Genomic DNA, 60,955 nt, shown 5'->3' on the forward strand with positions numbered 1-60,955 from the left:
TGGTTTTAGTTACACATATATTTACTCACCAGGTGGTGACAAAGGGTAAATAACAGCCTTTTCATCTGTCAATAAAGACACTTTCACAATTATGCACAGTGATTTGATTTCAGCCTATATAATTTCTAAAAGTAGATATTAATGAATGATCAAACATTTCCATTCATGTAGCCTACAGTATTTATGTTTTTGTTTCAACTACAAACATAAATAAACGTCAACTTGAAACTATGTTTCAACTACCACACACAGCATAATATTTTAGCCTGTTTATTAAAAAAAAAAAAAAAAAACGATCTCTGGACATATGAATCGATAATCGAGGATTAAAATAAAAATCGATTAAAAATCTGAGAATCGATTTCTTGAACCCAGCCCTACTCACGACAACGCATAAAGTGTTCTCCATAAGGCAGCATGGTAACACAAGGCTTTCAATATTCATCTGATCGACTTTATGGATCACAGAGGCACCATCATGTATTCTTACCTTTTAGTTCCAGTTTTTTGTAAAGCAAATTATTTCTATGAAGTAGCCTAATTATAGCCTAAGTCCGTTCTGAAAGCGTACGCCCGCATGTCAAACAGCTGCATAGTAGGCTATAAATGCACATGAATACTATAATGTTCATTGTTTTTCATAAGGGAACCCACAACAGGCTCGACAGATTGCAGTTCTGGAGCTGGTTTCCCCAAACATTGGGATTGTTTTGAGGAGAGACTGAAGAACAGAGGGAATATCCTCAGACCGACTCGCCACAGACAGATGCACGCTAAGAGACGTCCTCTGAAGCATATTATTATATCCGTTAATATTATATCCGTTAATTTTGCCTACTAACGTCAACATCGTTTGAGCATAAATAGCCTAACCTACTTACTCATAAACTGTAGGCACGGAGCATTCCTCCTGGCGCCCCTGTTGCAGTCATGATTGTATAGGCAACTTTTTTATGTTCACTTGTGCCTTTCTTGCTGTGTGAGGTGGTTTCCCCTGTCATTTTTTTAATGAATGAGCTGAGCTTCGATCCATCTTCCTGCGGGTACCCTTTCAGACAGACGTCGATTCGGGGCTATTACTACCTCCATTGGCGGAACGAAAGGCGTAACACAATTATCCACCACTCCGCTTTCACCACTTTCACACTGGAGGCGAGGCTTAGTTTACTATTCTAGTTTACTATTCCCCAACATTTATCACTTTCACAGCCTGTGTGAATGAGGCTTCTGAGAGAGAAGAGAGAGAGAGAGAGAGAGAGAGAGAGAGAGAGAGAGAGAGAGAGAGAGAGAGGGGTGCATTTACGCATGCGCAAAAGTGCTTGCTGCTTCATCATTAATCCAGGAATGTTTTCAAGGTGATGGCATTTGATTGTCTGCTCCATTCGGTGTCTATATTTCAGTTCTTTGATTCCTTCTGGGAATCTTTTGCCTTGGATAAGGGTTTCTCTGCTGACTGCATGGATTTCTTCTGTGCACAATCTACTGTGCGTTTTTCCTCTGTCTCCTGCATTATGTACAAAAGGCTTTATCAAAGCAGTAATTCTCAGTCATTTACTTAAGTTATTGTACATATTCACCTTCCAGATGGGTTCCAGAAGAAAAAAATGCTTTTAAATGAGCCGCTTGATAAAAACGATTTATAAACCTACTATTTATAAATTAGCCATTTAATAATACAACTGTTAATTCAATTGACAAATGAAAGACTGATGAATTAATGCTGATGATTTGCAAAATGCAAGTTACAATGTGTCTTTTTTAAATCCATTTTCATATTCTTGCTTATAATAATAATAATCATTTGTCCTTTGCACAATTAATTTTCGGCCTTACTTTACTATTGGACAACTGTTTTACTTAAAGCACAAGCACAAGTGTGCCACACTATACATAACTATTTTAATATAACTGGTTAATTAAGTAGTAACTTGCACCATGTAAATAAATCCTTTGCTATAGACTACATGATGTCACGTGTTTCTAATTTCTACACCATACAGGTGTTCAAAAATGATGCGTGTGTTCAGGGAGTCAGGGACACATGAAGCTGGGGCGGGACGAGAACAATGACGTGATGAAGGTTGGGCTAGTAGATGAAGGTTGGGCTAGTACTGTAGTACCCAATTTCAATCCACTTTCACCCCTGGCTGTCAGTCATACCGGCAGAGCAGCTGTCACTTTTTTTTTTGCCAGCAATGCGTGAAACTCATCAGATTGTTTTTGGCAGAAGATCGATCATTTGATGGCATGCTGGAATATATTCCGACAAACAAACTGTTCACCCGACCGAGCTCTGCTCCCCTCTAGACTGGACTTCTCTGATCCAATCTGTCTCCATCTGAAATATACATCTCTGTCTCTGCCACGGGCTGTTGGCACGGGAGACTGGCCAAGGGACACAGAGAGAGAGAAAAGAGAGAGAGAGAGAGAGAGAGAGAGAGAGAGAGGAGGGGAGATTTCATGACATTTCATCATGTAGACTGGAAGGCTTTGATACAGGGTGTGGGGGAGGGGCCAGGAGTGGGAGTGACTGGGGTCGGGGTGTAGGGGGGATCAGGGTCACAGGGTCCACACGGTGCTAATAGTCCCCAGCTTCATTTTGACCTTGTCTCACAGGTGACATTTCCTCCTAATTAAAACAGCATTAAGGGGAAACAACCAAAAGGGGCACACCCAGGTCTGACACCCCCACCCCATCCCAAACACACACGTACACGTACACACGCACACGCGTACATGCGCGTGCACACGCGCGCGCGCGCACACACACACACACACAGCACCGCTGGTATAATTCAATTAAAGCTTTGACACAGAGGTGAGGACAATCGATGCCTCGTGTGGGGGAAACACCCCGTCAGATTAATTACCCCCTTGTCGGCTGGTTAAATGGCTTCTAAGCTGTAATCTGCCTGAATCATAATAATAATAATACCACATAATCCAACACAAAAGGAGCTGTGCGGGATCGCTCCCTGTCTGCATGAAATTAATGATGGTTCATTAGTAGGCTAATATGAATTTGTTAATTAGAACATGCAGGACATGTAGGACAGTAAGTTAAGGTGAGAAGGGAGCTCTGCAAAAAACTATATAGCCTATCTTTTTGTATCTAGAATTTATTTTACTTCTATTCACTGTTTTAATTCCTGTGCAATGCAACTTTAATCACAAAAGTGGGTAAATATTTGCATGATCACTACATTTTTTATGTGGACATGTGAGCTCATCAGTTTAGTTAGTAGCTTACTTCGGCTGTATTTGAACATTATATAGACACTTATTGAAACATAAATTTGTTAATCGGCGTTATTGTTGCATGCTTTTCCACCAATGGTAAAGCAGCGCTATCAGAGTAATTCATTGGTGTTATAGATAGGTGCATTCCGACAGGTGAAGCAGACCTATAACAGTTGTAAGTGTACATACAGTATATAACCTTAACAGACCCAAGAAGACTAATCAACCAACCCTCTTTAAAGATGCCAAAGCTCACATACGCCACAGTCACTTCCCCACAGCTGAGGCATGTCCATCTCCTGGCTGCATAGCCTTGATGTGAGAAGAAGCCTGCTCCTCACAAGTCCCAGGCTTCAGATCAAAACAGCCCGTTATCTCTGTGATTGGCTCGCAACACTGCATAGACCAAAGAGAGCGAACTGACACATGCCGCGGCCACCACATACAGACGAGCACATACCCACACATTCAAACATTCACACACACACACACACACACACACACACACACACAAACACACACACACACACACACACACACACACGCACGCACGCACACACACACACACACACACACACACACACACACACACGCACGCATGCATATAGGCAGACACAAGCGCTGTCATCTACAGTAAATCAAAGATGTCACGGCGAAGGGAGCTGTACCTTCCGCTCAGGCAGAGCTTCATCCTGGAGATGGGGAGATCAAATCGGGGCTGCCGGAGAGCCTTGATGGGGATGGAGAAACCCCCTCCGCTCCTATGCAATCTGGATCGGCTTACCCAGGAACCCCCACCCCATCCCACCCCCCAACACAACACATGCCGCCGCCACCACTCCAACAGCAGCAGCCCAGGCAGGAGAGAGTGCAGAGGAGATAGAGGGAGAGAGAGAGAGAAAGAAAGTGAGAGGGACTGAGCAAGAGGACAGAGAGAGAGAGAGAGAGAGAGAGAGAGAGAGAGAGAGAGTGGGAGGGAGTGAGCTTAAAGGAAGAAGACAGGGAGAGAGCGCGGGGGCGTGATGGTGGAGCGCTGGAAGATATGTGCAGAGAGAGAGAGAGAGAGAGAGAGAGAGCTTACCTGATAGTGTCTATGTTGTCCATGGCCTCGTCAGGCACCTAAAGGGAATTACAGCATGTTTTAGTGGAAGAGGAGACCCATCAACTGACCCATAGGAGCTGCCTGAGGAGAGCATCGCTGCAGCAGCCGCATAATTCAGAAACACCCCACATACATATTCACCACTCCTTCCTCTCTCCATTCCCCCCATCTGTTTTTGTTTGTTTCCCCTCTCCTCTCCTCTCCTCTCCTCTCCTCCTCTCCTCCTCTCATCCACCTGCTCCCTGCTTTCCTCGCGCTCTCTCTCTCTCTCTGCTCGTGAGCAATCGCGCCCGACGCTCCTCAGACTGCAAGCGGCTGTCTACATCTGTGCTTACTTGAGGTGCTGGGGAAGAGAACAATCATATCATACCAAAGAGTGCGAGGAGAGAGAGAGATAGGCAGAGAGGAGAGAGAGAGAGAGAGCGAGAGGAAAGCGAACAGGAGGGAGGGAGGGAGGGAAGAGAGAGAGAGAGTGCAGCCAGACTGCGGATACATTGGCAAGCACCCCCCTCCCCATGGGGGATATTGGCAGCAACTCAATCTCTGTGCCGACTGCCGAGGTGCTGAATTGGAGAGAGGAGAGATAGGGTGAGAGAGAGAGAGAGAGAGAGGGAGCAGAGGCAGAGAGAGAGATAGAGAGAGAGTGAGAGAGGAGAGAGAGAGGTGTGAGGGAACAGGTGGTTCAATCTGTTGAATCTTACATGTGTCCCAGGCTGTTAATATGAAGGAAGATTCACCCCTGCCCACTGCAACACTGGACCTTTTCGCACCCCCCCCCCCCCCCCCCCCCTCTCTCTCTCTCTCTCTCTCTCTCTGGGCATGCATTATGCATCAAGCTTGAGATTATGCCCTATAGGAATTTGTCATCTCCATTCAGATTTAGGGCGGAGGCCTGATGAAGTATTCAGATTTAGGGCACAGGCCTGATCAAGTAATATGGCATCCCAGCTGCTATGGTATTGTGTGTTGTGATTTGGTGAATGCGTAATTAATGAGGGAAGCAATGATGATAGCGACTCTTCCAGGGTCACTCAGAAATATACCCTACTGTAGTCAGAATATAACTACTGTAGTCAGAATATAACTACTGTAGTCAGAATATAACCTACTAGTCAGTCAGAATATAACTACTGTAGTCAGAATATAACCTACTGTAGTCAGTCAGAATATAACTACTGTAGTCAGAATATAACTACTGTAGTCAGAATATAACCTACTGTAGTCAGAATATAACTACTGTAGTCAGAATATAAGTAAGAATATAACTACTGTAGTCAGAATATAACTACTGTAGTCAGAATATAAGTAAGAATATAACTACTGTAGTCAGAATATAACTACTGTAGTCAGAATATAACTACTGTAGTCAGAATATAACCTACTGTAGTCAGAATATAACTACTGTAGTCAGAATATAACCTACTGTAGTCAGAATATAACTACTGTAGTCAGAATATAACTACTGTAATCAGAATATAACTACTGTAGTCAGAATATAACTACTGTAGTCAGAATATCTACGGAAAAAACGCTTTTAATGGGACACTGAGATCAATCAAGTTGCTTCTTTAGCGAGTACACAGCAGAATCTGGTGTGCCTGTGAAGAATGCTATGTCGCCACACTCACCATGTAGCCTACCCGTGTGAGATGAAACTTTACAGCTACACACACACACACACAAACACACACACACACACACACACACACACACACACACAACACGCTCACATGCTTCTCTCTCAGCCCCCACACACCACCCACCTATTTTCAAGCAGTTGCTAAGGTGACGGCAAAGTCTGAATTTTAATCAGACAATAAATTAAGGCAATGTGATTTTCTCTTTTATTATTGAATGGCAGCGATGCCGAGATGGTTTTTCTGGCAGACTGCACATCATTGTGAGGAGTTGCAGCTGCAGTCCTGCTGCATAGTTGTGCTACAGTAGAGTTGGCTACAACTGAAGCTATTTGAGCTGAGAATTCAAAAGAAACTCTTTTTACAAACTGAAATACTTTTGAGTTATGGAAACCTTTAAGTGTACGTCTCCAAAGCCAGGTACATAAACGCAAAGGATTATCATTCATTTTTGAAAAATGCACCATTGAGGGGCATGTCATGCGTAACAATTCGTTTTTGCTTTAGTAGCCTAATTGGTAATTGAGCCTTTGGGGCTACCGTCCTGTGATGTGCTGCTTCAGTGCTATGCTTCAGTGTAACACTACTGCTAGTGATTGTTATTGCTGGAGAAAACATCTTCTCTGTTGAAATGGGTTAACCCTTAACCCTAACCCTAACCCTAACCCTTAACCCTAACCCATCCAAACCTTAACCCTAACCCTAACCCTAACCCTTAACCCTAACCCATCCAAAGGCATTTCAGCGCGGTTAACTCTGAAGCTTAGTAAATGATTGATGTCACGCAATCAATGCTGTCGAGCAGATGAGTCAGTAAAGCGCTGCATTGTTCAGTTCAGATTGTTTGTGTGGAGGAGGCGGAGCTGGCCACGGCTAGAATACTAATGAGAGCACACACCTAAAAGCCTGTTCACTGGTCAGCATGAGTCAAGGCTTATGAGAGCACACACCTAAAAGCCTGTTCACTGGTCAGCACGGCCAAATCATTTAACTTGTGGATCAGTCCAGTCGTAGGGTGGCCTTGCAGATCAGCAGATAAGCCACATACCAAGTACTTGCAAGTTTCCAACATTCAAATGTTCTTTCCTGTCTCCCTTCATTGTTTAATAAAGCAGAAAAGCCATAGAAATAATCGTAATAATCTCAAATGTATTCTGACTGAAAATCATCCACAAACCTGATTTACTCAAACTATGAGATAAACACGTTTCAACCCAGTAGCTTTTCCCCTCTAAATATGTTCAGAAGACTAGCTTTGATTTAAGGTTTGGTTGGTTTATCACTCACCATGTCGATACCCCTGGGCAGAGACACAGATCTGTAAGGGGATCTGGAGAAGCCCGAGTCATAGCGAAACCTGGGAAAGGGACTCTTCATCTTGAATTGAGCGCCTTCACAGAACTCTGGAGGAGGCGGTATCACGTTTTTCTTGCTTATCTCCGGCAGTGGCGGCATCTCATCTATCTGGAGATTCTTCAGCCCCTCCTCCCTCCTCACGCTGTCGATGTCAGTTTCCAGATAAGGTTTCCACTCACAGGGAATCTGCTCTTCCTGCATCTTCTCCACGGGTAGACTGTTCTGCTGCTGGCCTGTGGAGCCGGGCAGACTGGGGCTCCACTGGCAAACCACTTGGATCTGGTCTTCAAGCTGGGCTGGAGCGGTGCTGGTGGCGATTGTGTTGGGGATGGGGACAGTACCGGTGCTGTAGCATTGACGGCAGGCCCTCTGGGGCACGGGGGAGACCGGTATCCCAAATGCCTGCAGGCTGTTTGGGGCGAGCACTTTGCACGTCACCTCGTCCAGGAACTGCGAGAACCTCAGCTTGGCTTGGATCTTCTCCTCCAGCAGCGACTGCAGCTTTGTACCTTTAGCTTTGGCGTCATTCTGTGCGGAGCCCCTCCCTTGGCCTTGACACACTCCACCCCTCTCAAGCCACTCGTGGCCACCGCCTCCTCCTCCTTGCTGCCCCTGTGGATGAGCTCTGCCATGAGGCCCTCTAGCCGGGCACCACCTGCTGCCCTTCCTCAGTCGCGTGTGGAAGGCTTCCTGGCTTTGCCTCTTGACGGAGCTGTGCAGGAGGCAGGTAGTCCCGGAGCTCCAGCTGTGCAGGCTGTCTGCACACTCACTGCTGCTCCCGCTGCCTCCCGGGCTGCTCCTGGGGCCGCTGGGGGAGGACGGCAGGCTGGGGGAGGACCTGTTGGACGAGGGGCCTGTCAGCTCCTCCAGCCACAACTGGTCACAGCCGAGCAGTGGGCTGAAGGCGGCAGAGGAGGCCAAGGAGTCTGGGGAGATCGGGCCTTTACTGGGGCTGACACGGGGGGTTCTGCTTGTCCCGTCCATCAGTACATACAGATCCTGTCTTTGTGGCTGCAGTGCCTCTCTAATTGCTCCCACTGACAGATGATCCACGGTTCACTGGACAGCTCCGATTTTAAAAAGTTCTACCCCAATCCTGTGTCATGGTGTCAGCCTGACCTAGAACTTATCCAATACATTTCACTCTAGGCTGAACAGATTGCGTCCTTCCATGCCACAGACGCCCTGCGATGTTAGGCAAAGGGCATCCGTCACTTCAGATTTAATTGAGGGAACCTCTTTGAGGTGACTTATTAGGTCAGGTTAACAGAACTGTCACTGCTTGTTGAATGCGTGGCTCCAAAGTGCACATCATCTCCCTGTTGGCTCTGTGCTGACACATGCTGAGGCAAAGCCAAAGACAGCGAGAAGCTCATTTCCTCTTGCTGTTTCATCGGGCTTCAAGTTTGGGCCTAATGAGAGAGAAAGTGAATATATTCTGAGGAAGTATCTTTGAACAGGGATTACTCTGAGGGTGCTGTTCTTAATTATGCCATCTATTGATAGTGGAGCAGGCAAAGCGTTTTCTGCTTTTTCCAGGTCAGTGGCTCTGGCACAGCATTGATCCCATGCAGCTGACAGGAAGCCAAATAATGGGGTGTAGTGCAAAACAGAGACACACAGACTAATGGACAGGGCTGGTGTAATGGATTAGAGTAATCTCATTGCAGAACATTGCAGAACACATCCATAGCTAATCAGCTATGGCAAAGAAGTTATATTGCAGATAATTTTAGGGGGGGATGACATGAATTTTGGAGGCATAGAAATCCAAAAGTAACTGCAAGTAGATTAGGCTTCATGAATGATCTGGATTGGAGTGGGTCAGTGGTTACAATTTGAGGCAGGTTATCACTCGTCTGAGTTTGGAGGTAACATCTCAACATTGAGGCAGGTTATCACTCGTCTGAGTTTGGAGGTAACATCTCAACATTGAGGCAGGTTATCACTCGTCTGAGTTTGGAGGTAACATCTCAACATTGAGGCAGGTTATCACTCGTCTGAGTTTGGAGGTAACATCTCAACATTGAGGCAGGTTATCACTCGTCTGAGTTTGGAGGTAACATCTCAACATTGAGGCAGGTTATCACTCGTCTGAGTTTGGAGGTAATATCTCAACATTGAGGCAGGTTATCACTCGTCTGAGTTTGGAGGTAACATCTCAACATTGAGGCAGGTTATCACTCGTCTGAGTTTGGAGGTAACATCTCAACATTGAGGCAGGTTATCACTCGTCTGAGTTTGGAGGTAACATCTCAACATTGAGGCAGGTTATCACTCGCCTGAGTTTGGAGGTAACATCTCAACATTGAGGCAGGTTATCACTCGTCTGAGTTTGGAGGTAACATCTCAACATTGAGTCAGGTTATCACTCGTCTGAGTTTGGAGGTAACATCTCAACATTGAGGCAGGTTATCACTCATCTGAGTTTGGAGGTAACATCTCAACATTGAGGCAGGTTATCACTCATCTGAGTTTGGAGGTAACATCTCAACATTGAGTCAGGTTATCACTCGTCTGAGTTTGGAGGTACAGTAACATCTCAACATTGCCACTAGTGGATATGAGAAAAGCCTATCAGCAGCAATAAGATGCACAACGATGAGGCACTGGCTGCTCAACTTTCTCTATAAAGGCTGTTAATCCCGGGCAACATTAGACAATGGCCCAGTTTTGCTTGATTGAAATTAAAGCCGGGCAGAAATGAAACTAATTGTGATATAACAATATACAGTATACTGTGTAAGCTTCTTTCTAGTCCCTATGCAATTGTATTATTCCCATATGCACATGCACACACACAGTCAGCGTCTACTTCTTCTGCACTAATTCAAAGCGCCCACAGGGCTATGCATGCATTCCACATCACGAAGAGAGCTGTCACATACTAACAGAATAGAGTACTCATATGGGCATAGGCGTAATGTTCATCAATATTCAGGCGGTTATATAATGGCATCGATAACACCTCTGTTGGCCTGTGCACAGGAGAGGTGTGAGAGATCAGGATTAGCTACTGAGTGGCAGCAGTTTCACAGAAGGACTGTTCGTGCTATGATAGACCAATTCTGTTGGATTCTTCAGTTCTTAAAGTGTGTCGAGACCCCAATTCAAAGACTATAGGTTGCAACTAAATGATTGAAATTAAAAATACGGCTGGCCGATATGGAGCAAAAATTATATCTTTGTATTTATAGGATGAATGGTGATACACAATATATATATCTGTATTTTCTACTAACTGGACTAAATGTTCAGTTGTAAAACCACATGTAGGGCTGGGCGATATGGACCAAAAGAAATATCACAATATTTTTACCTCAATGTAGATATTGCGTATTGGTGATTTCTCAAAAATATTGATACAATGGGATTTTTGATAAATGATCATCAGTAATGTGGATATAATGACTGTGGCTAAAGGCAAATAATAGAACAGCTAGAATAGTCTGGTAAGTTCAGAAAAGTACATGACTTTACTAACAATAATGTGGCCTTTAAAGCCAGGAAAAGACAACACTTATGCAATATCACGATATCCAAAATCTAAGATGATATCTTGTCTCATTTCACGATATCGATATAATATCGATATATTGCTCAGCCCTAATTGAAAACATAGCCTCATCTGCAAGTCTTCCCTATCCTAAGCCAACATGATCATAATTTGAGGTGTGAATGAAAGCCTATAGCGTTTCCCTAAGAGCTCCACTTGGATCAGACAGGGATAATATATATGGAGCATCTGGTCAATGCAGGAGCCAGACTGCTCCAGTCTCCAGGGGCGTCATTAGTGGTGCATCTGTTATGTAGGGTTTTAGCGGTGACTGGGTGACCCGCTGTGTGCATGCCTTCCTCCAGACTTGGGCCCCATGCCCTGCCCCAGCCTGCTCGCAGGACACCCGATTGACCGCCCTGTCTGTCTGGTGACCCGAGGGACCGCTCTGTCTGTCTGGTGACCCGAGGGACCGCCCTGTCTGTCTGGTGGCCCGAGGGACCGGCCTGTCTGTCTGGTGACCCGAGGGACCGGCCTGTCTGTCTGGTAACCCGAGGGACCGCTCTGTCTGTCTGGTGACCCGAGGGACCGCTCTGTCTGTCTGGTGACCCAAGGGACCGCCCTGTCTGTCTGGTGACCCGAGGGACCGGCCTGTCTGTCTGGTGACCCGAGGGACCGCCCTGTCTGTCTGGTGACCCGAGGGACCGCCCTGTCTGTCTGCTGACCCGACGGACCGCCATGTCTGTCTGGTGACCCGAGGGACCGCCCTGTCTGTCTGGTGACCCAAGGGACTGTCCTGTCTGTCTGGTGACCAGAGGGACCGGCCTGTCTGTCTGGTGACCCAAGGGACCGCCCTGTCTGTCTGGTGACCCGAAGGACCGCCCTGTCTGTTTGGTAACCCGAGGGACCGCCCTGTCTGTCTGGTGACCCGAGGGACCGCCCCGTCTGTCTGGTGACCCGAAGGACCGCCCCGTCTGTCTGGTGATCCGAGGGACCGCCCTGTCTGTCTTGTGACCCGAGGGACCGCCCTGTCTGTCTGGTGACCCGAGGGACCGCCCTGTCTGTCTGGTGACGATTCAGCGCGCAGACCCATCTCTTCATGACATTATTTCTGGTTCATCCCTTTTTCCTCTTTCTTGAGGCTATCTCTCATCATTCTCGCCAGTTCTCACCATTCTCCAACTTTTCCCTCCACTATGATGAATGTCTTTAATAATCTCTTTTCAATCTGCGGAGGAGGAGAGAGGAGGAGAGGGGTGGGAGCCAATTTAGAACCATCACCCCGGGAGAGACTGTCTGCCTGTGGCTGCCCAGGGGTAATGGTGCTGAAATGGATTCCTGCTACAAGCGCAGGGGTGGAGATAATTGGTGATGTTTGCTCAATGGTTGTGCTCTGTTTTCTCTCGCCGGCTAGTTGTGTCCCTTCCTGGCTGGGCTGAGCGTCTGCAGGGAGGGACCGCTGTCTGCGACCCTCATTAAGCCTGCAGACCCATGGTTGATCAGCGCCGGCCATGGAGGAGTATGGCTGTGTGCCTCTCAGCTGCTCTCTCCCATCTGTTCGTCCACGCAGCCCAATGCTAAGAAGCCATGTGACAGGAAGTCTACTTGACTTTAATGTGATGCTTTCTCAAGATGACAAACGCCAGTTCAACTTGTTGCTGAATGACAGCAAAACAAGCGCCAATCCGCAATAGCTGCAACCACATTATGCACATTTCAGAAATGCAGGATGGCAGGGGCAGCCCACACTACTGTGCCTCTGCCACCCTGCATTATTAGCCAATTGGCATGAAAACAAACACACACCTTCTCTCTCGCTCTCGCTCACTCACTCACTCACTCACACACACACACACACACACACACACACACACACACACACACACACACACACACACACACTAAATCTAAAACCCTGGAACAAAAAAGTAATCTTCTTTTTCCACTCAGCCCCATTTAATGTTCTCTTACCCTATAAACTGATCAACTACAGTATGTCAGTGAGTTACGGTAATAGCAGATATGAGAACAACTATCTCAGCCACACCACTGCTTCCCACTCTTGCTCTTAAAAGAGAAACACAAACAATGCAACAATTGATTTGAGCTATTCTTAATCTTTCTGCCTTTCATGTCTGCATTGGATGTATTGGTTATGGAACTTTGCTGAGGCTGTCAATAAGTGCTAACAGGTGCCAGGAGGGGGAAGCAGCATCAATAATCCGTCTCATGCAGAGTCACTTGTAAATGTCTCCGGAGCTGCAGGGTGGCTTTCAGAGATGCACGCTGTGCAATCAAATGAGAATGTGCTAAAGTGAATCAGGGCCAGCTCATTCTGAGAGAGAGAGAGGTTCAGCTCATTCTGGGGCTGTAGAGAGAGAGAGGTTCAGCTCATTCTGGGGCTGTAGAGAGAGAGAGGTTCAGCTCATTCTGGGGCTGTAGAGAGAGAGAGGTTCAGCTCATTCTGGGGCTGTAGAGAGAGAGGTTCAGCTCATTGTGGGGCTGTAGAGAGAGAGGTTCAGCTCATTCTGGGGCTGTAGAGAGAGAGAGGTTCAGCTCATTGTGGGGCTGTAGAGAGAGAGAGAGGTTCAGCTCATTGTGGGGCTGTAGAGAGAGGTTCAGCTCATTCTGGGGCTGTAGAGAGAGAGGTTCAGCTCATTGTGGGGCTGTAGAGAGAGAGGTTCCCTGCAGAACACACAGTTAGTTCTGCAATCACATCAGTCAGACACCAATTACAGAAGCACACAACGCAGATCATCACACGGGCGACGAGCATCCGTTTCAAAGAGGGAGAGACTTTTTGCACAGAATGAAAAACGATCTATAGTTTAATCCTTGGTGAGCATCCACCAACAGCTCTGTGCTGCATCAAAGGCTTCAAGAAATACAAATAGGCTGTCATAGTATGAGTGAGTTTACAGTGTTGGAGACTGAGTAACGACAAAGCTGCTATTCTTGGCTTGTATTCTCGTTGTCATGGAGTGGATGTAACCTGGATGATGTTGCTATAAGGATCCTACTGGTGGGGAGGGGGGGGGGGGGGCGGCTGACCTCAATACATGTCATTATCATATCAGAGTTTGCTGTCAACAGAGGCTGTCATATCACTGGCTGTGTGCACCCGCCAAGCCGTCACACGGAGAGTTGTGAATCTAGCAGCACCGATGTAGCAGATACCCAGGCTTGATCTAACACTACACCCCTCACAGTCACCTCCACCGTCCACATCCCCCTCACCCTTCAACAAGATCAATCTAGTCACTCCATACGCATGTGGCACTCAAAGAATGTGTGGCTAGGAGCACTTCCTGGACTCAAAATTGAGTTTATTTTTTGAGGCGCTCTTTGGATAGGGATAAATGTAAACACACACACACACACACACACACACACACACACACACACATACACATACACACACACATACACACACACACACACACACACACACACCAATTAAAATGCGTTATTGTCATAGCATGGTCATATTAGTTTTCACCATCAGCTATGTTTAGAACCAGGAGAGACCATAGAACATTAACTCAGACCAAAACGTTAAAAAAAAAAAAAAAAAAAAAAAAAAAAGATTAGGGTCCGAGTGAAATGTTCTATGGTCTCTCCTGTTTCTAAATATAGCTGAATCGTTTGGTTTGACTAAATAAAACAATTTTTATAAGCATTTTACAAAATATCTATGGGAACATAAATGGCGGATGAAAGGTCTCTGGTGTGCATGCTGAAACAGGAAGTGACATCGACTTTGGCTCTCTAAGGGCAAAGATGGAGATGAAAAAATGTTCATGGACTACCTCTTTAAATTGGAATCAGTGTACTCTGATTACTTCCATTTACTATTGATCGTATATTGTTCCAATGAATTGCAATTTATATACTGTAGTGTTATCAACCGACAATAAACGTGCCACACATTATCTCAAGATGTGTTATATATGGCAGATGCCTTTTCCCTTTCCAGTCATTGTTTTCCCAGTAACTGTAATGGATTGACCATGTCAAAACTACAGTTTATTACATAGATACCCATTATCTCATTATGTGTTACAAATTCTCCCAAGATAGCCCGCATGCACGCACCAAAGGCTCCGACAAAGGTAATGTTGGTGCAACTAAATTACTTTCAGATCCACACATCCACCTACAAGTTTCTGGCCACCAACCAAGAAAACATATTTACAGCAAATTGCTTGTCAAGAAGATAAATGCAGCAGCAGTGTGTGAGAGTACGTGGAGTAGTTTCCACGGTTATTTTTCACTAACTTTTCCTGTGGCGTGTATACACACACACACACACATGCACACACACACACGCGCACGCACGCACGCACACACGCACACACACACACACACACACACACACAGAAAGAGAGCCAATTATAGTAACTGTGTGTCAAGGTTTCTCATTGTGAGCCCCATGCTACCTTTGCCTCTAATCCTTTGTTATTAATTATATCTTAAAACAAGCCTACACAGTTCTTGTGGTGTCAGCGGCACAGAGTATCCATGGCAACAGCCAGTTGGTCCCAGCTCTCAGGGATGCAGACACTCTGCTGCCAGCCTGATAAAACCATGCCTCAACTCCAAAGATCCTGTATTGATAGGATGAATCACTCAATGGTAAAAGCCAGGCCTGGACTGCTAAAGTGAGCCCTCAAGCGTGACATAATTTTTCAGGCCAAATAATGGATTCCAGATCCCACCCCTTTCAGTCTAATGTGTAAAATGATGTTAATGCCTTTAACTATGTCCAGCACTAATATTGACCTTTTTTGAACAGTGTTCTGATGGGTTTTGAAGCTGTGGTGAAAAAATAAAAGAGGACTAGCCATACTTAGCTTATCGTTCCAGTATTTCATGGCTTTGTGACACGATGATGGTTGTTCACAATACTTTTTTTAAAAGAATTCAGTACTGTGTTTAAATATGTACGCTAATAACTATGTAATATGTAAATTTTAATTATTTCACTAATTAACAGAACAGAACAATTGTCAAACAGGCCCAACGTGATCCGGATATAATCTAAAAGCCCCAAAAAGTTGACACAACTTGGGAGTATTATTCTGCCTCAGGCAGAGTCGGTATAACTGCCATTACCATAGTGAGGGATCTATACAGCAGTCTGTCAAATAAAGTATACCTAGGCTAGTGTGAATGTAATTTTTTCACAAAGTCTGGAATTATGCATTTCTCCAATTTTAATATTTGCACCAACTGAAATGTTTCCAAAGTAGACATATTGTCAGTGTCATGACTCATGAGTTACAACTTTCACCTACACCTAAAAAGCCATTTTACATCATAAAATATATTAAATGTAGGCTATATTAATATACCATAGTACTGTTGATACTATTGTATCAGAATTGCGTTTGTCTATGCATCCCAGCATGGGTGAGGGAGGGGTTGTTTTACCTGGTGTGTGTGTGGGTGTTGATTTCTGAGATGATGGTGTTAGCAATACATGTTTTTCATGTTATTATAGTACTGTAGATATATTTTTTATATGCGTCAAACAAAATAATGTGTGACAACAGGCCCTGCCTGACATTGGGGTAAGTTGTCAAGTGGTATTTCATCAGTAATAACTTCCAGTAAATTATTCAACATGTAAAAATGTCATTGTTTAGAGAAAACAATATTATAGCTAGAAAAGCCATTGTATCTCAGTATAGCAAGGCATTGCTGAAAAATACACCAATGAATAAAAAGTAAAAAGTGTGTAAAAAGTAAAAAGTGTGACACCATGCTGCAGTCTCCCCTACTCTGATTATTATGTTAGGCTTTTACTCTTGTCAGAATGGAGAAGCCTCTGAAACAACTAATTCCTCATTCATTTAAATGAAGAACTAATTTACTAAATATATAATTATTACCTCCGCCAAGGATGTTATGTTTTTGGTGGCGTTCGTCCATTTGTTTGTCTGTTAGCAGGATTACAGAAAGATTTAATTGATTGATTAATTAATTAAGGTCTCACTACTATATTAAGGATGGCACGGTGGCTCAGCGGTTATCACTGCTGCCTCACAGCAAGAAGGTCCCAGGTTCGAACCCCGGTCTGTCCCAGGTCCTGTTTGTGTGGAGTTTGCATGTTCTCCATGTGTTTGTGTGGGTTTCCTCCCACCATTAAAGACATGTATGTTGTGGTTAATGCATACTCCTGTCAAAGACATTAGGGGTAATACTCCTGTCAAAGACATTAGGGGTAATACTCCTGTCAAAGACATTAGGGGTAATACTCCTGTCAAAGACAGGGTTAATACTCCTGTCAAAGACATGTGTGTTAGGGTTAATACTCCTGTCAAAGACATTAGGGGTAATACTCCTGTCAAAGACAGGGTTAATACTCCTGTCAAAGACATGTGTGTTAGGGTTAATACTCCTGTCAAAGACATGTGTGTTAGGGTTAATACTCCTGTTAAAGTCATGTGGCTGCCGTCTGAAAATCGTTTTTCGTTTTTAAAATCGTTTTTTTTTTTTTATCGTTTTTAAATCGTATGTTAGGGTTAATACTCCTGTCAAAGACACGTATGTTAGGGTTAATGCTCCTGTGAGTGCCTCTGACCAAGACACTGGCAGAAGAACTGGAGATGGTCCCCATGCGCTGGCCTATGGCTGCCCACTGCTCCTAGGTTCTAGGTACCTATATGAAGGGTCAAATGCATCGAATAAATTTGCCCACGGGGATACAAAATTACACAAATGAATTAATAGAAATTCTCACAAGTACATTTTATCGTGAACTTCCCCAGTTTACTATCCTGAATAAAAGTGCTCGCTCATCTTATATCTTCAAGTATTACTTGGTCCAAATAAACCTCAGATATTCTTTAACGGCAGATATCCGCAACAGCAGGTGATATCTTGCAACAGCAGGTGATATATTGCAACAGCAGGTGATATCTTGCAACCTTGAACCTTTCCATGAATGCCACTTCACAGAGAGCAGCAGACTGGTTTGCATGTTTTCCTGCTGTGCTTGGCAATGATATTCATGGTACCCCAGAAATATGCGCAGAATGCTGCTCTAATAAAAAGCGCATAGTATACCTCTGTAATGTGCTTTGTTTAAAAATGCTATGAAGTTGTTTATGTGGCTATTTTTGTATGTTTTTGAGTTCTCTTAATTTATATTGACGTAGCATACATTTTCACTGTAATTGATTTGTCTGTTAGTTCACAATTCTGAATATTTGTTACAAAAATATTTGTATACTTGAGTCACATCAGTGTTTATTGTTACACCTCGCAAAACCTTGATCATAAGAAAAGCTAGTCAAAAAATAATAGAGTGGGAGCTCTTGGCTTGTAATCTCATCTTTATTTAGTCAACAAGAGCACCCCCTGTTGTGGCTGTTCTCTTCATGCACATGTAACATGTGAGTCAGTCTCCTAAGCTTTCACAAGGAAGTGACTCCTGCCAAACTGCAGGGCAAAGGTAACACACCAAGGCAGGGCAATTATAGCCAAACACCGCCATCTACTGGCTACATTTAGAAAGACAAACACCACTGGATTTCTTCCACATCCCTTTAATCATCTATGCTGTCCACAATCCAGGCAAAATATGAAAACATAAAAAGTGAAAGACAGTCTAGAATAGATATAAATCAGAGAATATAAGTAAAAGGTGCAATATTTGTTATTGTGTTAACACAACATGAGTAAAATGCAAAATACCATGTGATCTGGTGTTGAAAGATACAAAGTAGTGAGTATATTCCAAATAAGTGCACCTTTGTGACATTCAGTAATTAATATTCTTGCATTATGATATAAACAAATCTTGTACAAATACAGTTCCATTAAAAAATATATATATATTATGGAAAGACTCGGACAGTCAAACAGTCTTGTAATGCCTTACACCCTGATATACAGGTACAATGAAATATGCTTAACTGTTAAATAACTCATTAATATGGCTGTGAATGTGAGAAAAACAAAGTACAGGCTTTTGTTTGTGCGCATTATTCCCAGTATGAACATAACAGCAACAAAGTCAACAACAGCTGTGCTCCCATTGAGCCACAAGCTTTCTACCCTGATAAAACTCCCTTTCAAACATATAGCCTAAGCATTCGTGCATGCCATTTAGTGTAGGAAATCAACACCAGGTACCAACAAAATGCTGGAAAGATTTGTCCATTAACGACCACCTTCCACTTGGCATGTTTTCAAAAAAAGTCTAGAAAGTTTCCCACCTGGGGGTGATACTCGAATATGCCAAGGAGTAATGGACAAAAAACATGAAAAATAAAAGTGTAACATGGATGTATAGACGGTTTTCACCAGAGCGCAACCCCACAGCACTTCCTTTTTCTCAGCATTCGGCAAACTGCAGAAATATTCACTCGACATCGTTACTTTTGTTTTCGCCGCTCAGCTGTATAGACGGTTTTCACGGAATGGTCAGTCCTGCACTTGAATGTTTTTTTTTCTTTTATGTCCATAGCAAACACTGCAACAGGAAGTGAGCGGGGGTTCAATTTAGAATGTTTTTGTTGTCAAGTTAAAACCGTCTATAAAAGGATAAAGGAAGCCATGGATACATCGGAGAATAAAACATATATCAACTCCAAAATAAATGAGAACACCTGTTTTTTCAGGTAGCAGTTACAACCAAGTTGGTTGGCAAGCTAACCATAACCAACATTGTTGTCGTCGACTTTGCACCAGCTAAAGTAAAAGTAAAAAAAAAAAAAAAGGTAAAGTACAATGCTTTAAAAAAATAATACCCTATACTCCTGGGTACAGTAATGTAATAAAGAAAATTGTGAAGGTAAAATGTTATGTAAATACAACTCAACGGTACAGACTGGAAATGAGTCTGGTCTTTCTCTTTGAAACAGAATTGAAACAATGTAAAGCACTTAGTGTAACTCTTTCATTGAAAATAAATTCTCCTTGCTCGATAAGTAAACCCTAACATGAAGGTAAAAAAATGTTTTTTTCACAAAACGCCAAACAGTAGGCAACCCAGTAAGTGCTATAAAGAGTTAATTTCCAAAATGCAGTGTCTAAACCACTGATCTCCTCAAATTCAATATAGTCTTGAAGGATAAAGTGACACTAGATCAGAACTCCTATACTGAGATAACTTGTTAACTACCAGCCCTGGAGTGTAATATGCAATTACCTACACTTGACAGGCGGAAATGAAAACAGTCACAGCCATTTTTAAAGCACTGCTGGTAACCTAAGTTCTCGGTTTACAAAATAATATGCATTATTATTTAATATGCATTATTTATAATATGCATTATCATTTTGTAAACCAAGAACTGCAGTGGTTTAAGAATTGCTGTGATCTGTTTTCATTTTGTGCCACCCGTCAATCATTTTGCAAGAATCGGATGTGTAATTTTGGAATTAACCTTCATCTCAACACGTTCCTTCAGATCACTTCTGTTTCGCCGGCTGCTCAATGAGTTTCCCCCTGTGGTACTTCTGTCCAATCCCGTAGGGGACGTGCGCGGCGATGGTGCCCAGTTCCTTGGCTCCCTCCACGTGGAACATCTGGTCGTCGAAGAAGATGTGGGGCTTGATCTTCTGCAGCAGGGGCCCCTTAGGCGCCCCGGCCAGGAACAGGGCCTCGTCGATCTCCAGGCCCCAACTCCTGAGGGTCTTCAGGACACGGGCCCCCGAGCTGGCGGCGCTGCGGGCCGTGACCAGGAAGGTTCGGATGGGACAGTTCATGCGCTCGTTCTTGGCGTAGAACTTCCTCTGGAGCTTCCCCAGTGCCTCCAGAAAACACTTTAAGGGACCCTGAAAGAGCCAGGTGGATTCAAAAAAAGAGTGCTTTAAAGAGCAACAAGGGATGTAATTACAGATTAAAATCAAGAAAGCACAAAACCATGGAAATTTCAATATATGAGGTCAGAGCTTGTATCTGTGCAGGGAGGTACAATACTGAGTGTTTGAATTAGACAGTAGCCATCTTTGTGAGTGAAGCAAGCAGCTGAACTGTCATAGCCGCATCTCGACCGCATGGTAGCTCATCTCGCCGTTTTTGGTTTACCATTTGGCAACTAATTAGGGAGCTGAAGCAATACCTTGCCCAAACTCTCCTGTTTTTTCCAGCAGTCTTTTGTCTTGCTGCCTTCAGACTCTTCCAAATGAAAAATGTAAGTGCTAACCCTAACCACAGCTGACATTCCCCAGGACTTTCTGTAGGGTGTGCTGCTTTTGTCCCATTGCAGTGTCTGCAGCTGCAACCAGATACCTGTTCAGCAGTTTTCTCTTGACTGCAGGGAGAGACCTATACTATGATTTTAAATGATTTATGATTTTATTGTACTATGATTTTAAATGGAACAATGCTCTTTCCTTATGCATTACAAAGTTTCAAGCAAGCCATCAACACACCACACACAGTAGCATTCTGGTTATGGGTCATTTGTAAGCGACTAGTCTAGAGCTGCACCACCATTAAAAAAATGGATGCGTAACTGTGCGTAGCATGGATAAATAAATCTTTCTACAGTATGTAACGACTGCTTAGACTATCCTTAACATACAGTATATATGGGTACCTATTAGCATTCTGTAAATATGGGTTTAGAATGAAGTCATAGATAGCTGATAGGTTGTAAAGATATTCAATATCTTAACTGTACATTTGACCATTTTCATGCAAAAAACAAGTATTCAATGTTTTGTTGTCAGGGTCAAACCTGGTCAAAGAACTCATGGGATCTGTGGGTGGATGTTCATGCATGTGTAGGAGTTCCCTCATAGAAATACACCATCAGTTACCGTAGCGAGAGGTTGGTTCTCAAACTCCTTCTCGTGCTCAAAGAAGGTGTCCAGGCCATGTTGCTTCACGATGATCTCTGACTCGTCCGAGAAGAGGACCGCGTCGCCGTCAAACGCCACCCTCAGCTGACTCTGGCTCAACTCGTTCTCGGTCTCGGACGTAAACATGGTGGCTGCAGCAATGCCTGAGGGAGGGGCGGTTAAGACGGCCGCTTTTGTTTATTAGCCGTCATTATGTGAGACGCAGGTAAAAATTCGAGACACCTCTCACAGCTGGAGATATCCTCAACAGGCTATTAGCAATGCTTTAACTCTCACTTGTTTGGTTTGTGCAAACACATTACATAGGCCTACATGTGCAATCACATTACATAGCCCTACATTACATTACAAACATTACATAGGCTTACAAGTATTTGTCTGACACCCTTCCCATCAGAATAGCTCATGGAGTAAGTGAATCACAACAGAGATGATATTTTCCATCTCTCACAAACAAGGACATGTGGGAAATGACATTTAAAGGGTTTGTTGGTTGGCTAAACAGAATGTCACGCATGTCTCCTGTGATGACAGGCTGTCACCAAAATATGCAGGTGACGTATTGCACCAACACTCTCAAGAGGCTGCTGTCAATTTGCATTTTCTTACATCTGGACTCCATCCACGTATCAGTCTCGTCTGGAAACTTTGCAAACGCATGGATGGGAAGAACGGCGCTTGGACTTGGACATGAGGTTTTCCCTTTCTGAAATCTTCAAAGTGGATTTTAACAACAAAATTTAACTTTTAACGGTTTATTTTTGCATCCGTTTTGTATATTTTCAGAAGGCAGGAAGCCATGCGCCACATCCCAGTCACCACCTGCTGTGCATGATATGCGGACAAGATTTCCTCCAAGGTTTTGAATTGGTTGCTCACGTTCAGACTCAAGATGCAAGCAAATATACTAGCGCTGAACAATTAATCTAAATATGATCAAAGTCACAATATGGCCAAGTGCAATATCCAAATTGCAGGAGCTGCTTTTTCCCCCCTTTTTTTTTACAACGGTAAAATGCTGAATGATGAAGACCCACTGTGTGTGTTGAAACATTGCATTTGTAGCCATCAAATATTTGGAGCTGCTCCAGTGTGCGGATATCTACTCTAATCACAATAGGATTTTTTCTGCACATGGTTCAGCCCTAACTTAGTAAGTACCAGTGGATTGCAGCAATGTCTGATAGAAATCAGGACTTGAGGTAACGGCTGCATCACTTACCTTCTTCAATGGCCTCTGTGACCTTCTCCGCGTCTTTGGAGAGATAAAGGTTGGTCATGTAGGCCTTCAGGTAGCCAATGGGACTTTTCCCACCGGTCATACAGAACCTTTCTATGGTCAAATCTGAAAGAACAAAGATACATTTGAGATGAGCGAAACAAGCAAGCCCACTCTAGTGTGTAATTACTAGACTGTGCACTATTCTTGACAATGCCTATTGCTGGAAGAATTGAGTGCTGTGTGCAGCCACCCATCCTACTTTTTTTTTAATATGTTTCAGAAGTCTGCATACCATAGTGATTAATGCTGTTGATGAGACGCACTCCCACTTGTGCATGGTTGTTGGTCATCAAGACGATGTCAAACAACTCCTCACTGTCTGGGTAGAGCTCCCTCAGTCGAGAGTTGACTGTCATCAGTGCCTGTGTGTGAGGACAGACTGCTTTACAACTACATCTCTCATCTTAGATGTAGTTGCTCCTCTTAAGTCCCGTTCTGTTCGCTCTGTAAATTCATCACCCTGGTTAAACGACGTCATTCGCTCTTTTAGGCGTAAATGTCGGGGTGTGGAGCGCCGGTGGAAGTCTTCTAACCTGCAGGTCCACCGCCTATATCTTAAAGAACTTTTAACTGGGTTCAACTCCATGGTTAAGGATGCGAGGGCTTCCTTTTTTGCCAATCTTATCTCCTCCAGTAGGCGAAACCCTAAAATCCTTTTTGACACAATAAAAAACATTGTTAGCCCTCCAGTGCACTCTGCACCTGTGTCTTCTGACAATGACTGTGAACATTTTCTTTCATTTTTTGTCGACAAAGTTGTGAGGGTGAGGTCGAGCATTGCTCCCTCCTCCTCTTCCCTACCCGCTTGTCCGGCTCAGCAGTCCATTATGTCTTGTTTTTCTCCCATCTCCTTGGAAGATTGGAAGAAGGACTCATTATTAGCCGTTTTAAGGGTATTTCTTATCATTTTTATGCTGATGATATTCAGCTGTATTTTTCTTTTAACCCCGACAGGACGGATCATTTTACTGTTTTATATGACTGTTTATGTGCAATTAAGGATTGGCTAGCCAGCAACTTTCTTCAGCTAAATGCCGATAAAACAGAGGTATTGATTGTTGCTCCTGATAATGTTGCCGCTAAGGTGGCTGACTGTATTGGGGCCCTTAGCTCGAATGTGCGATCAAGCCTGAGAAATCTTGGTGTGATTTTCGATCAGGCTATGCACCTGGATAAACACATCAAGTCCCTGTCCCGTACATGTTTCTTCCACCTTAGAAACATAGCTAAGCTCAGGTCTGTCGTTTCACACGACGAGCTACAAATGATCATACATGCTTTTGTTTCGTCTCGTTTAGATTATTGCAATTTGTTTACTTGCCTCAGCAAGGCATCTCTGGACCGCCTCCAACTGCTCCAGAATGCTGCGGCCAGATTGCTGACCAGGACAAGTAGATCTAGTCACATTAGCCCTGTCCTGGCCTCCCTGCACTGGCTTCCTGTTAATTTCAGGATCCAGTTCAAGGTGCTGGTCATTACTTATAGAGCCTTGCATGGTCAGGCACCTGCATATTTGTGTGACCTGCTTTATTCTCATGTCTCCAGCAGGTCACTGAGATCTGCTGACCAGGGTCTTTTAGTTGTGCCCCGCACCAGACTCGTAACCAAAGGTGACCGAGCCTTTGAGTCGGTAGCTCCTAGGTTGTGGAATGCTCTTCCACCGGTCTTGAGGGCCGCGGCCTCAGTTGAGATCTTTAAAGGGCAATTGAAAACTTTTCTGTTTAGACAGGCATTTGTTGCCTAGACTGGCCTGATGTTTCGTTTCTCTGTAACCCTGCTATCCTGTATGCTATTTCTCCATCTCACCGTTTTACAGTTGTATGCATTGTCCTATTTTTGTGTTTATTTTGTGTTTCTTAACCTGTGAAGCAGAGTCCTCTCTGTGATAAGTGCTATATAAATAAAATTGACTTACAACAAAATAGAACAGCCAGGATATACAGTATGTGTGTATGTGTGTGTGTGTGTGTGTGTGTGTGTGTGTGTGTGTGTGTGTGTGTGTGTGTGTGTGTGCGCGCATGTTAAAACTGCACACGTTTCTCTGCCGGAAATAAACACATACTATTCTTAAACAATGGGAGAGAACAGGTTTTCCACAAGTTAAACAACCTCTATGGAACTTCACCTGTGGCATACATCCATATAGCCATCCATTGAGTTGGCCATGACCACGCCCTGCTGCAGCCATGTGCTTCGCCTTGCAGGCACAGGCAGGGTGACAGACAGACAGACGAGACTAGAGGCTCTCTCTTACCTTGACGAAGGGGAAGGCCGCTCCTGGCTGCAGAGGCTCGTCCTCATGCTCCACCTGATGAGCCACGTACTTCTCCATGCCCTCCTCCTCATACAGCCTCCTCTCCGCCACCATGTTGAACAAGGTGCGCGATGACACGGCGATGGTCACAGCGTACCGCGGTTTGGGCTGTGGAAGGTACACAAACAATACACAAACACTGATGTCTTGTATCATATGGCTAGCCTAACTAGGCCTGTTGGCACCCGGAAGTCCCAAATGTGTTAAAAGTAACGTCAAACGACATGATGCAGATAACGTGCCCTGTAGTGAAGCTTTCACTAAAAGAGGCTAAAACGTTACCTACAGGTCTCGGTTTGTTTGTTTTGAGGTTGTCAAAGAAGGCTTTGGCCGCAGCCCAGTCCTTCTCCTCCCCGTTGTCTCCACTCGCAGCAGGTGACTCGTTTGCTTTTATTTCGCTCATTCTGCCAAAGTGTCGCCTTTCTGGAACAAGTCAAAGTGAGGTTAGTGATGAAAGAGCCGCGGGAGGCAACTGATGAGGAAACTTTGCGGAAGTGTTGCTTGCGAGGGAAAGGGAAAAGTGACAAGTCTGGTGGGCGTGTCCTGTAGCCGTGACGTAGGCAGGCCAGAGCGAGCATCTCTTGAGCTTGCCTTGTTGAGTGTTCGCTCCCCAGCCCAAGTAAAGAGATTATGCTGTTGCTGTTTCTGCAGCTTCAAGTGCTGCTACAATCAATGTAGGCTAGTGGTAAATATAACTACGACCCCCAGCTGGTGAGGCAAACAACCACCAAAAATAAGCGCATGTTTAGCAGGGAGGGAGAAAAAATGAAAAGAGAGACCAGCCCAGATGTTGGTTATTATTGTAATGGCTAAATGAGAACACAAATGCTGTTACAGTAGGTCAGCATAAAGCATAAAGTGCCCCAAATAATAATAATAATAATTATTATTATTATTATTATTATTATCATGATAAGAATAAGAATAAGAATAAGAATAAGAATAAGAATAAGAATAAGAATACACTTTATTTCTATGATGATTAGGTTGTCCTCAGACGAGCCCAGTTGGATTTTTCAACAACTCCTCTCTATAGCGCTTCAAAACAGCATTACAAAGTGCTTTACAAGCAGGACAACATCTAAAGTTACAAGGCAAATTGTATTGAAATCCTTTAATAGAGACTCTTCTGGATCTGGGGGAGTCAAGGCACAGCTGATTAGCAACATACTCAAACTTCCTAACAGTAATAGTGTTGTGGTTTTGTCTGACGAGCCATATAAATATTAAAAACAAGACAGAGATGTGCCAGACACTGAAAAATCCAAGTTATTCAAGGTAATAGAGGACATAACAAAAGGGTGTAGCCAAGCCAAGTCTGTGCGTAGACCAATAATAACTTATATTGTGTTAGACCGAAAGAGGCAATCACGCCCAGAATTTCCTGACCAAGAAGACCATTATCTAAACAGCACATGAATATTAAAATCCCCCATCCTAGTTATGTGGATTACTGACAAAGCTCCCACTCTGGATCAGAGCCCAGAGCCTTAAAGGATAAACCCTTTGTGTTCTACCGGATCTGGGACCCCTTCTTTGAATACCTGGGAACCACAAAATCTCAAACGATGAAGTGGGGTCTCATATAGACCTAGCCTGGAAAAAGGATGTGAGATCATAGCTCGGTATGACATCATAACACATGAAGTATCTGGCTCTAAGGATAAAAGGCTGGCCATCCACCACAAACTCTCTGGACTCCACTCCCCCCTTTCTTTTTGTTTGTTTTTTCTTTGTTTTTGTCTTCCTTCCTAATTTGTATCTGACTGTCAATATTTTGCATTGATATATTTTGTCTGTGCATTGTTGTTTTTGTCTGCTTTGCAAAAAAGTTCAATATAAATACTTCTTGGAAAAAACCCATAGTATTAATATAACCCTATCATATTTGATTGTAACCAGAGAACCAGTTCAGAGAATTCAGAAATCAAAGAAGTCACTAACCTGGAAGAGATCAAATCGTTGCTAATATGAGATTTGTTAATCATAGATTAAGCCATCCACATGGTTGGGTAGTAGAAGACTGAAAAGTGTCAGCGGGGACAAGGATTTTACATGAAGGTCTCCATGGGGGTCATATGTGTATGTCTGACAGTGGAACAGATATGGATATTAAAACACGCCAGCCTAACTGGTTAGGCTGGTCATGGCATGTTATTCAGCAGGGCTATGTTCCTTCAAACACCTTATCTTCATAAAATCAGTTTGAGCCTACTAACTATGATGTAGGCTATGTAAACAATGTGTCATTTGTGCTATAGGACATTATTCTTGTTGGTTTTAAACAGTCTCATAATCAGTGTTAACATGATTAATATACTTGCAATCCAGAGAGATTCGGTTTCATCTCCCCCTGCAGTCGGCTTTTGGAATGACTTGTTTGGGAATTTTACCTGGCTATTACCAAACAAATTCAAATACCTCATAACAAACAGGGTCAGAGAGGTCACATTTAAAGTTATACATAGATGGTAGCTCGTTGTTAGCCTTACAGACAGGATTTGTTGGTTTGATGATACATTAATAGGAAAACAGGGTGTGTTTTATTTGGGTCCTCAGTGACAATCTCTTAAACATTGCATTGTCAACTTATTAATATTCTATAAATACATTGAACAGTATATAATTATTATCCTATACTCTCCAAGTGGAAAAGCTGTCAAATTGATACATTTTTGTCGTTCCCCTTTGTAATTATGTTATGTGTGCTTAGATGGTTTCAATTGAACAAGACAAACGTTTTAATTTGAACCCCAGCTCACTTCCTTGCGGTTAGTGTTTGCTAGTACCCTACAGTAGAACAGGGCTGACAGGACTGCTAGGACAGGACTGACAATTTTCTTCTTAAAATAAAAAAAAATCAGTGTCCCAAATGTTGATTAAGGATTAATCATTAGGAACTGATAAAAAAAAATACTAGTTTACTTTTTTCTTCATGGTTTAACTTAAATAGGCTATTCCAAATATTATTAGTAGGCCTATTAGTAACTTAAAGTTACTATTACTGTATATAGGAATATTACTAATTATTACTAATATTATCCTACTGATTGCACATTTTTATGTCACTAAATTATATTTTCAGATATTATTAGGCGGTTATTTTACGTGAAGCATCAAATTACACATATCTACACGAGCACATAGACTAGTCCAATCCACACATGCGCACGGCGCGCACACCCGTTGTGGTTTCCATGTGATGACCTCCCTCCTCTCCTCCATCACATCATCACCGCCCCCCCCCTCCAGTTGGTAGAGTCCGGGACGGGACAGAGCATCATGGCGATAGACGGTAAGTCCTCGGTCTCAGGCGGGACTCGTGTAACTTCGCATGGGGCAGAAACAGAATGACAATGCCTAGTTACCTGGCACATTGACTTTAGACATGGACTGTTTTCTATCGTGTTGACATCATGTGGTGAATACCGCAGTGTCCCTGTTGGAGCTGCGGGGTTTTGAGTGATGCTGAAGTGATGCAGGAATGTTATGGTCCCTTCACGGGACGCGCGAAGTGGTGCTGAAGTGGACAGCGACACACGGCGATGATTGACAGTAGAACCACGGACAGTTCCAGGCTGTGTCACGATCGAAGACGTTGAGCGATAACCGCACACCCAAGTTATTTTAATTTTACATCCTGTAGGCACCGGCGCCACTGTGTCGCTTAGCAACCACTTTGTTTAGCTACTGTGAAGAACTATTTGCTTGGCGGAAGAATTAAATGTAACTATAATAGACCAAAACGGTTTGTTGATAATTTTCTGGATGCAGTTTCGAACGGTCTGTGGTGTGTCACGTGCAGCCAAGCGTGCACGTTGGTTTGTTGTTACACGTCAGCAGTCCCGTCACACCGGAGTCATCAGGCTGCTGCATGAACCCTTCTGCTAAACAATGGGCATCACCCAGTTTCAGTTTGGTTGGTTGGCAAGCTGTGGCACTCGCCAGATAGGCTATTTGATTTTTTTTTCTTTTTGTAGTTTCTCATTATAAAGTAGAACAAAGATCAAGTAGGCTATAAATTGCTAGAAATGTTCCTGGTTTAGGCCACTTTATATTGTCACACAAGGGGACATTTGTTTTGTAGCCAGGGTTCACATAAGGCATAAAAAGACAACAACAATGGCACATCAACATTAAAACAGAGCTAGTGCAGGAAAATGGAAATTCATACCAAAGCCAAAATACAAACAAGAAATGTAGCCAGAGAGCTAATTGCCATTTAAGCATATCAATAGCATTAGGGATGAAGGAGGCTTTTACTCCTACTAACGGGTGGCCTGAAACACAGACCTGATAGCAATAGTTTACATTCCATCTGGAGTGGATGGTCCTGGGAGTCCCAATATACAGTATGAGCCCTTAAGGACCTGCCTACTGTATATAAATGTCCAAAAGCTTGACCTGATTCCTCCCTGAAACCTTACTGGCCATTTTAACAAGACATCCAAATCTATTCTTAGGTTTCCAAAACAAAGCAATAATACAAAAGGTTCAAAACAGATTTAACAAAACTATTCCTATTAGGCCTATTTATAAGCTTTATCTACCGTAAAATAAAATAAATCACATCGGGAGGATTCAGGACCAATGTTCCTTTCTAAGCTAAGATAGTTCAGTCATCATTATTTGGCCTACCTTAAGCAAATAAGTTCTCAGTCATCAGTCATTGTTCTACTTTGTCCACAGAAAGTTAGTTGAAGTAGGTTTGGATGCTTTGGTAGCATATGCTGTGTTATATTGGATGCAGAAGGAGTAATGTGCTGCTCCAATAACAAAAACTACCTTGTTCAGGTACATTAGACTCAGGTACATTAGACTCAGGTTATAGCTTATTTCTGTCATGTTTATTTCCCTGCTTGCATTCTTTGACTTTGACTGCTTAGGTCCCTAATACTACTCATATTACTGTGAAAGTACCAACTAAAGTTACCTGCATTTTCTTAAGCAGTGGCAGTCAGTGTATTGCAACATTTTTGGCAAGCTTTTCATCTTTGCAAGATTTGTCAACAGAGTTTCTCTACCATTAAGTGAATTGGCTCAGTGAGAGTCTGTCTGTTCTGCTGTGTGACAGAAGCCAGCTTGACTCAGTGCTTCCTCTACTATGACATTGAGCCTGTTCCTACACTACAGCATCTGATAGACTACTGACTGAGGTCAAGGCAGTGGTAAGACTGTGTTCTGATTTGTTCAGATGTTGCAAGGGGAATTGTGCCGAAGTGAAATATTGTTTTCTCTATTTTTGTTTTTCCGAGGGTATACTATATAAATTATGTTCACAAAAATAGTGCTATCCTCTTTCATCTCTGCCCAAATCCCCCCTGGTTAGACTGGAACAGAGCCAAGATCTGTTGCTGCCTTAACTGTAGACACCCGGCTCATTATGAGGTTGTGCCAAGAGAGATGGCGTGCGTCAGTGTGTGTATGACTTTCCATCTACATGAGTGTGTGGTTGTGTTACTGTGTATGAGTGTCTGTGTACTTTTTATTTATTGAACAACTGCGAGATCATGTAAGAACTTGCAACCAAAATGTTCCACTAAATCAGTCAGAAATGCAGCGAAACCTGTTGTGTAATAAATTGTAATATTACTGGGGAGGGATCATTTAATTAAGGCTGTTACCTAGGGGTGTCACGATACACTAATTTCACGATATGATATGATACACGATATTGGGTTCACGATAACGATACGATACGATATTTTAATAATATTTTTTTTAACAAAAGTAAATAATTTTTATGTATTTATTTATAATTTATTTAACCATGTGAGTCCCGTTGAAATCGAAACCTCTTTTCAAGGGAGCCCTGGGAAAATACTGGAAAAATAGTCTTTCATTTGAAATACACAAAGTACAAAACAAATGCTGTTTTTGGAAATTGTTATTATAATAACTAGAAAACAACATGGAAGATAATGCTTCTCTTGCAACAGAATGTGTCACACTGTCACAAACTAAATGTTTGTTGCATGGTGAAAGAAAAATAAAGTATACAATCTATTTCTTAAATAACTCATGCTCAATGGTCCTTAAACCTATGTAATCTTATGTACCCCTTGAGCTGTTTTGCCATGCCAGTAGTAGTCTACCCCCTCACTTATGCATGTTGATTCTGCTAAATTTGTTCTATTATTATTCAGGAGCAAAACATTTTTTTTATTTTTATTTTATTTTTTACGATATAATTTTTTTCTGACGATACGCATATCGTGACGTTTCGATATCGCGATATATCGTGCGACGAAATATCGTGACACCCCTAGTGTTACCTATTTACCTATTTGGTGATGTAGTAATAACACTTATAATGACTTATAATGTTATAACACATAAGAAAGAAAGTATTATAACATGTGTTTCTATTAATCACCACCTAATAATCCCCTCATCTACTCATAACTGTTGGTTATTATAATTTGTAGACATTTTATTACATTAACATGTAATAACATGTAACAGCTTCAGCCCTAAAACCCTTTCGGTCAGCCTTATGTATCTTTTTTTTTTTTTTTTTTCTGTGTTTTTTTCTATTCTGTGAATATTCTTTTCTTTCTGATCGAAATAAACTAACTAACTAACTAACTAACTAATTAACAGCTTTTATTACAATTTTGACCCATATAGAGGGACATTTTATGACATTTTGTGACAAGATATGACATCATCCAGCAGTTACTACAGCATCAGTTGCTACAGGAATAGTAAGGGAAGATGACTATAGAAATGCCCTTAGTACTACTTCACCCCTATGAGCTCACACAATGGTTTATGCCACTCCCCTTGAACCTGCACTCGCCAATCTTCGCCACCCTCTTCCTTCCTTGTTTCGTAACACTATGCTGCCCCGCCCGGATGGTTATAATTAAACATTTGATTGTCTGCTCAGCTAATTACTGTACTGTCACGTATGCCAGCATGGACATCTGTCATCTCCTCCTAACCCGAGGACAGAGCATATGGTGTCACGGTACACAGAACAATATTATAACCTACGACCCCTGACCATTTCATCTCTTTCTCCAGGAGGGGGGAGGAACTGTGGCGTTCATGAGCTCATCTGTGCCAGACGAGGTAAAGATGTGTGCATTGGTGTGTTGCGTGTGAGTGGACGTGTTTTGCATGATGATCTGGCCTACTCTATATGGTGGCTTGCTCGGCTGTAGTAGGCCTACTCTATATGGTGGCTTGCTCGGCTGGTGGCCTACTCTATATGGTGGCTTGCTCGGCTGTAGGTCTACTCTATATGGTGGCTTGCTCGGCTGTAGGCCTACTCTATATGGTGGCTTGCTCGGCTGTAGGCCTACTCTATATGGTGGCTTGCTCGGCTGTAGTAGGCCTACTCTATATGGTGGCTTGCTCAGCTGTAGTAGGCCTACTCTATATGGTGGCTTGCTCGGCTGTAGTAGGCCTACTCTATATGGTGGCTTGCTCGGCTGTAGTAGGCCTACTCTATATGGTGGCTTGCTCGGCTGTAGTAGGCCTACTCTATATGGTGGCTTGCTCGGCTGTAGGCCTACTCTATATGGTGGCTTGCTCGGCTGTTAGGCCTACTCCTAAAATGTCCAAACACTTCTCCTCAGCACTTAACCTCCCTCCTCCCTCTGTAGTTCCTCCTGAAGTTTGGTGGATAAAAAAACGGACTATATTGACTTCAGAAAACATATTGTCTTTGCGTCAATTATGCATGGCATATCAAGTTTTAGTACACTTCACCAAACAGAGGCAGCTGTGTGTCATGATTTATTCAGCGCAGGGTTTTTGTTTCGTATCAGAGGTCCATGTGTAAGCAACCTTTTCCAGATTGCCTACCTCCATTTTTAAATAAGCATGCCCTCGGTCTAGAAACTTCCACAGGGGTCGACACGACTTTGTAAAAATAGGATAACTCACCAAAGTTAATGTAAATTTTCACGATGGGGAAACTTGACAAGGCGCCTTTTCCCGTCGAAATGTATCTTCATCTCCTGTCCCAACAGGGTGGAAACATGACAGCATCCTGTAGTAGCAGACGCAATTTGTTTAAACTTTTTTTTTTTACAAAATTCTTTATTTGAAACAGCTCACAGACGTTATTATTATTAATTTGCAGTTTTCACATTTGAATGGTTCTCTGCCTGGATGTTGTGTCAGCTCGCTGTACTTATTACCTGGGCAAAAATATGATTAAATCCAGAGTTCATCCCCAGGTCTCACACACACATACACACACACACACACACACACACACACACACACACACACACACACACACACACACACACACACACACACACACACACACACACACACACACACACACACACACACAAAGCATAGCTGTTTATTTTTTGTTAAGAAAACACACACATCCTTATAGAAGACTTCTCTATGAAGGATGGGTATTATGAGTCCATAACTTCACTGGCCTTCATCCTTATAGAAGACTTCTCTATGAAGGATGGGTATTATGAGTCCATAACTTCACCAGCCTTCATCCTTATAGAAGATCTATGAAGGATGGGTATTATGAGTCCATAACTTCACCAGCCTTCATCCTTATAGAAGACTTCACTATGAAGGATGGGTATTATGAGTCCATAACTTCACTGGCCTTCATCCTTATAGAAGATCTATGAAGGATGGGTATTATGAGTCCATAACTTCACCAGCCTTCATCCTTATAGAAGACTTCACTATGAAGGATGGGTATTATGAGTCCATAACTTCACCAGCCTTCATCCTTATAGAAGATCTATGAAGGATGGGTATTATGAGTCCATAACTTCACTGGCCTTCATCCTTATAGAAGACTTCACTATGAAGGATGGGTATTATGAGTCCATAACTTCACTGGCCTTCATCCTTATAGAAGACTTCTCTATGAAGGATGGGTATTATGAGTCCATAACTTCACCAGCCTTCATCCTTATAGAAGACTTCTCTATGAAGGATGGGTATTATGAGTCCATAACTTCACTGGCCTTCATCCTTATAGAAGATCTATGAAGGATGGGTATTATGAGTCCATAACTTCACCAGCCTTCATCCTTATAGAAGATCTATGAAGGATGGGTATTATGAGTCCATAACTTCACTGGCCTTCATCCTTATAGAAGACTTCACTATGAAGGATGGGTATTATGAGTCCATAACTTCACTGGCCTTCATCCTTATAGAAGACTTCACTATGAAGGATGGGTATTATGAGTCCATAACTTCACTGGCCTTCATCCTTATAGAAGACTTCACTATGAAGGATGGGTATTATGAGTCCATAACTTCACTGGCCTTCATCCTTATAGAAGACTTCACTATGAAGGATGGGTATTATGAGTCCATAACTTCACTGGCCTTCATCCTTATAGAAGACTTCACTATGAAGGATGGGTGTTATGAGTCCATAACTTCACCAGCCTTCATCCTTATAGAAGACTTCACTATGAAGGATGGGTATTATGAGTCCATAACTTCACCAGCCTTCATCCTTATAGAAGACTTCACTATGAAGGATGGGTATTATGAGTCCATAACTTCACCAGCCTTCATCCTTATAGAAGACTTCACTATGAAGGATGGGTATTATGAGTCCATAACTTCCCCAGCCTTCATCCTTATAGAAGACTTCTCTATGAAGGATGGGTATTATGAGTCCATAACTTCACCAGCCTTCATCCTTAATTGCCTTAGAGCCACTAATCCTCAGTGAGTTGATAGCGGGACAAGGGCTCTGAAAGGCTGCTCGGTCCCGCTCCACTTGCTGCAGCACACTGACCGAAGGCATCAGGTTACCTGGAGCGTCTGAATTATTCAGGTGCGTTGACATCTACAGTGCAGGGCCATGTATGAGGTGTCACCACACCCCGGGGAGGGCCACGGGGCCAGAAGCCATTCATTCCCACAGACAGCTGCTGCTGTGCTTGTGGTTCCAGGGCCCATTTTGGCTCAATCAACAGAATTGCTAGCAGTGAGAGTTGATAGGTATATGGCGAGCACGGGATTGGATCAAGTCAGGGATTTCTTACCTCATTGCAGGGCAACTTTGTTTCCCCTCTTTAGAAAGGACTTAGTATAGTACTGTAGCAGTAGTGCAAGTGGTGCTTTTGGGGAATAGCCGGCGCTAAAAGAGGATGCTCATTTAGAGAAGGTAAGCCTCGAGCGCCGCATCGCTTTATCTCTTCTTCTTTGGTAGCCTAGTACGTACCGTGCCATTCTTGGGAGTTCAGTCATCAGTTTACAGCAGTAGGCTAGTTGTCAGGCTGCAGTGGTCTCTGCCTGTTGCCATGGAGAAAAATGGTCCTTCACATAAGAATAAGGTAAGTGGATAGTCAGGAGGTCAGAGGCCTCTGCTCTCTCCTCGACTCTCAGAGTGATACCAGATCTATCTCATCATATTTATTTCGTGGTTATAGTCATAACCTCATGTTTTCACTGTTGACCAACTTCATCAGGGACTCTTGGCACTGGTTGCGTTCACATGGTAGAAAGTGAGCACCAACTACTAAACACATGCTGGGGAATTGTGGTGCTGGTTGTTAAGTGCAACTGCTTTCCCAGCCACGTTGGCATGTAACAACCATCATTTTGAGGTTGCTCTAAACATTTGTTTGACTGGTCAAATACATTGAAATGTATTTTGCAATATGCCAGCCATGGTGTCTTGTGCATTAAAAATGTAGCGGTATGACTTTCGTACACGTGCCTCAAGCACTTGCATGTGAAATGAACACATCATATCGCAGAACCTTGCCTGCAGTGCGCTTCGTTTTACAAGTTGCCCTTTCATCCGAGGCAGTTGGTCTTTACAAATGGCATTAATGGTTAATTGTCCAGCAACTTCCCCTTTTCTTCAGTCATTACTCTGTGGACTGTCTGTGTTATACCCCATTAAATAGTCTGAGTGCGGTTTTACTGGGTTTACTGAGTCTAACATTTCAGTTAGATACAGATCCTCTGAGGCTCCAGTAAAAATAGCACATCAGCAACACTGGGCTGGATGGTTACCTGCAGTCTGGTTGGCCTACATACAATACTGTAGATTGTGTGTTATGTCTTTGAAGTGGAACTTTTGAGCTGACTTGATTCCTCTTGTACAGCAAGTTTTATTTCAAAATAAGATGCTAATCATCAAGCAAAATGACAGCGGTATGAATATTGAACATATATAATTAGGGCTGTCTCTTAGAGCATTACCTGCTGTGTTGTTGAAATCATAATTTCTACCAATGGGGTCACATTTTATGTTGTTGTGGAAAGAAGCTGTTCTATACCACCATATTCATTACTATTTTTGTCTGTTTTTGTCTCTCACTCCTTGTCTCTCTTCTTTCTTTTCCTGTCTTTATATACATGTCTGTCTATCTTCTTTCTTCGCCCATCTCCCTCCCTCTCTCTCTGTTCTTCTCCTCAGTCTCTCCTGAGCTGCTAGGCGTCCTGTCCTCCATTGCAGTCTTCATGGCGCTGATGGCTCTGTTTTTTCTTTACCTCAGCAACAAGCTGTCAGTGGAGAGTCCCAGCGATCTGTCACGTCCCCAAGGCTGTAAGAAGAGGCAGCCAGGTAGTCACAACGCTCACAGCTTTATGTAGTGTCATGTCTCCATGGCTGTAAGAAGAAGCAGCCAGGTAGTCACAACGCTCACAGCTTTATGTAGTGTCATGTCTCCATGGCTGTAAGAAGAAGCAGCCAGGTAGTCACAACGCTCACAGCTTTATGTAGTGTCATGTCTCCATGGCTTTAAGAAGAAGCAGCCAGGTAGTCACAACGCTCACAGCTTTATGTAGTGTCATGTCTCCATGGCTTTAAGAAGAAGCAGCCAGGTAGTCACAACACTCACAGCTTTATGTAGTGTCATGTCTCCATGGCTGTAAGAAGAAGCAGCCAGGTAGTCACAACGCTCACAGCTTTATGTAGTGTCATGTCTCCATGGCTGTAAGAAGAAACAGCCAGGTAGTCACAACGCTCACAGCTTTATGTAGTGTCATGTCTCCATGGCTGTAAGAAGAAGCAGCCAGGTAGTCACAACGCTTACAGCTTTATGTAGTGTCATGTCTCCATGGCTGTAAGAAGAAGCAGCCAGGTAGTCACAACGCTCACAGCTTTATGTAGTGTCATGTCTCCATGGCTGTAAGAAGAAACAGCCAGGTAGTCACAACGCTCACAGCTTTATGTAGTGTCATGTCTCCATGGCTGTAAGAAGAAGCAGCCAGGTAGTCACGGCGCTCACAGCTTTATGTAGTGTCATGTCTCCATGGCTGTAAGAAGAAACAGCCAGGTAGTCACAACGCTCACAGCTTTATGTAGTGTCATGTCTCCATGGCTGTAAGAAGAAGCAGCCAGGTAGTCACAATGCTCACAGCTTTATGTAGTGTCATGTCTCCATGGCTTTAAGAAGAAGCAGCCAGGTAGTCACAACGCTCACAGCTTTATGTAGTGTCATGTCTCCATGGCTTTAAGAAGAAGCAGCCAGGTAGTCACAACGCTCACAGCTTTATGTAGTGTCATGTCTCCATGGCTGTAAGAAGAAGCAGCCAGGTAGTCACAACGCTCACAGCTTTATGTAGTGTCATGTCTCCATGGCTGTAAGAAGAAACAGCCAGGTAGTCACAACGCTCACAGCTTTATGTAGTGTCATGTCTCCATGGCTGTAAGAAGAAGCAGCCAGGTAGTCACAACGCTTACAGCTTTATGTAGTGTCATGTCTCCATGGCTGTAAGAAGAAGCAGCCAGGTAGTCACAACGCTCACAGCTTTATGTAGTGTCATGTCTCCATGGCTGTAAGAAGAAACAGCCAGGTAGTCACAACGCTCACAGCTTTATGTAGTGTCATGTCTCCATGGCTGTAAGAAGAAGCAGCCAGGTAGTCACGGCGCTCACAGCTTTATGTAGTGTCATGTCTCCATGGCTGTAAGAAGAAACAGCCAGGTAGTCACAACGCTCACAGCTTTATGTAGTGTCATGTCTCCATGGCTGTAAGAAGAAGCAGCCAGGTAGTCACAATGCTCACAGCTTTATGTAGTGTCATGTCTCCATGGCTGTAAGAAGAAACAGCCAGGTAGTCACAATGCTCACAGCTTTATGTAGTGTCATGTCTCCATGGCTGTAAGAAGAAACAGCCAGGTAGTCACAACGCTCACAGCTTTATGTAGTGTCATGTCTCCATGGCTGTAAGAAGAAACAGCCAGGTAGTCACAACGCTCACAGCTTTATGTAGTGTCATGTCTCCATGGCTGTAAGAAGAAGCAGCCAGGTAGTCACGGCGCTCACAGCTTTATGTAGTGTCATGTCTCCATGGCTGTAAGAAGAAGCAGCCAGGTAGTCACAACGCTCACAGCTTTATGTAGTGTCATGTCTCCATGGCTGTAAGAAGAAGCAGCCAGGTAGTCACAACGCTCACAGCTTTATGTAGTGTCATGTCTCCATGGCTGTAAGAAGAAGCAGCCAGGTAGTCACGGCGCTCACAGCTTTATGTAGTGTCATGTCTCCATGGCTGTAAGAAGAAACAGCCAGGTAGTCACAACGCTCACAGCTTTATGTAGTGTCATGTCTCCATGGCTGTAAGAAGAAGCAGCCAGGTAGTCACAATGCTCACAGCTTTATGCACTGGCTGTATTTCCATACTCCTTCTTGCCTTTGGTGTGCTTTTCACAGTAACATCATTAGAGCGACACATTGAACTTCTGACACTTCTGTTTTCCTTCATCAGACACCTGCCAGTGCAACATGGATAAACAAGTACAACTGACTGTTTATTTGGTTGCTGTTGAACATATCTTCGGCTTGCAGCTTGTGAAAACTCATTTAGGCGTACACAAACTATGCCGTATGTTCAAACAACCCTCTGATAATACCACTGCCCATCATAGTAATCCACATCTCTTAAGTACCAGGCAACATAAGTACCAGGCAACATAGGCTACATCTGTGTATCTTCATAGTTGCATCAAAGGGACACACTCCAAATCAAGAATACATATCCATCTCGATCGTTTTGGTGGGAGTTGCCGAGTTTTGAAGATATCAGCCGTACAGATGTCTGCCTTCTCTCGAATACAATGGAACTGGATGGCACTCGGCTTGTGGTGCTCAAAGCGCAAAAAAACAATATATATATACATATACATATATACATATATACATATATATACACTCAACAGTAATGTCTCTTTCCAGAAAGCATGACCTGGTTACTCGAGATAACACAGAACTTGTGAGCAGTTTCATGTAGGAAAGATTTTCTTTCAACTGAACTACGCCCGCTAGCTGCTAGCTAGCTGCTACACAAAACTGCTCACAACAAGTTCTGTGGATTATTTTGAGTAACCGGAAAAATATGTATTTTTGATTTTGGGGTGAACTGTCCCCTTGTGAATATTGCTGTCTAAACCTACAGTATATTATAATGTTTGAGCACAAAACTATAGCATACAAATAACAGAATTTGTGTGTTAGAGTTTCTGTTTCTTCTGGTCTTTACAATAATGCTGTGTGTGTGTGAGTGGTATCAGCTCAGTGATGCTGGCACCACACACTCCTAACAGCTCCATGTCCGTGTCAGTGCCTCTGAATTAGCTAATCTAGCGGTCCGCGTGGTGACGAGACCCCCAGCGGAGAGATGTCCTTCTTCAAGAGCTTCCAGCAGAACCTCCCATCTGTCAACATTTCCTCCATGTTGGACTCGGCCTCCGCCGCCGTGAGCAGCCGCATGGACGACCTGGCCACTGCCGTCAGCGACGCCACCTACTCCGTCAGCGACCAGCTGACCGAGCAGGTCAACACTATGACCAGCAAGGAAGGGGAAAACACAGGCGTCCCCGAGTCTGGCCAGAGCTTGGGGGCCCAGGAAGGCAAGGCCTTCAAAGGCTTCTGGCAAAGTGAGTCAGAGAACGCAGACCAAGGAGTGAAGAATACCAGTGACGCGACGGAGGCGGAGACCGCCGCCAGCCAGCTGGAATGGGAATGGAGGGACGGATGCTGGCGAGTTAAGAAGACGGCGGCCGAGTTAGAGGAGGAGGAGAAGAAAAAGCAAGAGGAGAAAGAGTGGGAGGAGAAGCGGGAACAGCGGAGGAAAGCGAGGAGAGAGAAACAGCTGGAGAAAGAGGGCAAGTCTCACAAGGAGCAGTGCCAAAATGGGGAGCAGGAGGAGACCAAAGAGGAGACGGGTGAGGCTTTAGAGGAAACCTGCTCCTCTGAGAAGCTCAACACCAACAGTCAGGACAGCAAGGCCAGCGACAGCGGAGACAAATCTGACGACCGCGACCAACCCCCTCAGTCCAGCCCCGAAACGGAAAGCAGGGGACTGAAAAGCGAGAAGGCCGAGGGAGAGGAGGAGGACGCCGAGAACGAGGGAGGAGACGAAGAGGTTCCCACGTCTCCAACACCGCTCAAGAAGAAGAAGTCGGACAAGAAGAAGAAAGCGCCGAAAGAGGAGAAGAAGAAAAAAGAAAAGGACCCGGAGAAAGAGAAGAAGAAGGAGAAAGGCAAAAAGAGCAAGAAGAAAAAGAAAACCAGCAAAGGTTAGAGGGTGTGCCGCTTCTCCTTTCCTTGGCTCCTTCCTCTTCTAACTCTTCTTCATTTCCACTCTTTCCCACGGCGCTCGCCAGCAGGCCCGCCGGGGTCAAAAGATGGCAAAGTCAGGAGACTGAGGGGCCGTAGCAAGGGATAGGAAGGTGGTAGAGAGTTGGGATTCGAGGTGTGGTTAGGGAGAGTGGCTAGGCGGATGTGGGATGGGGGCAAGGAAAGGGGGTGGGGCTAGGAAAAGGGGCCCTACCTAGGGATAGGCAGGTCGTAGAGAGTCGGCATTCGAGGTGTGGGTGGGAGGATGTGGGTGGTGGGGGGCAAGGGAAACGAGGTGTCCATCTGTAGCGTAGCCTATGCATATGGAGAGGGGGGGCGGGGGAGAAGGTGCCGCCGACCTGTGCAACCTGCACTGCTTACTTCAAGCATGATTTTTTTGCTGACAAAACCAGCAGGCTTGACCTAGAATTGAGTGAAAAATGCACCTCCTTGGGGTGCTGTGTGCTTCTAGTCTCTCTTCTTTGGTTTCTTTTGGTGCATTCTATGGTTTGTGAGATGACTGCAATGTTTGAATGGGAGTGTCCGTGTGTCCCATGCAGAGGGGGGGACGTCAGACAGCGAGGAGGACAGAGGCCCAGAGGCTGTGGCCCAGCAGCAAGCAGTCTCTGCGTGGGACAACAAAAGCAAAAAGTCCACTGGTGAGCAAGGGGGCTACAGCAGCGAGGCCTCCAGTGAGCGAGGTGAGAGGACGGCCACATACTCTATTCATTATTATTCCAAAATGTTGTGTATCCATTTTGAAAAATCATTACCCGTAATTATGGCGATATGCTTATCTCACGATACGGTTCGATACAGGATATCGGGTTCACGGTTTGATACAACCACGGTATGATGCAATCAATAGAAGTTAAATGACAACAAAGTATGGTGGTGCAGAATCATGTTTATTTTGATATATCGTCCCATCCCTACCTGTAATTATGTGATTATGTTGTCAATCAAGCCCGTACGCAACGTTATTTACTGTTATGTACCATAATTTACTTTAATTTGTGCTATCATTTCCCCCCAAGGTGTCACTTCTTTCAAATGCCTCAGCAAGCCTCTTCATTCATATGTATGCTGTGAAACGTTAACCATTATTGCGGTTGCACTTGACGGATACAATTGCAATATTAAAGAGTTGTTTTCCTTGCCTTCAGCATGTCTGTGCAGCACACAATACACGATAGGCCACACAATACGTGATGGAGTCACTCTGTGTGGTTTGTCTCCGATAACACATAACACACCCTCCATATCGTCTTACCCCTTCTGAACTGAGCCCCTCTCTCACTCCATAACAGCCAACAGCATCCAGAGGATAAAGCGAGACTCCTCTCTTAATGAGCTGCAGCCCCCTCCCTACCAGGACGAGGACACGGCGGCGTGCGTGTCCTCTCGCTCCCGCTCGGGACGGGGCGTCAGGAGGGGCTCGGACAGCCCCCGCGGCTCCAGCGAGGCCAGTGGGGACCAGGACACCGAGAGCTACCTCAACAAGGGCTACGAGGAGGACGTGCCCAGCGACAGCACCGCCGTGCTGGGACACGAGGTGAGATGAGGTCTTGTTGGCTTTCCGCGCTCTCTCCTCGCCCGCTCACATCTCGAAGGGTGTGAAGTAGTATTGGCAAATGGTTTTTATGGTTGGTTTAAAGAGGGAAAAGTAACATTTTACTGTCCCGTAGCAGTATTATGTCCCGTAGTAGTATTATTACTACAGTATCATTTTTTTATATGACCTCTGAACTAGAAGTTTCTGTTGGATCACTGTTCTAACTAGTGTATTTTCCTCTGTGACTTTCATTTGTGTCAATTATAGGTCTTCATAACTCAGGAGTTATACCCTATTATTCTGTCTATACTTTGTATACTTTTCTACAGAGCCCCCCCAGTGGTTCCCAACCACTTTTTTTTTCAGTGAGATTTTTAACCCTTCCTCCCGCTGTGCTCCCTATTGGTAGTTTCTCCCATTACTGTCTTTCAGAGGCTGTAGTGGACTTACTTTTCAAGCCAGAGTGAAGTATCATGGTATCATATGAACATAGATGACCTCAGGCATCCATTGGTACCAACCATGTCATGCTAGCTTGTCGGGAAGGGGGCTAAATAATGCACCAAACTTAGGCTACTTTTTTTTTTTAGATGATTTCTTTGCACATTTTGCCTTTAATCAATAGGACAGTATGTGCTAGACAGCGACAGGAAAGCAGGGAGAGAGTGAGGGAGGACATGCAGCAAATGACCGTAGGTCAGATTCGAACCTGGGTCAGCTGCGTGAAGGATTAAGCATTAATGGTACGCGTTCTACAAAGTGAGCCAACATGATGCCCCAAAGTTAGGCTACACGTACGTTTGTACATTTTGACGAGGAGAAAAAGCCTTTTCAAAGGGGTCTTGACCTCTCACCTCAAGATATCTGAAAGAAAATGGGTTCTATGTGTACCCACAAGTCTCCCACTCTCTCCCTCTCTCTGTCTAACTCTCTCTCTCTCTCTCTCTCTCTCTCTCTCTCTCTCTCTCTCTCTCTCTCTCTCTACTCCCTCTCTCCTGCTGTTAAAAGGAGGAAAAGGAGGAAATTAAGGAAAAGGAAATTAAAGGGGGAAATCTAAGTTGCTGCACTGTTCAATGTAAGTTAATTTTACTTTAGATGTGGAAATATATTCAGGAATTTGTAAGAAATATGTCAGAAAGAAATACTGTATACTATCAAATGTTTTTGGAAGTTGATTTTATTTATTCTTTTCAGTAAAACAAACTGAACAACAGATATAGAGCAATTAATATTTAATTCCCAAGACGGTACAGTAGGCAACGGCACATTTGGGGTGGGTGGGTTGTGTGTGTGTGTGTGTGTGTGTGTGTGTGTTGGGGGCGGGGTGGGGTTAGGTGTTCCTATATCATAAAAGGGGGTCCTAACAGAAAAAAGTTTGGAACCACTGGACCCTAAAAAGAAAATTGGAGAAAAAACGTATGGGTTTCTCGTGTGGACGGAAAACGATCTAGTGCACAGCAGAAAGGATCCTGTGCTCAGTCACGGGGTAGTTTCTGCTGTGCACCAGATAGTTTTCCGTGCACACCGTTTCTCTAATTCTCTCCATCTCTCTCCCTCCCAGGACGGCTCCGGTCCTCGGCTCCCCACGGCGTACGAGCCCGAGCCGCTGGCCAAATACGGCACGCTGGACGTGGCCTTCGAGTACGACTCGGGCGAGCAGCGGCTGGCCGTCACCGTCACCGCCGCCACAGACATCCCCGCCCTCAAGCAGACCGGCAACATATCGTGGCAGGTCCACCTGGTCCTGCTGCCCACCAAGAAGCAGCGCGCCAAGACGGGCGTCCAGAAGGGCCCGTGTCCCATCTTCACGGAGACATTCAAGTTCTCCAGGGTGGAGCAGGACACGCTGGGGGACTACGCCGTCCGCTTCCGCCTCTACAGCGTCAGGCGCATGAAGAAAGAGAAAGTCCTGGGAGAGAAGGTCTTCTACCTGACTAAGCTCAACCTGCAGGGCAAGATGGCTCTGCCTGTCACTCTGGAGCCAGGCTCTGAACTCACAGTGAGGACCTGCACGCACTTTTTACAATATGTATTTTGAACCATACACACGCATTCTTGGACGTGTATTTCTTACAAAGCAATGGGATGTTTGTTTTATGATGCACAAGAAAGCATTAGGACATCTCTGGAAGTAAAGGAGCTCTCTAAACTTTGATTCTACTTCCTTTAAAATCGTTGCAAATTAGGATGATCATTGTCCAAACAAGTTTGATAATCCCTCACCACCACACTATAACTCCCTTTGTTCTAAGGTATTTTGGCCATGCTGTGGTCTTCATGAAGGAATCACACACCACACTGGATGAAGAAACCATTGGTGCGCCTGAAGACCACAGCATGGCCAAAAGGCCTTGGAGCTCCTTCCTCGTTCATTACACAACAAATCCAAAACAAAGAGCACCTTCTTCCCACACCAAAAGCCAATAGAAACATTCTCTCTCCTCTTTGTGTTTTGTCTGGCAGGGCTGTGGCTCCTTGGTGAGCGTGTCCCGCAGTGCAGGAGCGCTGTCGTACCGATCCATGGGGGACTCGTCCATGCCAGAGATCCTCCTGGGTCTCATCTACAACGCGTCTACGGGACGTCTGTCTGCTGAGGTCATCCAGGGAAGCCACTTCAAAAACACAGCCTCCGATAAACCCAACAGTGAGTACATAGCAACCTCTTGGGTTTTTGTACCAGTTTGGTACTGCCGTTTCCTGTTTCTAACACTAAGATCTTGTCAAAAAAAAGATGCAGTGCTATTCTAAGTTGCATGGTAGATTTTCTATTTGATCAAATTCTCTTTTGTAATGTCTCTCTACCCAAGGGTGGTGATGCACGAGGCAAGTGTTTTGGCAAAGCAGACGGGCAACAAAGACAAACAAAGAGCACGTACATTCAAACGTTGCCTGGAAACAATTTTTCCTGTGATTGAAGCAATGCTGCTGAAGCCGTTGAAGTTGTCTTGTGTATCGCTGCCTTCAAACTGCTGATTCTGACTGTTTCGTCTGACTTTCTTCTCTCCAACCCTGTGTGCCTGGTGTCACAGACGATCTGTTTTGTTGTATTAAACACTTCATAGGGGGACAACTGTATGTCATGAGAGGTGAGTCAGCTGCCTGTTACTTTTGTCCACCTCTGTCTTCATGTTTGTTTATATAATTACCGTATTTCCACTAATAGTGGCCGAAAGCTGATAATGGCCGGGGGGGGTGGTCGACACGAATAAATAAAGGTCGGGGGGGGGGGGGCGGGGCAAACAAAGGCTGGGGATGTCTCTGGAGCATTACCGTCGATTACCGTAATTATCCATAACTAGGCATCTCGCACGCTACGCACGCTCGATTCCTAGGCTCGCCCGCTCTGCAGCTCACCGAGCTGGCCCTGCAGCCAGCGCTGTGCGGCCTTGCCCTGGCTGCTGCTTGATGGCATACTTCAGGGGTGGTCTGGCCCTGGGACTTGATTTTGCTTTTATGAGTCTGCCCCTGGGACTTGATTTTGCTCTTATGATGTCATCAGTGGGACAGACAGAGACACAGAGCCCCAGCTCCCATTTATATACTGACTGATGCATTGCAGTAAAAACAAAAAAAAACAAAAAAAAAACGACCTAACGAACTCCAACAGAAGCAGATCAGAGAAAGAGGAACTAAAATATGAGCAAATCTACTTATCAAACAGAGGGAATTAGAAATAAAGGCCTGTCTAATATAAACCTGGTACCCTCTAATGTCCTGTTTCAATTTTGTCCCAGAAGTGATGTCATCAGTGTCACTTGAGCAATTGTTGCATTGTGACATCACTGATGATGTCATAGGCGTTGTGCCGCCATCAGTGATGTCATAAGAGCAATTGTTATGTCATCAGTGATGCGAAGTTGTGACATCATCAGTTTGTGACACCATCAGTGGTGTCATAAGAGCAAGTGAACATGCACAGCAGTTCAGCTGCACGGCCGTGCCCGCCCTGCAGCTCGCTGGGCTAGCGAGGCCGCTGTGCAGATGAGTGTGAATTGAGCGCGCGCAGCGCGCGAGATGCCTACTTACAGGAAATACGGTATTCATCATGAACAGGGAGATACTGTACATACACAGGTAGCCTATATATACACAGTGAGGTTTTGTGAAAATTCACAGCCAAAGTGTGAAAATTTTAAATTCGTTTTATTTAAATTAAATAAACCTACCAAACCAATAATATAACTTGCTTTTATTAATTAGATACTATTCAAAAGAGAACAGACATTAGTAGAAAATTAAACGGTTTCATATTGTCAAGGTATAGAGTGTGTCAAACCATACAGTGTCTGGTTCTGCCACTTAAAACAACCTGCGTATGTATGAGCTGAACTCAGAAATGTTTGGTAACATCTTCATGTTATTTTCAGAAACCATGTCTCTTCCTTACTCCGGTGCAGTGGGTGCATCCTCAGTCCTACAGTCTGAATAATTCAAAAGTGTCAGAGGGGAGGTCAAAGCTTCCTTTTTTGCGTAGTTCAAGAATGGTGTCCAAGTTTTATATTTGTCAGAGGACTGTAAACACCTCTATTTCTGTTGGAGTTTGAGATGGATGCGTTGGGTTCTTCCAATGAAACATAATTAGAAGTAAAAAACAACAACAACAAAACATGTTATTAAGGTTAGAAATATTGTAGTTGTCTAGCTCCTTTACTGGGAATAAACTATATCATATCATATTGTGATCATTGGATCAGCTTCAATCAGTGCTAACAAACCACTCTTAGCACACAATCCACATGACACTTATCTCTCATTACCTCCATAACATCACATAAAAAACAACAAACAAGTTGCACTGTCCAGTACACCACCTCCTGCAGTACTCGCATGCCGCCACTCGATGGCCCCCTCTCACCGCTCCACCCTCTCCTCTCTGGCCAGACACCTACGTGAAGCTGACCATGCTGGACTCCAAGGGGAAGGAGATGTCCAAGTGCAAGACGGCGGTGTGCCGCGGCCAGCCCAACCCCACCTACAAGGAGACCTTTGTGTTCCAGGTGGCGCTCTTCCAGCTGTCCGAGGTCTCCCTGGTGGTGTCCGTGTTCTGCCGCCGCAGCAGCATGAAGCGGGGGGAGAAGCTGGGCTGGGTGGCCCTGGGGCTCAACAGCACCGGTGAGGAGCAGCTGGCCCACTGGAGCCAGATGAAGGAGGCGGAGGGCCAGCAGGTCTGCCACTGGCACACGCTCACTGAGACGTAGGAGGAAGAGGAGGACAGCAGAGGAGGAAGCTTGAGCTAACCCTGGAATCCCCTGGAGCCTCAGAGCCTTTGGGGGCACCTGGTGGGGATGTGTGTGTGGTGCGTGTGCTGCTGCATTTAGTAGGTGTGAGGACTGGCATGGCTTCCCAGACTTCACTCCCAGGTTGACTTTGATGGTGGAGGTCTGACAGAGAAAGACTATGGGCAAACTCATGGATTCAATCGTCAATAATGAATGGTTGGTTGTGCTCAAAAATATAATGGACATACTGTACCAGGGACAGAATGGAACTGTTATTGTGTCCCCCCCCCCTTCCCGAGTGAGTCTGCCCACCCACAACAATATTTGCATGTAACTGTTTACAGAACATTAAGAGACTTCCACATTGTATACAATGACTTTCTCTCTCTGAATCTTGGACCAAAGACCAGGACAAGCGAGACTCCTCCCCGTTTTTCTGGACTTCAGCTGCCACCAGCATACCAGACATTTCTCTATCAGTCATAGCCATTGGCAAAGAGGATGCAACGAAAGACTGTTACAAAGGGCCTGTTACATGCTGCAACTATGCTTACAAGCTATGCTTTATACAATTTGTTTACATGCACATGACATTATGCAATATATACATTCATTATGTTCCACTTTTATGTTTTATTTGGATGATCAGTCAAATGGTTTACTAGTTTTATTAACGTCTCTTGTGGGGCATGTTAGACAAATACAATTTTTATTATGGCCTTGCGTAACCCAGTACTCTATGCATCTGACACCACTTTGAACAAATTGTGTTGTGCTCACGGGAGTCTCTCTTGGACGCAACATTGCATGTCACTATTATCACAAGAGCAGCCTCCTTTCCTGCGTATTACAGATGGAGTCTGTTTCACCATTCAGCCTTCTGACAACTCAGCCATGTTCATTCATGTAGAAACATGGTGAGGAGGAATATATGCAAACGCTTGCACAGACCAATCAGGCTGCATGTTTCTCTAAGGCAGTGCCGATGACAGCTTTGGCTGCGGATCACTGTAGAGCAAAGTTTCAGGAAAAAGACAGGGAAATGGGAGAAGGGAATGGGAGTTGTAGCTTAGTTGTATGTTATGAAACAAACTGTGCAGGAATGTGAGTTGGAGTGTGCTTCAGGGTGGGAATTACAGAGGCCATGCCTCCGTTGCCCCTCCCTCTGGCCGTGATGAGATCCCTAAGGCCACCTTGTTGGCAGTGCCCTGCTACCAGCCTGCTACTGTCAGTTTCTTTAAAAGCATCAGTGGTCTCAGGTTAATGTAGCCTGCCCTATGCAAAGGATGTGTATTTGACTCATTTTAACACACATTTGAGAGAAGAATCGCTCTTCACAATGACAATAGAGCAATGGCCTTTGTGCACTGGCATGTGGCCTTGTGCCAAAAATAAATCAATTGTGACACCGAAGGCCAAATGGCCTTGCCCCTAAAATGATGAAATTCCCACCCTGGCGTGCTTATATGAATGTTGTCCTAAGCGAATATCAAACTCTCATTAGAAAAGAACAGTTAAAAAGCCCCAAATCTGACATCCCTCTCATGGCCTACACCACACCCATGTTTCATCCCTCATGGCCTACACCACACCTGTTTCAAATGTGTCAGTCACTAGAAAGAAACCCTCTCCTGGCCGGCGCAGAGGGTGTGGCTCCTGGCCGGGCCGAGGATGTGGGACGCATTCCTCTGTCCCAGCCCCGGTGATGTCAGAGCCCATCCCCTCTCTGGGTGAGGGGTGCTGCAGCCACACCTCCCCTCTGCACGGGATCACCGGGCCTCACTTCTACAGAGCTGCTTCCACTTTATACTAGACTCACTGATTTGGAAGGTCATTTCAGAGAATGTGATGAAAAATGTTCAGCACCTGTGCCACAGAACAGTCACTTTGATTGCAGAAAAAGGGGATGAAGTCATTGAAATTCTTTCATCAGAACTTTAGCATATGCAATGGGTTGTAAGCACATTTGTGATTAAGATGAATTTATAAATGAGGTTTATGGTGACTGCAACTCTGGCTAGATCACAACTATGCAGAATGAATGATCCAGGGTTCTAATTTAAAGTTCTAAATCACATGGACATTATGATAAAAGGACACTGCTAATCAAAGTGCTGGAATAGGTTTAGCAAAGGAATAAGGACATGAGTCAGAGCGAATGTTTTGAAACAATGAAAAGTTTTTATTTTCCATTCATCTGGCCTTCGACGGTCTGTTTGACTGCTGTCATCAGCTGTCAGTGTGGTGCAGCGCTGCAGCCTCACCCACGGGTGTGGATCAGGCCCAGGAGCACATAGTTTCACAACTCCCAACACCTGGCAGAGCCAGCGGGGCCTGAAAACCAGCTGTGCCACGGCTCAGAGGGGGGAACCCGGGGAGGGGAGGAGCTGGGGGGGGATTACTTCCAAAATACCACCTGTGACACACGGCTGACCCCATTCCCAGCCCCGCCCCCGAGGGCAGGTTTACAGTGAGCGGGTTGATTCTGAGGCCCCTGCAGCTCCAATAAAAGTGCTGAGATATGAGCGGGGTGGGTGGGGTTATGAGCAGGTTGGGTGGGTGGGGTTATGAGCAGGTTGGGTGGGTGGGGTTATGAGCAGGTTGGGTGGGTGGGGTCATGAGCAGGTTGGGTGGGGTTATGAGCAGGTTGGGTGGGGTTATGAGCAGGTTGGGTGGGGTTATGAGCAGGTTGGGTGGGGTTATGAGCAGGTTGGGTGGGGTTATGAGCAGGTTGGGTGGGTGGGGTTATGAGCAGGTTGGGTGGGGTTATGAGCAGGTTGGGTGGGGTTATGAGCAGGTTGGGTGGGTGGGGTTATGAGCAGGTTGGGTGGGGTTATGAGCAGGTTGGGTGGGGTTATGAGCAGGTTGGGTGGGGTTATGAGCAGGTTGGGTGGGGTTATGAGCAGGTTGGGTGGGGTTATGAGCAGGTTGGGTGGGGTTATGAGCAGGTTGGGTGGGGTTATGAGCAGGTTGGGTGGGGTTATGAGCAGGTTGGGTGGGGTTATGAGCAGGTTGGGTGGGGTTATGAGCAGGTTGGGTGGGTGGGGTTATGAGCAGGTTGGGTGGGGCGGGGTTATTGCATGTTGACAGAGCCAGGCTCATCCACGGCATCTGAGGCTGGCGTTGGAACGAGCTCACGAGCACAGACTACATTTAGATTTTGACATGACATTGCCAGCCCCTCTATTGCCATATGATATTACACCAGCATAATTAGGATTTTGTCTTTTCACATATGCACATACAGGCATGTGTATATTCGACAGGAGCAGCTCAGACTGCAGGAGCAGGCAACTGGAAAAGAGGGGTTTGACATCAAAGACACTTCAATATGTGTGGCTGCTGCAGGGGTTGAACCTGTGACATTCTGGGTACAGGATGGTTTATCCAACAACCAGCTCACCCTCCCCAAGTGCTGCCCTGAGGTCAGTACAGCATTGCTCCTCCAGCGTTCAGTGGTACATGCTGGTTTTCCCACTGCATTTCAATGAGACACACAGAGGACGCCGGCAGGTTGGGGCACCTTTGCTATTTGAGATAATTAACCACTACGTCCACTTCATTTTATTGCATGTCATTATCTGTTCTAACCTTATTCCCCCCTTGAGAAGACGGCCTCAGTTGTGGAAATCCGTCTTTCTTTTTTTAATAATATATTCAATAAATATACAGAAACCATGTGTTTACGGGAGTTTTTGTTTCATAAAGGCAGCCTCACAGTTAGAACCTCACAGAGAAAAAAAAATAGTCCCAGACTTACTTCTATTTTTATATATATATATATACAGTATATATAAAAAGGGATCTCTCCTCCCCCCCGGTTTATCCTCTGGTCAAATTGAGTCTGACGAGGTCAATACAATATATGATGGTGTGGGCTCCAATGGACTGCCTCCTGGTAAAGTACCATGCAGAGTGGAGATGATGGGTGTACCAGACTGCATCCCTTTAACAAGCATTCACACTGTGCACCTCGCAAATTGTGCTGGAAAGCAACACATATCGTACCTATTTGGCAAAGAAAACATTCATCAAGCAATGGTTAAAAAAAAAAGTCAACCCAGTACGGCGACACCGTTTGAAGTGAGAAAGTTCTATACAGATATTGGTACCATGGTAGTACATGTCTACTTTTTACTCAACATAGTGATAGCTTGATATTTACTGGTTGTTATTTTCTGGAAAAAATAAAAAGCTGGAACTGGTCCTACTTTTTAATCCTCTACACTTAACCCCACTGGAGACTTTATGCCTAATCCTAACCTGAATTAAATAGGAAAAAAAATGTTTTTTGTTGATTCTTGGTTTTGGCAGATGTAGTGATTTTTGACTTTGTGACTTGGCCATAAAGTTGAAAACATGTTTGTTGCACTTCAGTAGAGGACACTGTAACCGGTCATTGGTCAATATTATTACAGTTAAGCATAATACTTTTTCTGACCAGGTAGGAAACATTGCTAAGCACCCTCTAAAATAAAATAAAAAAAACATTTTTAAAACTCATCAAGAGTGTTCCCTAACCTTAACAAAAGGACAAAATGGTGGCTCGTTTTCATGACTAATTTGAGGTATTATGGTGACCATTGAAGTGATCTTCCTCATGGCTGCTTGACGTTAATAAACACGTGATCGGGCCAACCGGTTTTGCTCTTCAGTCGAGGTGTCCTGTCTTGTTCTCAGTGTTTGATGATCTCCCACAGGCAGAGGTTCTGGAAAAATGTCCGTTCCACATAAAGATTTACACATTTAAAATGACACAATAAAAAAAAAAAAGTTTGTTCAATAAAATACTTCCATCAGTGCTTCTCTCACATTTCATATACAAGATTTACAGTTTGTAATTGCAAAATGGGGGGAGGAGTGCAATGGCAACCATATGCCCATATTGCGTTTGTTCTCCCAGATGAAGTATCTGTCAGTCGTTCAGCCGGATGCGAGGCCTGACTTGGTGTCTGTCAGTCACTCAGTCAGTAAGCGTTGGCTCGGTTGTCAGGTAGTTTAGCCTGGAGACGTTCTGTACATCGTGTACAAGCAGCCTCTTTCCTCAGCGGGCCGTCAAGTGGTGCAAATGACATCTGTAGTGGTTGATGATGGAGCATGATTGAAGAACATGAAAAGGGGGGATAGTAACATCCACTGAAAAGGCTTCTTTTGTTGGCAGCGGTCTCTCTCAGTCTCAGCTCCCACTCCATTGGCATTTCCAGTGAAGTTGCGGATTGGAAATCGGTCCCTTCCTGATCCACAGCAGCAGTGGGAACTCCTCCTCTTTACATGCTGCCAGTCCTTCCCTCCAGCCCACTTGTGGCTCTTCGCTGGGCCGCTCTGCCCCCCCTTGATGCTAGATGAACTTGAAGCACTTGGTCTTATCGTGGGGCAAACGAGTCTTAAACAGCACCGAGTCCACTCGGAACTGTGTGTAGAGCAGCGGCATGTAGCCGTACACCTTGACGAAGAAGTTGATGCACTTGTGGCGCTCGTGGAAGTGCGAGTCGTCGTGTGAGAGGGCCTGAGGGCAGCCGGGACAGCGGAACGTCCAGCGAGACGTTACCTAAGATGGAGACAGAGCGTCAATTTGACAATCTTGTCATATTTACTTAAGACGTTTATTTTTCAATACATAGCACACAGCTGCTGTTGTTGATGAAAACAACATCTCCACAAGTGTTTTCAGGAATGAGTTCACTCACAGCCCGACAGCAGGGATGCATAAAGACCGATAGCGCATCAACAATTTCAGTCTTCTGCCTCTTGTTAGGACCATGGGAAAAATAACTTGCATGTTTATTTTGCATTATAAAACAGATAGTACCGGTCCTTGATTATGATTGGCTGAGCCGTGTTTGAAGCCATTGTAGAATACTCTATAAACACACCTGTGACCACATCACAATGTATTATGCACCAAACAGCGTCTTTGTGTTGCTGCCGTCTGTGTTGCTTGGCAACCATTCTGCTATGTCGCGGCTGAAAGACTACATTGCTTGGCGGAAGAATGATTATTTGTTATCAGTATTGTTTGTTGCCGTGTGTTTATTTGAGATAGGCTATATGCAGTAACAGCTCTGCGTCGGGTCTAAGAACGCCCCTTAGCCGTTAGAAGATCACTGTAAAGCACGGCCGCTTGGGGCTTAATTTATATCAGTTGTGTTATTCAGTTTGCATTGTGGCACCTTTCCTATATTCTCTCTGCAGTCTGCGAGGAGGCAACAGACGACGGGGGTCGTCTGTTCACCCTTCCCACTAAGGGACTTGAAGGGTTGCCAAAGTCATCAAGTTTCACATTCAGCTGGTAGCAGCACCAGACTGCACTGGAGGAATGCATTACTGAACATACCATGATGTGGGGAAAATACTTGGTGAAAGATTGAGAGCGTCGGTTTTGGTACATTTTTGTTATACCGCCCAGTCCTACTCAGCATTCAAACTTAGCCCACCTTCATTATTCACATGGCTTATTTGTAGCAGGGAATTAGTGTCATCAAAGCCATCTTTAAATTCCCTTCTGAAACACCCCTGAATATGAACATGCCACTAAATCAAAAAGAACTTCAACTGACGGCTGCTATGGCATTTCTGTTCCCAAGGCTTCCTCAGCTTGATTACTATAATTATTTGTCTAGTCATAAATGTGTGCTCTGGTAATAAATGTCCCACCAATAAAAATCCAAACAAGGCATGGTACAGTGGTACACCAATTCGATCTTGTGTTTTGATTTATAATTTGTACAAAATATTGGCCGTGTCAGTTTGAGTAATGGCGAGGCTAAGTGGGCAGAAATGGAAATACATAAGGCCTGAGGGAGATACAAGCGTACCAATGCTGCGGTAAGCACAGCCAGACGGCGCGCTCTGTCGCGCCGCTACACTGACCTTGATGGGCGGCTTGCGGGTGATGTGAGAGACCAGGAAGTTCATGGCGATGTCCTCGCAGTTGATGTACTCGTCCACCATGTCCCTGATGGCCTGGGGCATGACGTAGGAGTACAGGTAGGCGTAGTACTGCAAGGAGACAAACGGGCAGGGAACATGAGCAACCGGGGAGGAGGGTGGAGCACACGGGGAAGTAAAAAGATGAGGAAGGAAAAAGGTGAATTGGGGAGGGAGATGTGCAGACTTTGAAAGACTTTGTTGGGATGGAGGGGTGTTGTGTGTGTGTGTGTGTGTGTGTGTGTGTGTCAGGGTCTGACCTTATGGAAGAAGGCGGCTCCCGTCAGCACCATGGAGAGCTCGCAGGAGTAGTTGGAGTTGTATAGCCAGGACTGGTGGTTGACGTCCCAGGCATGAAACCTCCCGGGGAAACCCACAATGCGATCTCTGGCCTCGCGCCACACTCTGCGAGACATTAAAGAAACATTAGAGAAAATTAGACCGAATTCCTCATGTTCAAACAATCAATTTAGACTGATTTAGAGTGATAATTGTTTTTTTTTTATGTCTGACTTTCTTATTGCAGCCATTTGTTTCAATTGCAAGTGTGTCTGGACATAATAGTTAAGTCACCTGTTTACAACTTGAAAATCCATCTGTTTCAACTTGTCATCTGGCAACAATTTCCCTCTAGGGACCAACTAAGGCGGTTGTACTCTGTTCAGTATTTGACAAATCCAGCCAACACACCAAAATCCAGTTCTTGGCACAGAGACGATCTTCACATTTACACATAGCCAGAGTTGCTACAAGACAAGACAGTCTTGGAAGAAAAGAAAAGGCAAGCCTCTCTCAATTTATCAGATGAGATGCTTGGAATTCCCAGCTGACAGCAAAGATGCAAAGAAATCTCAAAAGAGCTCTTGAATGTCTCAAGCGAGCTCCTATCGGGCCACTTTCTCGGATGCTACATGATTTAGCTCTGCAGAGAGAGTGGAGGTGACGAAACATTCCTGGGTAATTCTGGGGGAGCCGGAGATAACTTGTGACAAATGACCTCGTGCGCGCCGCACACGGCCCAGTTCTGCCTGCCCGGACACGCTGCAACAGCAGCAGGCCTCAGACGACTCCCGCAAAACCTACGAGTGCACTTGATCGTTTCGCCTAATAACAGCCTTCATGTTCCAGTTATGAAAGCATAAGCAGATGAATCACAAATAGTCAGTCTACAATAAATCTTTTTTTTTGCAGTGCAATGTTCTTTTTCAAGGATGTGATTTTTCAGGGGGTTTCGGAGACACTCACTTCTAATGGGAGATAGATTTTCCCTTATTTACCCTTATTTAAACTGTCTTCCCAGTGAACTACAATAAACCCTCAGAGAAAAGAACTACAATAAACTGTCAACAGCACTGCCTCAGAGAAAAGAACTACAATAAACTGTGTCAACAGCACTGTCTCAGAGAAAATAACTACAATAACCATGTCAACAGCACTGCCTCAGAGAAAAGAACTACAATAAACTGTCAACAGCACTGCCCCAGAGAAAATAACTACAATAAACTGTGTCAACAGCACTGTCTCAGAGAAAAGAACTACAATAAACTGTCAACAGCACTGCCTCAGAGAAAAGAACTACAATAAACTGTCAACAGCACTGCCTCAGAGAAAATAACTACAATAAACTGTCAACAGCACTGCCTCAGAGAAAAGAACTACAATAAACTGTGTCAACAGCACTGCCTCAGAGAAAATAACTACAATAACCATGTCAACAGCACTGCCTCAGAGAAAAGAACTACAATAAACTGTCAACAGCACTGCCTCAGAGAAAATAACTACAATAAACCGTGTCAACAGCACTGCCTCAGAGAAAATAACTACAATAAACTGTGTCAACAGCACTGCCCCAGAGAAAATAACTACAATAAACTGTGTCAACAGCACTGCCCCAGAGAAAATAACTACAATAAACCGTGTCAACAGCACTGCCTCAGAGAAAAGAACTACAATAAACTGTCAACAGCACTGCCCCAGAGAAAATAACTACAATAAACCGTGTCAACAGCACTGCCTCAGAGAAAAGAACTACAATAACCATGTCAACAGCACTGCCCCAGAGAAAATAACTACAATAAACCGTGTCAACAGCACTGCCTCAGAGAAAAGAACTACAATAACCATGTCAACAGCACTGCCTCAGAGAAAAGAACTACAATAACCTGTCAACAGCACTGCCTCAGAGAAAAGATAACCGTGTCAACAGCACTGCCTCATTTCTCCCCAATAAGACTGTTTACTGCGCAGTAGAAACATTTGAGGAGGGAATCTGCCCGTCTTATGACTGAACAAAAAGCCATATAACAGGCCACCAAAAAAATGGAAATGATATACTGGTATATGGCTTTCACACCATGGATAATGATATATATTAGTTTTCATTGTAGTCATCAGATTTTGACATTAAGATCGACTTCTTATGAATCACCATAAAACTGGTGTCGAGGGAGCTTTTCTTGTAATCCCTACATGTCACCATCACTGACCTGAAGCCAAACATGATCTCATCATGGCGGAGATGAGCGTCGTCGTCGATGGAGAGGATGGCCTCCGTCTCCACGGCGTCCCAGGGGAGGAAGCGGTTGTTAAGGCTGTTCTTCTCTGTGCGGACAACCTGCAGGGGCGAGACCAGCGTTTCACCTGAGCCTTTTTCAGACCACGGCAGGACTAGTTTTCACAGGTGGACACAACTAGTTAAATTACAGTAAGGCTGCTCTAGGTAAAGTACTCAACTTCTTTTTAGAAAGTTTTTTTTTGGAATAATGCTAATTTGAGAAACATTTGTACTACCGGTATTTTATGTTTTCAGACATAAGCGTAAAATGGGATGTGCCAGTAATAGAAATAGTCATCATGGACCTAAACTATCAATTCACACCTGTCTAGTAGTCCCTCACAAACAAAAAAATTAACTCTGCAAGATAATTCAATTTGAGCTTACCTATATGTGTGTATCAAAAAAGTTTACACACACACACACACACACACACACACACACACACACACACACACACACACACACACACACACACACACACACACACACACACACACTGTTATTGCCTCAGACACAGCTCACCACTTGCCCACCGAGTGTCTTTCACAGGCTGAGGATGTATATTTGAGCGAGGCAAATCTTTTGTCCTTTTTTGTGTCCTTTTGTTATTGAAGTAGCTATAATTTGTCTGGCTGCCTGCAGAGCTTCAAAGAGAAACGAGAGAGCTGATCCAATCAACTGAATGCAATGCAGTTCACACCACCTCTGAGACGGCAGCAAATAACAGCTTACTCTACTTGCATTTCAGAGAGAGTGAGATGGAGATTCCATTCCTTACTTTATAAACCAACCACATACACACACACACCCACCAGTGTCACCATCACAGATGTATGTAGATGTCTTTAATTTAATTTATTTAATTTTATTGTCTTATTTGTTTTTATGTATGTACTTTGTACTACGCTTTTTGCAACCCAAATTGCCCTTTTGGGACACTTAATAAATCTTGAATCTTGAATCTTAATGTCGATGTATTCTGCAGCAGCACTCACCACAATAGGCAGGCCGATGTCCGGCCATAGCAGGTCATCTGAAGGAGGCTTGGGCGAGTTCCACACCACCACCACCTTGTTGAGGTACGGCAGCCCGTTGAGCCTCTCCAGGGAGTTCATCAGCACCTCTTCCCTCTCGTACGTCAGCATGACCACGGTGAACTGCTCCCGGGGGACGTTCCCACCGAGTGCCGCCTGGAACTCCTTCCCCGAGCCCCCCGTACCTCCGCCGATGGGCCTGAAACCTGTACCCGAGCCCAGGAACTTTGCCTCGGAGGGCAGCACGGGGTCCAGAGGAGTGTGGGGGAACAGGTGGAAAGGTCCTGGCGCATGGTTCCACGCTCTGTAGGTGTCCGCAGCCGTGTATGTGAAGTTGCGGAGGAAGCGGGGAGAGGCGTAGGGAGGCTCTGTCTCGACAGGGCCCAGGTCCAGATCTCCATTGTCAGCCAGGTTGGCATCAGTTCCGGCCAACTTCCCTGCTTTGTGAGGAATCTCCTGGGCAGGCTCTTCTCTGATGGGTGCAGCGGGAACCTGGATGCTGGTTCTGATGCTGGCGAGGATGGTATTAAGAACATTCTCTGAGGTGGAGAAGTAAGTCTCCCACAGAAAGCGGCCCTGCCGTCTCATGGCCAACAGGTCATTGTCTGATAGGCTACGCAGTAGGAAGTGTAGCTCAGTGATGCGGGGTTTCGGGACTATAATGGTAGCCTCACTCCAGCGGATGAGCTGGTGGTAAGGAAGCCTGGAGTGGTCTCCCAACACTACTGGGATGGCCCCTACCTCTAGGGCCTCAAACAGCCTCATCCCACAGCCTGCTGAGGCCACCAGCTGCCCATCTCCTGGAGCAATCACCAAGGCAAACGTGGACACCTTGAGGACCTCCAACCTGTCCTCTCTCTCCCCGCACAGGGCCCACTCTGTGGCCAAGCTTGGCCGAGGGTTCTTGCAGGTGAACTCCACCAGCACCTGATCCAGGTGGCTGTCCTGTACCGCTTTTAGAGTGCCGATAATGCGGTCATCGTAGTCGGCAGGCGGGTCTCCTTCCATCTCCTCCTCAAATGACTGAGGAGGGGCCTCCTGCAAGCTGCTCCTCAGTGACTCCACCCTCTCCCCCTGGAAGGTGAACAGGTATTTCCTCTTTACAGGAACCTGGGGGGGCACTTCCAGGAAGTTGGGTTCTGAGAGGGCGTGAACCAGCGGGGACACAACCAGGTCAAAGCCCTCGCGGTACTGCTGTTCCAAGAAGGTGGACTGGGCCACCGCTGCCCGTCCTGTGCTCACATTGTACAGGAAGTTCTGTGTCATGGATTTCCTGGAGAGGTGCACCAGTACATGGTTGTGTCCATCAGACCTCCAGTGAGGAAGGGCCTTCAGCTGCTTCTCTAGCTCTGAGGGAGATGGCAGTGGAGAGGACGGGAACTCTTGCAGCTCCCCTACCAGCACCACATACAGACAGGCGATGCTGGGGTTATCGGTGATGTAAATGTTGCTCTTCACTGATGCTGCAAAAGCCTGCTTCACCAACGGGTCAAGATACTCCCCCCAGGGATAGGAGCCCGTGTCGTAGACGTACACGGGAAACCCCGAGGTAAGAGGGCAACGGGCGTAGTCAAAGCAGGAGCGCAGGCGGCAGGTGCGGGCAGACTTGGGTGGGGGCAGGCCCGGGTCCTCCTTGTCTGGCAGCAGCCTGACGGGCAGCGACAGTTTGGGCTGATTCTGGGCCATCAGCTCCTTATAGGAGTGCTCCGTCTGGCTGATGACGTTCTTCAGCTGCAGCAGGTCCTGCTTGGCGCTGTCGATGCTGCGCTTGCAGGCCTCGATGCGCAGGTTGAGCCGGGCAATCTCCCCGTTCAGCTCCTGCCGCTTGGCCTCCAGCTGCAGCAGCTCCTCGCTGACGGACTCGCGGATGCGGCACAGGTCCTGCACGTGTTTGGCCTCGCACAGCTCGCCGCCCGGCCGCGGCCCGAAGATGCGCTTGTCGGGCCCCCCGGCCTCGTCGATGGTGGTGAGGTAGTAGTGGGCGATGAGCGGGAAGAAGACCAAGATGAAGAAGAGCATGAAACTGAGCCAGGTGAGGCGCACGCGGCCCACGGTACGTTGCATCGCTGACTCTCTCAGTCTGCTCCTCGCCCCAATAAGGAACCGTTGCTATGGGGATCAGCGGCAGCCATGATACGACCTCATCAAGGTGAAGGGATATGAAATCATCAGAGCTGTTGTCTAGCTTTGTCCTTCCATAAAGGTCATCTGAGGCTGTTTATATCATCTTAAGGGGCCTGTGGGTACTGAGGAGAGGCTCCACCTCACCTGTATTCTCATATGTCATAGTCTAAACAAGATAATGCCATCTCTAAGGCGAGGTTTAGTTAGATGCCAAATCGATGTCAGAACACAGTCCCGCATCGGGGGAGGGGTGATGCAGGGAGGGCATGGCTGCTCACAGGTCAGTGTGATTGCTTGGTGGGCCAGATGCTTGTGACTGGGATGTGCTCATATTCTGAACACGGATCAGGGATTCTTCTAGGGACACGCTTTCTGAAATCTCCTCTTTAATACAGGAACCTGGGAGAGAGATTAACAGAAAAACGATACACAGATTAGTGATAATGATTAAGGAAAAATCTATAAGAGATCTCAAATAGATGCTTTGCATTAAATCATTGTCAATGAATTATTCAAGTTGATCTCACACAAAGAATAGTGCCAGCTTTCCATGGTGAATATCTCAAAATCTGACACGCACTTCTCAAAAATGATGACTTCGAATTAGATTCCTGCTGTAAAATTATGTGGCCATGAAATTCAAATGTCTATTCATGAGTCAAAAAGGCATTAAGCAAAGCAAGCCCATTAGCTACAGCCCTTTCTGCAGCCTGCCTGTTGGCCAGTTACTTTTTGAATTCATTAGGACAGACTAGT

The 60,955-nt window shown here is 44.9% G+C and overlaps 3 protein-coding genes and 1 long non-coding RNA gene across 6 annotated transcripts; 2 read left to right on the forward strand and 2 right to left on the reverse strand.

Annotated features, from left to right (window-relative positions):
- The first annotated feature begins 18,333 nt into the window (after positions 1–18,333).
- LOC310782845 lies at positions 18,334–19,657 on the forward strand. The gene is made up of 2 exons (XR_014553051.1): positions 18,334–19,136; positions 19,384–19,657. It is a non-coding gene; the product is annotated as an uncharacterized lncRNA (long non-coding RNA).
- LOC310782841 (cytosolic 5'-nucleotidase 1A-like) lies at positions 19,130–25,743 on the reverse strand. 3 transcript variants are annotated; one of them, XM_083643614.1, is made up of 7 exons: positions 25,535–25,743; positions 25,189–25,356; positions 23,167–23,296; positions 22,875–22,997; positions 21,611–21,795; positions 20,230–20,620; positions 19,130–19,531 (listed from the first exon to the last, which is right to left on the reverse strand). In XM_083643614.1, exons 1-6 carry the CDS (start codon positions 25,649–25,651, stop codon positions 20,255–20,257), a joined length of 1,089 nt encoding a protein of 362 aa, XP_083499740.1. In that variant the 5' UTR covers positions 25,652–25,743; the 3' UTR covers positions 19,130–19,531; positions 20,230–20,254. The 3 variants fall into 3 exon arrangements, with proteins under 3 accessions (XP_083499740.1, XP_083499739.1, XP_083499741.1); XM_083643613.1 differs by lacking the exon at positions 19,130–19,531 and having other exon boundaries at positions 19,798–20,620; XM_083643615.1 differs by lacking the exon at positions 19,130–19,531 and having other exon boundaries at positions 19,798–20,620; positions 25,531–25,585.
- A 14,099-nt stretch (positions 25,744–39,842) lies between these two features.
- On the forward strand, positions 39,843–47,536 carry syt14b (synaptotagmin XIVb; the record flags this gene model as incomplete). Its single annotated transcript, XM_083642990.1, has 8 exons — positions 39,843–40,624; positions 40,834–40,859; positions 41,344–41,484; positions 42,094–42,338; positions 43,900–44,337; positions 44,802–44,982; positions 45,368–45,424; positions 47,220–47,536. 8 exons carry the CDS (start codon positions 39,843–39,845, stop codon positions 47,534–47,536), a joined length of 2,187 nt encoding a protein of 728 aa, XP_083499116.1.
- Positions 47,537–50,497: 2,961 nt separating this feature from the next.
- Positions 50,498–60,139, reverse strand: extl3 (exostosin-like glycosyltransferase 3; the record flags this gene model as incomplete). The annotated part of the gene is made up of 5 exons (XM_083642991.1): positions 50,498–53,105; positions 54,428–54,556; positions 54,745–54,889; positions 56,971–57,098; positions 58,037–60,139. 5 exons carry the CDS (start codon positions 60,137–60,139, stop codon positions 52,896–52,898), a joined length of 2,715 nt encoding a protein of 904 aa, XP_083499117.1. The 3' UTR covers positions 50,498–52,895.
- Positions 60,140–60,955: the final 816 nt, after the last annotated feature.

The sequence above is a fragment of the Poromitra crassiceps genome (genome assembly GCF_964638095.1).
Source record: "Poromitra crassiceps genome assembly, chromosome: 9".
Lineage (NCBI taxonomy): Eukaryota > Metazoa > Chordata > Actinopteri > Beryciformes > Melamphaidae > Poromitra > Poromitra crassiceps.

Coding starts and splice junctions, on each gene's coding strand:
- LOC310782841 (XM_083643614.1), bottom strand. CDS start 25,651: ATGAGCGAAATAAAAGCAAACGAGTCACCTGCTGCGAGTGGAGACAAC. Junction 22,998..23,166: donor CAACAGCATTAATCACTATG/GTATGCAGACTT, acceptor TTGTTCTTTCAG/ATTTGACCATAGAAAGGTTC. Junction 21,796..22,874: donor CACAGAGGCCATTGAAGAAG/GTAAGTGATGCA, acceptor CCCCTCCCTCAG/GCATTGCTGCAGCCACCATG.